We start from the raw sequence: 72,089 nt of genomic DNA, 5'->3' as shown, positions 1-72,089 counted from the left end.
CATTATAATTAATTATGAATATGATTCACAATTGATAAAATATATAAATATTTAAATAAGATTCAAACTAATATAATGTATATTGATATATTATAGTTAATTATAAATATGATTTATAATACTATATAATATATGAATATGATTCATATAAATACTATAGGTTGAAATTAATATGAATGAGATTCATATTAAAATTATAGATTATAAGAGAGAATTACATTTTAATATGATTAAAATGCATATTATGTAGTTAATTAACTAAAGGTTAGTTAAATAATTACATAATATTATGTATTATTAATAATTAATATCAATAACTCCCTTTGGGAGTTATTTAAGGTTGTTTTTCATATAGGAGTTAATTGACTTCCTCCTCTCTCCTTTTGTATGACGGATTTTTTGTATTGAGAACACAGAGTAATGGAGAAGAATAGGAGAAAAGAAAATCCATAAGGAATTCTCTTTCAATCTATTTCAATTATATCTATATTTACCTACTCCCAAGAACACTAAAAGAGCCCACACGTCTTCATCTCTTATCCTGAGAATAACAAAGGCTACGAGTGGTTTTATTGAAGGAAGTTTTTCGTTATGTTATCTTGTTCAAGGGGAGAATTGTTGTACATAAAGTTCGAAGGGAGATCTCGTTCGTGGTTATTAGTGGCTTGGAGAGAAATTACCGTGAAGATGAGTCTTTAAGGGTAAACTCCTCACAATATATTTTCTCATTCTCAGTAACATGCTTAACATATTTGTTCTGTTTAATCTCTTTATATTTCATGTTTTCAGATTTGAACTCCAAATGCACGACGTTCACATGCTTCTGCGAAGGATTTGATTCCTTCATTCATAACTCTATTTAATCAATATGGCATAGAACATCGCATCTCGTGTCCCCATACATCCCAACAAAATGGCATTATTGAACAAAACATAAACATATAATGGATATGGGTCTTACTCTTCTTGCACAAGCTTTTTAACCTTTAAAATTTTGGGATGAATCATTTGCTACTATTGTCTGCCTTATAAGTCGCTTACCAACTCTTGTGTTGAATGGTTTAAGTCTCTTAGAGAAGTTATTTGGTCTAAAATCTAATTATCTTTCTTTAAAAGCTTTTCGGTGTAAATGTTTCCTTGCTTACGTTCTTATAACACTCACAAACTCTCTTTTCGTTCTCTGTCATGTACATTTATTGGTTATAGTATTTCTCACCAGGTTTATAACTGTCTTGCCTCTAATGGTAGTTTTTTTTTAATTAATTAATTTATTTAAATCTCTAGACATATTATTTTTTATGGAATGCCATTTTCATTTGCCACACCATCTAATAAATCTTGTTCTTCCTCCAATAATGTTTTGGTTTCTCCTATTTCCTTAATTTTATCCGTTATACCAACTGAGAACCATAATGTAGATAGTCATTACTCTATTCTAGTTACTGATAATATTGACCATATCAATTCTACTAATATGCATCATTTAGAGACAGATTCAGTTGATCATTATCAAGGTTAGGTGAGCTCTCTAACTACAAGAGAAACAATTTCTCTAACTATTGTTCCTACTGGACCTATTTTTGCTATTGATCAAGCTCCATCAAAATTAATTGCTCCTACAATTCGAGCACCTTTGGCTTCCACTTATCCATCGATAACCAAAGGTAAAAATGGAATTTTTAAGCCTAAAGTCTACTTAGTTGATTATACTCAAACTGAACTATATGATGTTAAAAAAGCTCTAAAACATCCTCATTGGAAACATGCTATGGAAGAACGATATCATGCTCTTATGAAAAATAATTGTTGTGATCTAGTTCCTCATTTCCATGATAAAAATGTCATTGGTCGCAAATTGGTTTTTAAAAATAAAATGTAACTCCGATGGTACCATTGCTAGATATAAACCATGCTTGATGGCTAAAAGGTTCCATCAAAGCCCTGATATTGATTACACAGAAACATTAACCTATCACCATTTGTGTTCTATTAACAATTGCTCTAGTGAAAGGTTGGTCTATTCCATAACTTGATGTGGATAACATTTTTCTTCGTGGACTTCTTACTGAAATTTTGTTTATGGAACAACCTTTCGGTTTTAAAAAGTCTAGTAATGTTCCATTGGTTTGTAAACTAAAAAGGGTTTTATATAGGCTTAAACAGGCTCTGCGGGCGGACGGTTGAGTTCTATTTTGCATTTATTTGGCTTTCATACATCTAAAGTTGATACATCTTTACTAATTAGAGAATTTGCTTCTTCATGTTGTTATGTATTGATTTATGTTGATGATATTATTATCGTGGAGAGTTCTTTTGTTGAGGTTGAATGCTTGATCAATACTTTAAATAAAAATTTCACTTAGAAATCTCTTGGTCCTTTCAACTATTTCTTAGGTATTGAGGTGTCTTATCCTAAGGCAAGAAGTATGTTCCTATCTTAATCAAAACACATTTCGGATTTGCTTCATAGAACAAAGATGAATGATACCAAACCAATATTCACACCCATGATATGCTAGATGATAATGGGTAAAAATGCACGTTATTACAGCACAAATAAGTAAAACAATGAAAGAATGAGACGGTAAAAATATACAGAATCATGTCCAAAAGCGTTAAACTGAGAATATTGCGATTGCATGCGCCCATCCTATAAAAGCAATTAATTTACTTATTTTGTGTAGGAAAAATGCGTTGGCGCAAGTTATATTGCGATCCAAGGAATTAGGCATCCGCACGCATTGAAAGATTGCGATCGTATGCGATTGCAAGAAGTTGCTCAAAAAGGTGGCCGCATAAAGACGGTGCATCAAGGTGAAAGCATAATAAATCATGATGGAACGGAAAGCTGATGTCGGTCGAATCCGAATTTAGTTGACAAGCCATTAACGACACACTGTAGCAAGTACACTCAACTTTCAGCGACTATTAATCGGCGTATCAAAGCAGGAGATTTAATGACCGCCTATCATTGCAATCATTAAAGAGAAAAGCTTATTCACCTCCAGCTCTATATATACCGAAGGCCACCATCGTTAAAAGAGTTCGCCATATAGAATAGAGACCATATACAAGATAGATAGCCGTTAGTATGTTTATAGTCATTCTTATACTTAGAAGAAGGAGACAAGCGAAGAGAAGAAGGCGCTGGGAGATAATTCCTAGATAGCTCGAAAGACTGCTGGGAAGTGCTACAAAAGGGGAGAGGGCCAACACTTACGAAAGCAAGGATATTCATCTGGGCAGAGTTGGAGTGAAAAGACAATGTAAAAGGCCACGGGAAGCAAGACATTGCTACTGGGATTCTTATCTCTACTTTATTGTTATTCTGTATTTTGCATTTAATTTATAAACAATAGAAATTTCATTTCAACTTATGTTCAATCTCTCCATACTTCGCATGAGTAGCTAAATTTCCGAATGGGTTGAGAAGTACTTAGCGAGCATGACCTAAGATTTTCACTTTATGTGATCATCTTGTTTTATGTATGCGTCATTCACCCTTTAGAGATACTTGAGAGAGTAGTCCAAAGAAAGAATCTGGACTTTAGAGAGTCATATTAGAATCTAGGCTTGAGAGAGTCAGATTAGAACTGCATAAGCAAGAGATAAAAACTTAGACATAAGTTATGTTTGCTATTATGCATCGCATGCACCTTAGAAATAGGATATGATAGTATGCAGTCACCTTGTTTATGTGTGCATCATTCATCATCGCATAGACAAGAATAGAGGCTTGGACATAAGTCCTATTGACATTATCGTATACATCGCATACGTCCTAGAAATAGGAACTATGGCATTTGCATTGAGAGATAACATGTTGTTGTGTGTGTGTAGCATGATCGCATAAACTTGAACGCAATCTTAGGAAGTATTAGCTAAATCTCTTCTCAACTTGTTCGTCGCATACTCATTGTAATTCTCAATTTCATCAACTCTTTACTTGAATCTGTTGCATAGGAAATATACTTAAACAAAATACCAACTAATTTGTTTTTGTCACCGCAAAGGAATCAAATTTACTGTCGCATAGTAACTCAATAGTCCCTGTGTGCGACCCTGGACTTACTAGGAAAACTTGCATGTGCAACGCATAACTCATCAACGCAAATATACACCATAATCACATCACATTTACAACGCATCACTAGACAGTGAGAATCATTTCATGATACATTTCTCTATTAAAGTGTTGTTGGTGCATCATAGTATGCTACGATTACTCATCCTGAAATTTCGTATAGTATGAATAAAGCTCGCCAGTTTATGTACTTTCCTACTATGTTATATTGACAATCGGTAAAAAGAATTTTGAGATATCTTAAGGGTATTATTGACCATGGTTTACTCTTCAAACTCCCACACATTTAACTTTGATTGGATATGTTGATGCAGATTAGGCATCTGATCCGGATGAAAGAAAATCCACCTCCGGATTTTGTGTATACTTTGGAGGCAACTTCGTTGCTTAGGGATAAAAAAAAAAAAAAATAATAATAATCTATAATCTCATGCTCCATCACAGAAGTTGAATACAGGTGCTTTGCGTAGTGCAAAATAGTTGGTATACATTCGCTCACTCTTAAATAATTTACATATTTCATCTTTTATTCCTATTCTCTGTTGTGATAATTTAAGTGACGTTCATCTCAGTGTTAATCTGATTTTACATTTTAAAATTAAACATGTTGAACTTGACATCTATTATGTTTGAGATCTTGTACTTAAGAAATGGGTTAGTGTGCGTCATCTTCTAGCTTCAGAACAAATAGTTGATGTCCTTACCAAACTTTTGTTGGTATATACCTTTTTAAAACTCAAGAACAAGTTCGATGTTGTTGCAGCTTCTGCCATCGTTTCGCAGGGAGGTGTTAAGGTAGTCCATTAATTTTATATCAAGGCGGCACAAGTATTTTATTTGTTATGTATTGAGTAGGCCCAAAGCCCATTATTTAAGGGCTATTTTCTGATCATTGATTTTTTGTTGTGTGATTTCCTTCTATAAACTATTCTAAGTTGTTACTAGAATATTGATTTAGTGTGAGTGTGTTTAGTTTTTGCAAGAGTTTTTCTTCCTAGATTTTTTTTAATATAATAATTGTTCTGCTTCCCATTGTTATAACGAGAAATATATGATTTTCTCTTGCAATCTAGATCTCTTCTTCTACTATGTTGTGATGACATTTGAAATAAAATGAAATATACTTGAACAAAGTTCAAAGTACAATGATTAAAAATATAATCTAATCTAAATCTTTATTTGTAATAATATTGAATAGAACATTGACTTATTAAACTTGAGTAGAAAATATCAAAATTTAATTACACAATATCCAACGTCTAGAAATTTAGTAGAAAAATCAAAATGAATTTATCTCAATAACAATTGGCATGATATCTCTTTAGAGGTAGGAAGTTTGATCTCCAATCTTGCAATAGTTATACTCATACTAAAAAAAGAATAAGATATTTAGTAGAAAAATTTAAAGACTTTTTAAAAATTTGAAACTTATTTAACTCATATTTAAAAGTTAGAAGGTTGGAGTTGAAAGAAAAAGAAAAACAACACATTATTTAGAATCTGTTTTATTGTGTATTTTTTTGGATTTTAAGAAGGTAAAATTGTCAGAAATAACACGTTTAAGCTTTTTAACTCACAAAACTGGTATCTTTTTTAAAAACTCGTAAAAGTAGTTTTTTTTTTTTTATCCATCTCGAACGAGATCGAACATGAGATTTTAGTTAAAAAATCAACTTTTTCCAACTTATCAATTATTTGGAGCTTTCTCGGTATATCTTATCAGATTATACACCGAGATTATGTGCATCTCAATGCTAATCTTGGGCCAAATAATACCGAGATTATGTGCATCTCGATGCTAATCCTGGGCAAAATAATACCGAGATTCTATATATTTGAGTTTTATTAGTGAAATCCTGGGCATAGTTAACACTGACATTCATATATTTGAGCTTTCTTGATGGAATATCAAGCAGAATTAACATCGAGATTCTATATATATCCTAAAATTTACCCTATTTTTTGAAAAGTTTTGATATTTTCCAAAATTTAAAAATGTTGAATCAATTTGGAAAGTCTATTTTGATAATTGAAAAACCTATTTGGAGTTTTAGAAATTCATATAATTGTGAAGTAAAAATTTAAAAAATTACATAATAATTTGATATAATATTTAGTAAATATAACCGATAAGAAAATTTGAAAAGAATATAAGAGTTGGTATAAGATTTGGAAAGATTACACAAAATAATTCATAAGTTAGTTGATCTTTTATCTAATTTTCGGGAATCGATCTAGTCCGAGATGGACGGATAAAAACTATTTTTCCAAATTTTCAAAAATATATTAATTTTGTAGGGTAAAAACCTAATCAGGTTATTTTTGGCCATTTCCTTCAAGAATCTCTGGTCCCAGCCTCAAATATTAACGAAAGCGAACCGCCCATGGGGATCGCGGCGTCTAACGAAATAAAAATACCTTATTGTCGTAATTACCTAATTAAAAACGACATGTCGTTGATCCTCGTGCGACTAGACGTTGACCGTTGATCCACTGGATTGGCCTAACGTAGCAAAGGAGCATGCTTTGGTGGTGATTGGTTGGTTTTGTTGGACGGGAGGCGCCTCATAGATTTATAAGGAATGTTTTTCTTTTTTGGTTGAATTATAAGGAGAAATATTTTATTATTTTGTTGTCCCTAGATTCTTGGTTCAATTTTTTTAGATTTCAAAATATTATTATTTAAATCTTTTTAAGTTATTTAGTTTCTAGAATTCAAAAAGTTACAATTTACCTTTAGATTTGAGTTTTATTTCAATTTAGTCAATAGATGTCAATATTGAAACATTTAACTATTTTTACTAAAATATCACTTTTCATTATTAAGTGTTAATTTCTATTGGCTAATTCAAGAATTGTTTGCAAATATAAAAAAATAAACAAAAATATTTACAAATAAAACAAAATTTCACTGTCTATCTACGATAAATCACGATAAACTATTATTTGTGTCTATCTGTAGTAGTCTATTACAGATTGTTCGCACGAGATTTCAAGAGAAATTTATTTCGTGGAACTTGAACTTTATATTTGTATTAATTTTGTGGAAAGTGAGTACAATCTCTAATACACACTTTCAAAATAAACTATAAACTTTAAGCTAGTTGATCTTCTTGAACGATCGACTTTGGACTTGTTGATCTTCTTGGATGATCAGCCTTTGGGTTTATTGATCTTCTTGGATGATCGGCCTACCTTTGGGCTTTATGATCTTCTTGGATGATCGACTTTAGGCATGTTGATCTTTTTGGATGATCAACCTTTAGACTTGTTGATCTTCTTGGAGGATGTGAAACCCGGATCTCCATTTTCCTACTTAAGTAAGTGATTAAAGGGTTAATTAGGAGAAAGTTAAATCCTATGTTATGTAAATAATCTAATAATTTTACAGTTGTCATAATAACTGTAATAATTGTCACCTTTTGTAGATCAACAATTAGTAAGAGTGAATGTAAACTATAATGGTTAGGTATTATAGTTATGATAACCATATTTGATCCTGGAGTATGAGTAGAGAGGACCCTAAAAGGATAAAAAGAAGAGAAAACCTTGAAGACTTAAATCCTGAATAGTGAAGAAAGGATTGGAGAACTGAGGAAAATATAGAAAATTATTTGGCAAAATTCGTGTGGAAGTTGCACGGAGATAAACCATATTCACAGTAGCTAACGAGATTGGAAAGAATGAGAGTGGAGAGAGCGACACCAGCGAGAGTGGAGGCAGTGAGAGAATGGGAGAGAGCGAGATTGGCTGAGCGAGAGACTGGGAGAGAGCGAAGTTGAAGAGAAAGGGTGGAGAGAAAGAAAGAGAGAGCGACGTTGGCGAGATTGGAAAGAGCGATGCTGACGAGATTGGAGAGAGCGAGATCCTTAGCGAGAAACCTGGAGAGAGCGACACTGCTGAGATCCAAGCTAGCGAGAAGGCTTGAGAGAGCGAGAAACATGGAGAGAGCGACACTACCGAGAGCCAAATGAGCGAGAAGGCTGGAGAAAGCGAGAGTTTGAGCGAGAAATTTGGAGAGAGCGAGAGTGGAGAGAGCGAGACTATGAGCAAGAGTGGAAAGAACGAGACTAGCGAGAAAGTGGGAGAGAGCGAGAGCATCCTGAACACCTCATTCGAACGTCACGCCCACGCGATCGAAGGAAACCGGCTGTGCATCGAACGGTCGGGAATTTATGTGTTGAACTTAGCCACGATCTTATAGATTATGCATTGAAAACTCTAATTTGAATACAAACAAAGCTTGAAGACGTAAGGGTAAACGTCAATTAAAATTTAAGTGTTCGATTAAGAGAAATTCTTAAACCCTAAGAAATTGTGTTGGATGCGTTTGGGAAGAACACATTGAACCAAGGTGAAGTCAGCTTACGTTGATAAAGGAAGGATTAAACATTTGGCCATGCAGCCAAGTAGGTGGTGTCAACACCATAGGAGGTTTGGACGCCTATAAATAGAGCCATTGGAATTTCATTTTCAAATCACAAATCATGAAATTCCAGGAGAATAGAGTGCACTGGACAGTAAGGGTGGATGAGAATGCATCAACTTGAGACCAGAAGATCTCCAAATCTACTCGAGCATTTGATGTAATTCCAAATCCATCTGAAAGATAGGAGAGTCTAGTTTTCATGGTGAGGCTGCCGGAGAAGAAGCTCTAAGGAATTGGGCTGAAGAATGAGAAAAAGACAGAGGGGTCGAGCTATCGGGTAAGCTGGGCCAGTCTTGATGTTTGGATGATTACAGCTAAACCATGAAGAGTTATGAGCTAAGATTTTATAGCAAGGTTATAGAATAGTTTTGTAGAAGGAAGTATCTTAAAATAAGGTTTAGAAATATGAGTAATCTAAGCTGTAAATTGGATCTGGATTATAGGGGTAAAAATGGAGCCCCAGGTAGAAAAGGGAACTATTAGAAAGGCTCCTGAGCAATTAAGGTGAGTGTTATAGTTTTGATAGTTAGAATATGTCGTGAGTGTTATAGCTTTGATAATTAACACATTGTGTGGGTGTCATAGCATTATAGTTTCGATATATCGTGAGCATTTTGTTGCTTTGATAAATAAAGTGTGTTTATACAGTATTGATAGTAAATGCATATTATGAGTATTCACTTAGCTTTATACTTTGATATTGAAATATATGCATCTGTGGATACAAGCTATATGCTTTGGTAATATGATGTTGCCATGATATTATTTGTGTGTGACTATGGAAACTGCGATTATGCCCGGGATGTGGTTAGATGCTTAACAAAAGGTGTTTGGCAGGAAAATTGGTCGGTGGGAAATAATAGTCGGTGACGACCGGCGGAAAATATGGTCAAGTACCTAAGCATGACTAGCAGGATAAATAAAATGGTCGATATGCACATTGGCGGGAATTGGGGTCATAGGAAGGTTTCCATAGGTAATTGTATTGATTAATGATATGATATGCATGCCACGTGTAGCATTTTGGAATAAAGGTTAATCATTGCATGAATAAATTCATGATCATACATGGATACACTGTGATTATTATTATGTGATTGATTTCCCAAAAATTATGATTTTCAAAATGATTTTCATCTTAAAAAGAACCACTCACTGGGCTTAGTAGCTCACACTCTTCAAAATGTTTGCTTAATCCCCCCAGGTAGTGGAAGATGAGGAGTTCCAGGGTGCTGCTAAGATCAAGGTCTGCCACGTGCCCCAATTACACTTCTGGAGAGTTTTTACTGTCGTCGTTGTAAACTTTGTTGTTAAGTCCTTAAGTTGTATAAATGTTATATCACTGTCGTAATAAAAGATGGGCCTACTTAATCCGTTATAGTTTATCTCCTTAACTTAATCATTCCGCTGTGTATAAGTTATAGTATGGTATCAGAGTTATTCCGCAAGAATCAGGCAGTAAGTGTCATCTCAAGGGTTGATAACTGCTGCAGTCGCATCCCTCTCCCAGGCTGAGAAGGTGATCTGGGGGCGGGGTGTGACAGAGGATCAGTCTTTGGACTTGTTGATTTTCTTTGATGATCGACCTTTGGGCTTATTGATCCTTTTGGAGGATTAGTGTTTGCACGAGGCTTCCGAAAAAACTTGTTTCGTGGAGTTGAACTTAAGTTAGTGTTGATGTTGAAGTTAATTTGATGCAATGTGGTTCAATCTCTAGTACTTGATCCTCTTCTTCTCTCTCTGTTGAATGCGTACGCTTGATTTGAGGAAGCGAAGCGCGTGATGATCGTGGAGTTGAAGTCTTGGAAGAATACTCGTATCTCCGAAGAACTTTAGTCTTTAAAGGTCTTCTATCTTCTAAGAGTGCAGCTTTAAGAGTCTTAGGAGTCTTTTGCTTGTTGGTGAATTTTGTTTGGACTCTCTAAATGTAGAATTGTTTGTATCTTTAAAATACTTCAGTCATCAGAGTGTTTGTATCTTAAAAGGACTTTAGTCTTCAGAGTGTTTGCATCTTCAAAGGACTTCAGTCTTCAGGATGCTTGTATCTTCAAAGAACTTCAGTCTTCAGGTGTGGTCAGCTTCAAAAGTCAATGAGTCTTCTGATTGTAAAGAATTCTCTATAAGCTCTATGGAGTATAGAATAGCTGACCCCCACAAATGAGGAGAACTCCTAGTTCTCTGCTGGATTTCATGGGCTTGGGCTTGGTCGGTCCATGGGTCTGACTAATTGGATTTGGGCCTTATTTGACATTTTGGTCAAATTAAACCTATTCATGGGCTAAATTGGACTTTTAGCCAAAATAATAATATCAAAATGGACCGAAGTAATTTTATTCAATCTGACGGTTACGAAGGAAACATGTGGCATCATCGAACTTCGCCAATTTATGTCTTCAACTTCAATTTGGGACAAATGTCAATTCTAATTAGTCTCGAATTCAATTATTTGGAATTTCGTCATCAATTTAGTAAATGACGTGATAATTTGCGATCAGTCCAAAATTTCTCATTCAACACAGATAAATTGTGATATTTTGCTATTATTTATAAATATTTTTAGCAGTTTTATCATTTAAGGTATTTTCCCTTAATTTCAAAACAATTATAGTTAATTAACTTTTGAAAAATTATTTTAAAAGACAAAACTGCTGAAAACATTTATAAATAATAGTAAAATATCACAATCTATCTACGATAGACTGTAATAGGCTACTATCTGTATCTATTAGTCTATCACGGTTTATCGTAGATAGACAATGAAATTTTGCTATATCTGTAAATATTTTGATTCATTTTCCTATATTTGAAAACAACCACAAACTTTTATTTTTTTCATTACTATTTATATTGGTATTAAAATTAAAATATCACTTCACAATTATTTTATTGGATCTCATGAACTAACAACCTTTTTTCTACAAACAAAAAATGAGAGAGATTAAGATTAAATAAGAGAGAAAGATAGGAGAAAGATGGAGGCCGAAGAAATACAAGTAGTATAAAGTGAACAAAAAAGAAAAAAAAGTGAATTCTATGTAATAATGAATCGTAAGTCATTTATTCTTATTTTAAGTATAATCAATTTGATCGACGTGGATCTCTCATTTTAACTCACAAATTCAGACTTACTTTTATATAAATTTATATTTTTTAGTAGTTATATAGTTAAGTTTGATTTGACAATTTAAATTAAGTTTTTTTTTTGTTTGGTTAAAAATACTATTTCAAAAGTATGTTAGTTTTTTTAGTATAAGTGAGATGGGAGATTCAAATTACAGACGTTGTAGTTTCTAATCTATTTGAATATCAATTCAAATATGCTAGATTTGATGAGAAAAAGAACCATATCATCGGTACCTTATCTGGAAAACAATTAAAAAAAAAAGAGAAAAAAGGTCATCAATGGAGAAACGCAACGACGGCATAAGTCAAAATACCCCTAATTTTTGCTATATTCTATAATCCTACCATTTTCCTGAAGAAGTCGGGTTCGGTTCGGGTAATCGTAACCCGTATCCGTTTTGAAACTCGCCCCGTCTTCATAACTTGAAACGTCACTGTTATCCAAAACCTCTCCACGTGGCTTTCACCGAACCAATTTCAGCTCTCATCCGCTCCCGCCCGTTGTTCTTCGCTGCTGCTGCAACTCTCCCAGTGAATTCAAAAAGAAAATCGGAGAAATCGGTTCTGGAATTTTCAGTGGTTTTTTGTTACAATCTCAATCTGTTCTTCGTTGCTTGTTAATTGCTCTCAATCTTGTCTTTGAAGGGAAACGATTACGGCTGGTAAATTGCGATTCGTTTATTTCATGTACTCAAGTCGCTAATGAAAACTAGCTTCCTGTAATGGCGCTCTCACCGTATTTGTCAGTGCCGAATCCGTTCAAAACTTCTACGACGTTTCAGAAACGGTATTTAGAGTGTCAACAACTTCCATTTCTTTCCAAACTTTCCAATTTCAGTGTTCGCCGTAGATTTTTCTCAGATGACTGGAGCTTGTCCTCCGACGTTGCGAAGTGCAGAGCGAAGCCGAAGGATCTTGTTCTTGGAAATCCGTCGGTAATTGTTGAGAAAGGGAAGTATAGTTATGACGTTGAAACCCTAATTAATAAGCTCAGTAGCCTCCCGCCACGAGGTAGCATAGCTCGTTGTCTCGATATCTTCAAGAATAGGCTTTCGCTTAATGACTTCAGTTTGGTTTTCAAGGAATTCGCGGCGCGCGGGGACTGGCAACGATCGTTACGCCTGTTCAAATACATGCAGCGACAGATATGGTGCAAGCCGAACGAGCACATCTATACTATCATGATCAGTTTGCTCGGCCGCGAAGGATTGCTCGAGAAATGTAGTGAGATATTCGATGAAATGGCGAGCCAGGGCGTGATACGTAGCGTTTTTTCTTATACCGCTTTGATAAATGCCTACGGGCGCAATGGTCAGTACGAAACCTCACTTGAACTTCTTGAAAGGATGAAAAGAGAGAGAGTTTCACCTAATATATTGACTTACAATACCGTGATAAATGCTTGTGCTAGAGGTGATTTGGATTGGGAGGGATTGTTGGGATTGTTTGCCGAGATGAGGCATGAAGGGGTTCAACCTGATCTGGTTACTTATAATACTTTGCTTAGTGCATGTGCTGCTCGCGGTTTAGGCGATGAGGCAGAGATGGTCTTCAAGACTATGGTAGAGGGAGGGATAGTACCTGAGATAACAACATATAGTTATATTGTCGAAACATTTGGAAAATTGGGTAAGCTTGAGAAAGTTGCTATGCTGCTAAAAGAAATGGAGTCCGAAGGGTATTTGCCTGATATATCATCCTACAATGTGTTAATAGAGGCACATGCAAAATCAGGGTCGATTAAAGAGGCAATGGACGTGTTTAAACAGATGCAAGCAGCAGGATGTGTGCCAAATGCATCCACTTATAGTATTCTGTTGAATTTATATGGGAAACATGGGAGGTATGATGATGTACGAGAGCTTTTTCTTGAAATGAAAGAGAGTAGTGCTGAGCCAGATGCAACTACTTACAACATTCTCATACGAGTATTTGGAGAGGGTGGATACTTTAAGGAGGTTGTAACTCTGTTTCATGATTTGGTGGAGGAGAAGATTGACCCAAATATGGAGACATATGAGGGGTTAGTATATGCTTGTGGAAAGGGAGGGCTGCATGAGGATGCCAAGAAAATTATACGTCACATGAATGAGAAAGGAATGGTTCCAAGTTCTAAAGCATATAGTGGACTGATTGAAGCATACGGACAGGCTGCATTGTATGATGAAGCTCTTGTTGCCTTTAACACAATGAACGAAGTGGGAAGTAAGTCAACTGTTGATACCTACAATTCGCTAATTCACACATTTGCTAGAGGTGGACTATACAAGGAGTTTGAAGCAATCTTATTGAGAATGAGAGAACATGGTATTTCAAGGAATGCAAAGTCATTTAGTGGTATTATTGAAGGTTATAGGCAAAGTGGTCAGTTTGAAGAAGCTATAAAGGCCTTTGTTGAGATGGAAAAAATGAGATTTGAACCTGATGAGCAGACCCTTGAGGCAGTTTTAGGTGTTTATTGCTTTGCAGGTCTTGTGGATGAGAGCAAAGAGCAGTTTCATGAAATTAAAGCTTCAGGAATATTGCCTAATGTATTGTGCTACTGCATGATGCTGGCAGTTTATGCCAAGAATGGCAGGTAACGATTATTATGTGTATGTATATATTTGTCTATGTAAGTTATGCTCACTATTAACTTATGTTTTCTTAATTTTATTTCCAGTTGGTATAAACTGTACAGGATACTTATCTAGCATTCTGCAGGCATTGGAGATTGGTTAGTTAGAATTTATGTGGTTATATGAGATGGTTGGAGTTTCTGAGGGAATTGTTAGTGGCCAACAGTTATAAATAAGAAGAGAGCGCAGGGAGGGGAGGGGAGGTGGGCTCAAGAGAGAGATATTCAAGTTCCTTAAATTAAACACGTATATTTGAATCTTGAAATAGATTAAATTAGGTTTAAATCCTATTTTGGTCCCTAAACTATGAATCTTGTTCTATTTTGGTCCCTAAGCTTTAAAACACGTTCATTTTAGTCCTTGAACTTTTAAAAAGTGTTTATTTTAGTCCTTGCAGTTAAAATTTTGTTAAAACTTAAATGGAAATGTGAAATGGCATGTATTTTTGGGCTCTAGATGTGTTGAGTAAGATGAAGATGAAGTAAAATGCCAACTACCAACGCGCCGAAATAGTGAACAACCAAAATCTTGAATGGAAAATGACTTTCAAGTTGTCCCACACAAAATCACTTTACCACCTTATTCAAGATTGAAATCATAGATTTTTTTAGCATGGTTAACTTATGGTAGCTTAGTCATCCAAAAATACAAGTCATCTTGCCATTTTGTTAAGAAGTTAACAAAATTTTAATAGCAGGGACTGAAGTAAGCATTTTTTAAAATCTAGAGACTAAAATAGACAATTTAAAAAGTTTTAGGACCAAAATAGAACAATGTTCAAAGTTCAAGGATCAAAATAGGATTTAAACCATTAAACCATTAAATTATTATTATTATTATTATTATTATTATCTTCATTAAAAAAACATATATTGTTTTGTTCTCTCTCAACTCTAAGAATTACATTCATAGCCTTTATATGATCTTGAGAACTTGGAGATTGGTCCACACTAACTCAGCTTTGGTGTATGGAATATAAAATTACCATATGAGACTACCAATTATAGGTTTTGATACATACTTTGATACATATGATTTGGTTGTATCTCGCTTTTCAATATATATATATATGTAGGATGTGATACATTATGGAATGGAAGACGAGCTAATTTATTTATAGGGTGTAGTGTCTTGTCAACTTGTAAGATATATGTAAGATCTTTGTTGTCTATTCCTAGGTGTCAGCTTTGATTTTATTGCATAGCATGAGAAGATCTCCGGGAGCTGCTTCAAGTTGCATGGCTAAAATGGCTATGCCGAGCCATATACTTTCTGGGGTTCACTTGCTTAGTAGATTGCTAGTAAGAGGACTTAATGTAGGCATTCTGGAGGGTTCCAGATTGGGAAGAAACTCCCTCCTTATCAATCATCTCCAGGTCATTGATAGACTATCCTCTTGTCTTCCAAGAAATTATATGATCTACGAAAATCAAGTATTTTCTTGAGGGGCCCTAAAATGGCGTTTTTAATCTGACATAGTAATTGGCCTCAAGAGTAAAAATTGTGGTGGGGAACAGAGAAAATACCAAATTCTCATACACTTGGAAAAATATAGAAATTCTCTCTAGTCTACCGTTATACCATCTCTTGCACTTTACGATCACCAATATCAATGGCCTCTACATCAGCATAACGGGGAATTCCTTAAGTTAAATCTGGGATTTAACACGAGAAGAAATCTGATGGATTTGAAGTTGGAGAATGGATACTTCTCCTGGACGCCCTTGGTGGCTGTGTGTAAACCTGTTTTCTCAGTTGCAAATTTCTTGAAGATTTGACTTAAGGGTACTTGAATCCTAACCGAAACCTTTGGAAATAGGTCTGGAAGGATAAATACCCAAGGCAACATTTAAAGGAAAAGTTCAGACCTCTGGATTTCATCACACTGCTCTAAGATGGGGAAAGTCAGCATTGACCCAATAATCTGATTTTTCTTGTCCCATGGCCTTCCAATTATGGGATTACATTTTGGTAACTTTGGCTGGCCTGATGCATTTCCGAGGAGCATTACAAACCTGATTCACATCCTCTTTGGAGGACATTTTGGTTCTGGACGAGATTATGTTTGTGTCTGCTTTGCTATTTGCTGTAAACTTAACAATCTGTAATTATAATTCAACCTCTGTTTGTATAATTGGAAGTTCTTTGTATCTTCCTTAGCTTGGATTGGGGCTTTCCTCTCTCTCATTCCGTGATAGATAATTCACTCGATCAATTAAATAACGTGCTAAAAGGAAAAGCTTAAACTTTCTGCACTGTCACATTCGTATTAGTATTATTGGTCGATAGATATTCTTAATTTTTAATAGGCCAATAAATGCCAAAGTTTAGATAAACTTTGAAAAAGGAAAAGATAAATATCCTTTACCTTTCCCTTTTCTTTTGATGTTGCAATGTCCGCAAAATAGTCTGATTTGCATCTAAAACATTCTTCTTTCTCAAAATCCCTCATTTCATGCAACATGGTCATGACCTTGGCATGTTTACCACCCTCGTGTAAGAAAGAATTTCATTGCGTGGACCATGAAGTCTGGTCATTTATAGATGTACACCAAGTTAGAGTTATAGGGAAGAGTTTGTCAGTTGGCATTAGTTTGTTTACTTTTACCTTGTATGAACATCATATTTTCCTCAGTATTGACATTTTTGTTTGATGATTTCCCCAGCACTAATTAACTATAGTGGAAAAATTGAAGTAATATCTGGTTTAAAATCTTACAGGCCTGAAGTTCTCACTTCATTAAATTTGATTTATGAACATTTGATCTTCTAGTTGATTGAATTTACAAATACTTTATTTTAATGCTCTCTCTTACATCTCAGAGTCCAATCTTTCCAGGTGGGATGATGCCTATGAATTACTTGATGAGATGATTAAAAACAGGGTGTCTAGTATTCATCAAGTCATTGGCCAGATGATCAAGGGAGATTACGATGATGATTCTAATTGGCAGATGGTTGAGTATGTTTTTGACAAACTTAACGCTGAAGGTTGTGGATTGGGAATGAGATTTTACAATACACTGCTAGAAGCACTTTGGTGGCTTGGCCAGAAAGGACGTGCTGCAAGGGTTCTCACTGAAGCAACAAAACGAGGCCTTTTCCCTGAACTTTTCCGCAAAAGAAAACTTGTGTGGTCTGTGGATGTGCACAGGTATGATAAGGATAAGTTTCTCTTCCATGCTGACTATCTGATATCCGTGCTTAAGTTTATATTAATCTGATGTCTGGCCTTTCTACAGAATGTGGGAAGGCAGTGCATATACTGCACTATCACTTTGGGTCAACAAAATGAATGAAATGCTTATGGATGGGGAGGATCTCCCTCAGCTTGCAGCTGTTGTAGTTGGGTAAGCTTCATTTGTCTTCCAATTAATTTAATCAAGGTTTAAGTTTTCTGAAATGAAGTGCCATGAATGGTGGAGGCATATATGGTTATAAAAGGGTTTCCATAGTCCAGCCGAAGAAAATCTTCTCCTTTTGAGCTTCTTGGACTTAGACTAATTTTGTGAAGCTGTAATGTGCACGTAGCTGATATGCTAGTTAAAAAGGGCTCTCTTTAGTTTGGCGTCCTAAATTATATATAGGTTAACACTCGAATGTCCGGAAGTTGTTCATGGAATTAAAGTAGATTAAGCTTTTTAAGTAGTTCTTTACAAGATGCTGTCCGAATGTGCTTGATTATAAGGCAGGAGCGCATGGAAACCCCATGAATTTCTGACTGTTGGTAAACATGAACGGCAATGAGTTGTGAAATAGTATTTTTCAGGGTTAATTATAGAGAGGGGATTGTTAGTGATATATAATTAAATTTGCGTTTACCCACTAACTTAAGTTCTTGGGTCAGTTGGTGATTTAAGATATAATTTGTCTTTACCCTACTAGCTTAAGCTTTTGGGTCAATTGGTGATTTAAGAGAGAAAGAGTTTCAATATAAAGGAGTTGCAAAAAACCGTCTCCAATCTGACAGAATTGTTGCATGACCATAGGAACGAAAAAGACTTGAAGATTTGCACACCAAAACATTACAAGAAGTACAATATTTACATTGTCAAAAAGTCTTTCAAAAGACTGCTCGACTAATCTCTGATTTCGTCCTATCCATATGGCTGGCCTGCGAGAGTGAGAGATAGTAGACAGCTAAAATCAATAGGCAAAGCCACTTTCCAGTAAAAAACCGAAGGTGACCCCAAAATTTTGTGGCAATTGGGCAGGTGGGGAATAAGTATCCTTGTGATTTCTGCACATTGTTTGCAAAGGACGCGCCATTGGGGGGTGATGGACTAATAGGGAACTCGTTTGTGGGGCAAAAGAATGAATGCCCTGTGAAAGAGTTTCCGAAGGGTTAATGGTCACTCAAAACAGCCTTAAGTATAGATGGTGTTGAATATGGTCTTCCTTGTGAAGTCAAGCCTGACAACAAGGATATAAATATATATATATATATAATTCCCTCAATTTCAAGTTTCCAATATCAGATATCTTCTCTCTGGCCAACTTGTTGCATATTGTTATTCTTCCAATTTACAGGATATGAAACTAGTTGCCAAGTCTTGAGAAACCAAGTCTTTTCTCATTACATTATATGGAATTTTACTTGCCTTGTTGTACATGTACGTGGGTTCATTGATCGTTTGTCAACCAAATATTTTCAAATTTTCAGCAGGGGGTGGTTGGAGAAAGACTCAACCGCACAAAACTTGCCTATCGCGAGGGCTGTCTATTCATTCCTGCAGGATAATGTGTCGTCGTCCTTTTCGTTTCCTGGGTGGAACAATGGTCGAATCGTCTGCCAACAATCTCAACTAAAGCAGCTCCTCTCAAACGCAGAAGCATCATCTAGTGAAATTATTACCCTAAATAATTCCCCACTAAATCTTCCAGAAGCAAAGATATCCAGATCTGGTATAAACAATGACAAATACAAAGATGTTGATTCTAAATCAAGTAACAGGACAGGAACTGAGCTTCTGACTACAACTATTTGAATGAAATACAAGGTTGAAAAATCTAGTTTTCAAGTTCTGAAACTCATCACCTTCCATTTTTATTGGAAGGATGTGATCCATGGGGCTCTTCGACTTCGAAAAAACTTACCAAATGACAATCTCACAGCGTTCAGATGGTGACACAGTTTTCTTGCGACCTGCTTGCGATGATTCACATATAAAAGGCCAATTTGATCGATTCAAGGAAGAAGATGCATGCCCAACCCAAATAAGAGGTCAGTGTTTTTGTAGCTTTAGAATTAATATTCTTTACTGGAAAAAGGAAAAGCTGTTTGTTAGTAATTGTTAGACCAGCAGTTTAAATCTCTGTGAACTAATCAGGGAGATGTATTATCTTCTAGATTTGGAATTCCGCAACTATGAATAGAAAATTTGGAGGATTAGCAAAGTGCCTTCACCTTTGTGCAGACTCTTCTACATTTTAGGTCCGTTTGTTTTATAGTTTCAAACCTTTTTAGGGAAAAGAGGAAAATAACCTTTTTGGTCCTTAGTATGGTGTTCTTTTGGTCCCTACGTTTTAAGATGTTACACTTATACCCATGAATTTCGAGTTTAGTTTCTACTTGGTCTATGTTACAAGTACTTGAGTTTAGTTTCCATTTGATATTTAAGCTTCAAGTGTTTACCTTTGAGTTTTTTCACCTTTAGTCTTTACTCTTTAGTGTTAATTTCAAGATGGTATGCATTTACCTTCCATTTGGTATTGAAAAATCAGCATCATAATTATTTTAAATTAATTAATTGGAAGTTAACATTTAGGATCCTTGATAAACGTGTAAAATCTAGAAATTTAGGGGTGTTTTGGGTAAAGAGTTTATAGTTGGGTTATAATAGTTTGTGTTTGAGGTGTAGATTATTTTAGTTCGGGTTATAATATTATGTGTTTGAGGTGTAAACTATTTTAGTTTGAGAAGGAAATAGTAAACATGGTAGCAAAAAATAAAAAAAATGTGAATATAAAATAGTAAAAAATGTAGCAAATAGTAAATACCGTAGCAAATGAGAATTTTGAAGTAGTGTTGATTGCAATTAATTTGAAACTACAAAATAGTATTTACTATAGGAAGAGGTGATTATTATAGTTTTGAGATAATCTTTACCTCAAATGTCTCCTTAAGAATTAAATAGAAACTAAACTCAAAATTCAAGAGTAAAAATATAACACTTTGAAATCTAAGGATCAAATAACCACAAAACTTGAAAGTAAGCATGTAATATTTTGGAACATGATGAAAACTATACTCAACACTTTGGGCCTAAAAGCGGTTTTTTCTTCTAAAATTTATTTATTATCATTGTTTTTAGTTCAAAATGGAGTAGAAGGTTTGAATCTTAAAGATTCCAATCGAGGGTACACACCTTATGTCAATTGAGTTATTCATTTTCGTTTTTAGTTGAATTGAAGAAGTTAATTGAAAACAATGAAAAGAGTCATATTTCATGTTTTCAAATATGTATTAGCTAGCAAATTCAAAGTTTGGATGGTACATAAAAATTGGTTTGAATATAAACTATCATTAATTAATTTATGAATAAATGAATAGGTTTTATGTTAAAATTTTTGTATTACTATTATTTTGTAATATTATTATAATACCATACATATTTCAATTTAACAAAAAAATAAATTGAGTTTATAATGTGAAAGATTATATTTATTAACAATTTTTTAATGTTTTTTTTATATAGTATTAAATTTTAAATAAATACGTTTTCAATTTTTTTATTCAATAACTGGGAGATGGAAATTAAACAAATGTTACTTTATTCACTAGATTGGACGAGTCTAGTCCACAAATCATAAATTAAGTGGGTTGAGAATCTTTCATAAGACAATACCCAAAGAAGCAAGAGATTAATCAATAAAAATAGGTACCAAAAAATTAGAAAAAGGAAAAAGAAAGCACGTGAAACTGCAACAATCTAATCGAGATAAATAGTACATACAATCTATTAAAAAAAAATTCTAATTTACAAAAAAATAAAAGAGCAATAATCACATAATTAAAAGGATAATTGGTTTAAATGACAAAACCGTTCAAATATTTTCAAATATAGCAAAATATCACTATTTATCAGTGACAAATATTAATAGATATCAATCAGTATTAGTGATAGACATTAATAGATAATAACTGAAAAAATTTTCCCCTTAGATATCAATAACTGAGAGATATTTATCAGTGTCTATCACTGATAAACAATAACATTTTGCTCTATTTGAAAACAAATCTAATTATAAAGGAATAATAATTTTTGAGTGTTTGTACAGTCGAAACATTTTTTTTTACAATATGTGAGATGGAAGATCGAATTTCTAACTTTGAGGTCAATACCATATGTTTGATGTCATTTAAACTATGCTTATTTTGGCTCGTACAGTTTAATCATGAACCATTTAAAAATGTTTTCATTGCAACTTATTATATTTTAAGAAAGAAAAAACATAAACATGTATGACACCTAATTCTTAATTAATCTTCTATGATACAAAAACAAAAAGTCATATACATTATTCTTTGCAATTTTTTTTTTTTTTAATTTCTAAATACTACATAACTCTTTGGCACATCAATGGAGAGATTTATTATTTGGAATGTGTGACAAGTGTGGATTATTAAAAAAAAGTGGGTTAGCCTCTACTTTGGACTATTGCTTTTATACTATTTTAAGATATGAAATGGATGAAAGTTATGAAAGATCCTTTGATATTTTTGCATAACAAAAGTACTTTGATGGGATGTTCCTCTCTCACGCTTGTCCATGCACACATAATTTCATTTCCTTAAGATGCTTTCTCATTTTCTCTCTTCCTTCTCTTTTGTTTTTCCTTTTTTGAGATATGATTTTGACTAGAGAGATCACATAGATTTTTCTTTTCTTGATTGGATGTATATTAATCTTTTAAAAGTAAATCATCGTTTTGTACACAATGTGGTTAGATTCTTAAAACATCGAAAATTTATATGATGAGATATTTACTTAATAACTATTGGATACATGTTCAAACTCTATTTGTCTCTTGATAATTGTTTGATGTGGTTTGAAAATGCAGCTTTGAAGTTCTCTCTTCTACATCTAATAGATTAACAACCATATTGTTTTTTTGTCTCTTTAAATAATCCTCTAACAACATAATTAGTCGATTAGAAACAGGTGGACAGAAAGGAGGAAAACAAAAACGTTGAAAAAAACGACTATGAAAAGAAAATATATTTGAAAGGTCCCATGAGCTTATCATATATATTTGTCTTTATTTTAGTTTCAAACTATTTTTTTTTTGTTAGTTCAACAAGATTCAAACTATAGGGCGAGTATAACACAACAATAATTGACATATACTCATTTTCCATCATTTTCTTTGAGGTCACAAGTTCAAATCCTCAAACTTGTACTTGCTTAAATTGACAACTTCATTTTTTTTAATACTTGAGAGGCAAATAATGGAGTTTATTTATTATTTTGAAAAAAAAAAAAAAACAATTACAATAGCGGTTAATCGAACCATCTTATAATGATAATTAATTGGTGCCTTATCCATTGATCTATCCTCACATAGACTAATAATAGAGTTACAAGGGTTATTGTCGAATAATGCTTCCCTAGTGACCAGACAACAAGAAATATCTATAATTCAAGTTGATTGTTGATTACCATTAAATTTTTAAGAAAAGATAAAAAGTCTCTCACTTCTCTTCGTTATTAAAGTAATATTTGGATATTGATAATAATCCTCTCTGTGTGTTTACAGAGGTAGAACATTCATTATTATATAGAAAATTAGGAGAACACGTGTTCAATACAAATTGGTGTAAAGATAACAACCAAAACAAACAAAATGCCGAAGAATGCAAAAAGGCATAATAGTCAAATACAAAAAATGAATGGAACTTAGTTCTACGACTTGAAAAGCAAGCAGTAGGTAGAGCCTTAGTTAGAATGTCATCCAGGTGATCATCAAAAAGTATAAATTGAACTATGAGTTGATCTCGAGCAACATGTTCACGAATAAAGTGGTGATGATCTCAATGTGCTTAGTTCGGTTGTGAAGAATGAGGTTGGAAGCCATATAAGTTGCACTGATGTTGCCACAGAGAAGTATAGGAGGCCGAACAACCAACCTGATTTCAGACAACACTGATTGAACCCAAATGATTTCAGCTGTGGCATTAGACATTCCTCGTTATTCAGATTCGATAATCGACCTAGAGACAACATTTTGTTTAGAAGATTAAAAGCCACTTGTACTTCTTCGGTCATCAAGACAACTTGCCTAGTTAGTATCAGTATTGAAGGACCGTGAGATTCATAGCGAAAGCGGGGATAGGTCTCAATTTTAAATTTTACAATAATTAAAATATAGAGAAACACATTATGCATATCATTAAAATTTTTACAACATGCTTCAAAATAAACAGAAGGGAAGAAGGGTTTAGATTACTTACCCTTGAAGCCACTTGTCTTCACGATTTCTTCTTCCACCGGTCACAAACTCTTCAATTTTTCTCAAACCAAAAATAGCAATCCAAGATGGCCACTGCCAAGAGGTAATCCTCTATATTCTCTTTACAATAGGGTGAGAATAACATGAATGTGTGGGCTTTGTTTATTTTGTGAGAGGGAGAAAGATTTAGAAGAGAGGATAATTCTCTGTATGTTCTTGTTAGGAGATCAAGAAGAACGATCCAGAGTTTAGAGACCTTTGCGTTAAAAAAACTAGGAAGAAGAATATTGTACGAAGTAACCTCCCACTCACACGTTCTTCTCTGAGAGTATTAAGGGGAGGGAAGTTGTAACTCTCTCTCTCTAATTTAAAATTAAGTTAAAATAAATAATAAATAATATGTAATAACTAACTTATTATATATATATATATATAACTATATGTTATATAAAATATAACACATAGCCTATAGTTTACATTATATCAAATATAATATAATCCATAGTTTTAAAACCCTCAATAATTCTTGACATTTAATATAAATCAAATTCATATTAAATTTAATTATATAAATCTCATCCATATAATTAGTATTTTAATCATATTCAAATATTTAATTCCTCTTAAAATAAATTTTATATTATAATGTATCAAATACATTAAATTAATTATATAACATATAATTAATTTAAATTAATTATATCATATATAATCAATTCCCTCAATTAATTTGAACCATTCAAATTAATTCAAAATTAATTCTCAATAATCCCTATTGAGCTACAGAGAGGACTATATGGATGTAGATTGAAGCTCAAATGGTGCTTATAATTAATTAAACTTCTTTAATTAAATTACTCAACATCCATAAACTGTCGGTCACTCCACTAAAGATTGACAACTGCACTCTTTGCACTACAAATATATTTCTGTGTCCATTGGATATAACCAGTCAATAATGCGATAACCCTTTACAAATTGCTCGTAAGTATAACTGGACCAAAATTACTGTTTTGTCTCTATAGTTATATCTAACTTCTTAAGTACCACTGATCCTTCTAATGAACAATAAGTCATAGTTCAACTATGACCAAAACCCCTATTGGGCCAAGAGAGAGTGTGGCCTCATATTGTTCAAGTCCCGGAATCGCCCCTTAAGAAAATAATGTATCTACTTACCCTGACATGGGAGGGAGTGAATTCCGTTTTATGTAGCTGTGTTTCTGGCTTCTCAATCAGACGAATCCCCAAAATGGTAGGCTTATTGAGTCAACGATCTAGCCACTCTCACCCATACAAATCAAAGGTTTGCCTTCATAGACAGGAGTTCACAACTCACTTAGGATTCAAGTCATTTCACCTATAGTCATCCTGGTGAAATGTAAAGCTCTACTATTAACGGCGTTATATAATGAGACTAATCATTTCGTGGTCCGATCTTATAGAAACTCTTTTATATAGAACACCCTCACTCACATGTCCCTACATGAATGATCAAGATCAGATCATTTGTAGTACTTTACAACAATTGTAATATCTACAAAGCGAGTCGTATTCATAATATCACCAGGATAAGGTAGCCAACCTTGTCCATTTACTACGAACATTTAGGTTATTAGTTAAACATAATTCACCTGTATGTCTTTACTGAAGGAATCGAATTCTCCAGCGGAAACGTCTTAATGAGAACACCTTGCATCCCAGATTCGATTTTTACAATAAACAAAATTGTTGTACTAGACGGAATAGATAAACATGTAAACTAGCATGCCATTGGGGAAAGGGTTAGAATGACTCTTACCTTTGTAGATTCCCAAATGCCACGAACAATCCTCTCGTGATTCCAACGAACGGATCTCCATTGATCTTGATCACGAACAACTTCTTGAACAATTTTGAACACTACCACGAGAGTTACATCGTTATTCTCTGGAATTCCAAGAGAGGGATAGGTGGTATCCAACTATTGGGAGACGGAGAGAATAATAAGATTTTGTAGAGTAGAGAGGCTGAGAGAAAATTCTGCACAATAACACTAGGGAGTTGTGTATTGTCGGAGTTTCTCTGTAATGAGAATTATGTATTCAGTGTATTCCCAAAATTCAGTGTATTCCCAAAGAGTCATTGGGAGGTCTTTATATAGAGAAGGTTTAAGCCCTTTCCCAATATATTTTCCTTTTCTATAATTAATTAAATAACATTTATTTAATTAATTAGTTCATTTAATTAAATAACACCTATTTAATTAATTAGCCAAATTAAATAACACTTATTTAATTTTAATTTATACAATAATTAAATAACTATTTATACATTAAACTCAATTTAATGTATACATTTAGTTATCATATACATCCCATGTATATGTACAAAACTTCTCTATTAATTAATTGTTTGTGAATCTAATTCACTTGAATTAATTATTTTGAATCTTATTCAAATATTGCTCTCCAATTTAATTATAGATCATATATGTAATTAATTATATATTAATTATATTATTATATAGTTTCCTCAAATTAATTTGCAATTCAAATTATCCCTCTTAAGTATTTTCTAGTGAGCTAACGAGGGGGCTTATTACACTTGTAGATCAGAAATTCCAACAATATGAGATTAATTGGCTAAACTCATTAATCAAATTAATCAATATTCGTTAACTGTGGGTACACTCTACTAAAGACCCACAGTTGCACTCTTCTCACTATAGATATATTTTTGTGTCCACAGATATAGACCAATACTAGCAAATTAGTCTTTCACGAGTGTTCGTAACTCCAAATGGGTCAAATTACCGTTTTACCCTTAGGTTACCTCCGGCTTCTTAAGTACCAGTGCTTCTCTAATGAATAACCTGTTTATGGTCCAACTAATAAACAGAAACCCCTCTCGAGCTAATGAGAGAGTAGGGTCTTTGTTCAAGTCCTGGAGACACCACTTAAAAGAACACTAATTTACTTATCCTCAAGGAGGGAAGAAGTGAATCCCATCTTGTCTTATTATGTTCCCAACTTCCCACTCGGTCTTGTCCCCAAAATCGTAAGCATATTGGGTCGGCGATCTGGCCACCCTCACCCATACAAATCAAAGGCTAATTCCTCGTGAACAGGAGTTTGCTTAGAATTGACTAAGTCGCCTAAGTCATCCTATTGAAATAGAAACCTAACTAGTCAACGGTATTACATCTAATGACTACTATTTCGCGGCCCAGTCTTATGCAAACTCATTGCATAGGATACTCCCACTCGTGTGTCACCTGTACGAACGTGTTGGATCATTACATTTGTATCAAATACAAAATGGGTTGTATTCATAGTGTTACCAGGATAAGGTACTCAACATTTGTTGGGGTTGATGCCCTAATTCTCGTAAGATCCTGTAGTTTGTAATTGTATTGTACAAACATTTTATTTATTTAATAAATATGAGATGTTTTATAGAATCGGTGGTACTTAAGAAGTTAGATGTAATTATATGGGCAAAATGGTAATTTTGACTTAGCTATACTTACTATCAATTTGTGAAGGGTCATTGCACCGTTGATTGGTTATATCTAACGGACATAGAAATATATCTATAGTGCGAAGTGTGCAGCTATCGGTCTTTAGTGGAGTGCTCGACAGTTAATGGATGTTGAGTAAATTAATTAAAGAGCTTCTGTAGCTTAATTATTCAAGTATCGTTGGAGCTTCTGTAGCTTAACGAGGTATTTATGAGAATCAATTTTTGGATTAATTTGAATTGTTCAAATTAATTATATGTGATATGATTATTTTGATTTAATCAAAGACATTATAGTAATTATATATGATATAATTACTATAATGTCTTTGATACTAATATAAAAATTTTTTTAGAGGAAATAAATATTTGAATATGATTCAAATATTAATTATATGAATTGGATTCATATAAATGGGATTTATATTAAATATCATTTCTAGAGAATTAAACTATAGATTATATTGTATTGGATACAATATTAAACTATAGGTGATATGTTATATTTGATATATATTATATGATAAAATGGTTATCATATAAATATATATTAAAGTTTTATTAAAATTAATTTTATCATATAACTCCCCCACTCTTTTTTTCTCTACTACGTGATAGTGGGATGTGGGGTTGAAAGGATTCTTCATCTTTTTCCTCTGTGTGGTTACAGTGCTGTAAGATTTTGAATTCTCCTCCTCCTCTCTTCTCTCTCAAATTCCCTCATCCAAAATAGACAGAGCTCACAGAACTCCTGGATTCTCACCTAGAGAATGCAGAGGTCTCTATCATGGTGGTGTTCCTATCGGTTCGAGGGATTTCACTTGAAGATCAGTCTTCAAAGGTAAGAGTTTTCTAAACCCATTTTTCTTATTTATTTTTCTCTTAGCTTGCTGTAAATCTAATTAAATGCATATGGTTTATGTTTCTTCTCTGTAAAATTTTTATTCTGTAAATTTGGGATTTGAGTCTGATCCCTGTTTCCGCTCATGAATCTTAACCAGTTCCTTTAGTCTTATCCCTATACTATAGACCCTTTAGGCTGTATCTTGAACATTGATCCCTGTATGTCCCCATATACAGTTCAAGACTCATAAGGCAACCTTGGATGTTAGTTTATTGGATTTATGGTTATTTTGACAAAATAGACAACAATACAAACAATAACATTTATTGATTTAATATCTATTGACGATGGTCAATTAATAACATTTACTATCTATAAGTTTTAGGGAATAAAACCCAACATCTACATACATGTTTAAGCTACAGAAGATAACCTCGGATGTTAGTTTATTGGTTTTGTGTGTTAATGCTATTAAATGTCAAATAAAATTCCTCAAATTTTATTAAATAAATAAATTATTTGTACATTACAATTACAAACTACATGACCCACGAGATTTAAGGCTCAACTCTAATGGTATAACATGTAAGAGAGTAATGAGAGCTCTTTGTGAAGGAGAGACCAAGGGAGGAGGCCTTTTCAAATACCGTAATAGCCGCTTAACACTTTGCATATAAGAAGACGTATGGGTGTGGAGAAACTGACATAGCTTGTTGACAACAAAGTTTATATCAAGCCTAGTAACGGTGCAATATTGGAGAGCACCTACCAGACTATGACACTCAATTAGATCCTCAAGAGGTTACCCATCATGAATCGACATTTGAATGCCAGCCATCATCGGAGAATTCAAAGGCTTACAGTCAGACATTTTGCTCCCTTTAAGAGGTCAATGATGTATTTAGACTCAGAAAAATTCATTGAGCTATGATGATAAGATATTTGAATACCCAAGCAGTAAAAACTGCCTAAATCCTTAAGAGAGAAACCAACATTCAAATGTGAGATGAAAGATTGAATTAAACTACCATTATTGCCAATCACAAGAATATCATCAACATAGACTAAGAAAATCACAATAGATGAGACATCTTTGTAAATAAACATGGATGTATTAGCTCTTGAACCTATGAAACCTAAACCAATTAAGCATGAGCTAAACTTGAAAAACCAAGCGCGAGGGTTTTGTTTAAGACCATATAGAGACTTATGAAGCTAAATGACATGTTGAGGATGAGAGGCAATAACAAAACCTGGTGGTTGCTTTATAAAAACTTCCTCCTACAAATCACCATGAAGGAATGTGTTTTGAACATCTAGTTGTCTAACATTCCAACCAAAAGAAACGGCTAAAGATAACACAATGTAGATGGTTGCAAGCTTGATAGCAGAACTAAATGTCTCAAAATAGTCTATACCAAGCGCTTGGGATTAACCTTGGGCAACTAACTGAGCTTTAAAGTGATCAACCTCCCCTGAGGGCTTAAGGGCTTGAGGGCCTTAGCTTCACACGAAAGACTCACTTACACCCAATGACCTTTCGGTTAGGAGGTAATGGGACTAGGGACCAAGTGTTGTTCCTTAATAATACCTCATATTCATCAACCATGGCCTGTTTACAACGAGGATCAACAAGAGCACTCTTGTAATTAGATGGCTCAGTTGGTATGGATGTTGAAGAAGAGGAGACAACTGATAAGAATGCCTTAAGTTTTAAAATTCTAGCGTTGGATCGGGTGACTCTATGATGTTGATTAACCTGAAATAAGTAGGAGGGGGAGAAGAAGAGGAATAAGGACATGACGCTTGAGGTATCAGGTATATAGATGTAAAGGAAGAAGAATAAGACAAAAGAATGCTAGAGGAGACAAGATTAGGGGATAAAGTGGCAGGTGAATGAGGTAGAGATGAAGAAGGGTGAGGATTTGGAGATGAGGCCAGCGAGGTAGGAGGAGCAGTTTGATGGTAAGAGATGGGAGATAATGAACACTGAGCAGGATTAAAAGACAATGCTTTAACATATTTAGTAGAAACAGAAAAAGGAATGAAGGAAACCGAATTAGACTTAAACTTACTGAGAGATGAAAGAGCTGAAGTTGATACAGAAAAGGGAAACACAACTTCATTAAACATCACATGTTCAGACACATATATACGACCACTAAAGACATCAAGACAAAGATAACCTTTATGGGACACACTATAACTAATGAATACACATTCTCTAGATTGAAATTGAAGTTTATGATCATTATAAGGCCGAAGAAAAGAGAAACACGCACACCAAAAGACTTTAGTAGGAAATAATTTGAAAGTTTGTTGTAGAGTTTAAAATATGGAGAGGAATTGTTGAGAACTTTTATTGGAAGGCGATTAATAATGTGAATTGCAGTTTTAAAAGCAAATGACCAATAATTTTAAGGTATGAAAGCAACTAGAAGAGACAAACTAACTTTAACAGCATGACGATTTTTTTGCTCAACGCTACCATTTTGTTGAGGGGTGTATGGACAAGAAATTTGATTTTGAATACCATGAGTAAGCATAATAGGAATTAAAGGTTTAAATTCAGTACCCTCATCAATTTGTAGAGCAACAATATTAGAATGAACTTGGTTTTCAACTATAGCTTTAAACTGTAAAAAGAAAGATAGAGTTTCACTCTTAGTTCGTATGAGGTAAATCCATGTGAATTTACTGTAGTCATCAACAAAAAGAAGAAATAACGAGCACCATTTATGGAGGTTATAGGAGAATACCCCACTATGTCTGAGTACACGAGCTGAAACGAATAAACAGAGGAAGAATAGGACATTGAAAACAGTAAGCAATGGCTTTTTGCCATTTAACATGCATTACAAAAAGGAAAAGACCTGGAACTCGGTTTGACATGGCAAAGACTCAAGACAGATTTAACAACTAGAACAGACAGATGACCAAGCCTATGATGCCAAATTTCAGGATCATGTAGCGCTGAGAGCAAAGTAGTTGGTGTTGAAGAGGTTGAAGACACACGTGGAACAACATCAGATATCAAAAGCTTATAGAGACCACGATCAAGGTGCCCCTGGAGCAGAACCTTCTTGGAGATTTGGTCATTCACAAGAAAGTAAGTAGGATGAAACTCAACAAAATCCATATTATGAAAATAAAATTTAGCTATGCTTATTAATTTATGGGAAATAGTGAAGACATGAATAACAAACTTAAGATGAAGAGGACTAGAAGACAATTTAGAAGAAACAGATACATAACCAACATTAAACATTAGAATATGCTTACCATTGCCTACAACAACTTGCTCATGTCTATTATAAGGGAGATGATGGTGAAGAGTTGTGAGATTAGGTGTGGAAGATGTTGGATTTTATGTCCTAAAACTCGTAGTTTGTAAACAATAAACTTATTCTGAAATTCAATAAAGTTATTATTGAAGTTTGATTCAATAAAGTTATTGAATTTATGAATTGCTTATTTCGTTTTAGAAATACATCCAATAAACTAACATATCCATGACTATTATATGGGTACTTGAACTTTATATGGAGACATAAAAGTGGATCAAGTTCAAGTAAATAGTCAAAATGATCTATAGTAGACGAATAAGATTGGGTGCCTTATTCTGATAACACTATCAGATGCGACCCACTCTGTAGTTGTTACAAAGAATTGTAAAGTGCCACAAATGAAGCGATCTTGATTCGTTCATGTAGTGATATGAAGAGTGAGGGCGTCCTGTGCAATGAGTTTGCATCGGACCAAGAAATAAGTCACTCTTACTTTATAACATTATTTACTGTTTAAGACTGACTATTTTATAGCGATGACCTAGGTAACTTAACCTTAATCCTGAGCTAATTATGAACTCCTGTTTATTTGAGATAATCCTTTGATCTGCATAGGTGAGAGTAGTCCAATAATACTGCTAAATAAGCCTCCCATTTTGAGGATAAGACCGGGTAGATAGCTGAGAAGATAGGGTGCAAAATGGAATTCATGCCTACTTGATTTAGGGATAGGAGGGAGGTTGTTCTCTTAAGTGTTGAATCCAGGTCTTGAACAAGGGCCTTACCCTCTCATTGGCCCGAGAGGGATCCGATTTAGTGATTGGATCACAAATCAATTGTTCTTTAAAGGATTAGTGGAACTTAAGAAGCAAGACGTAATTTCGGGGGTAAAACAGCATTTGACCCAACCATTATTACGAACAACCTATGAAGGGTCAATTTACTGATTATGGTTAAATCAAGTGGACACAAATATATCTATAGTGAAGAGAGTGCAACTATTGAGCTATAATGGTGTGACTCGATAGTTAACCAATATTGACTAATTCGGTCTAAAGAGTTTTAGTCAATTAATCTCAAATTATTGGAGCTCATGATCTGTAGGTCCATAAGTTCCTTTTACTAGCTCGTATAACATGAACACCTTGAATTAGTAAATTGAGTGAATTTGGAATGATATCAATTTGAAGTGTTCAAATTTAATTTCAATTTGAAATGTTCAAATTGAATTTTCAAATTGAATTTAGGGTTTGAATTTGAATAGTTCAAATTCAAATTAGGGTTTGTATAATTATATTCGATATAATTAGTTAACGTTTAATTTATCAAAATTCAACGAAATTGGAGAGTTTCTAATATTTAAATGTTGATTTAAATATTAATTACATGAATAGGATTCATGTTTAAAATTAGGTATGTGATTAATTTAATATTTGATATTAAATTATTATTTAATTAATTAAATATCTTTAATTAATTAAAATCAAATTAATTTTCAATTTAATATTTTGAGTTTAATTAATTTAGAATTAATTAAATTAAATTTTAGTTAATTTTATAATTAAATAAAATTAGAAATTAAATTGTTAGTGGAAACATCCAAATTTCTCTTAGTAAGAGGTGGATTCTTCCAATTCACACATATTCTCCATTAATTCCATGCAATTGAAGTGACATCTTCAAAGGTATGTGTTGAAACCCTCCTAATCCCTATGAACATGCTTATTTTGATGTCAAAATTAAGTAATTAGAATGCTCACATACATCTAAGAGAATATCCCAAGAGGTCACCCAACATAAGATTGCTCTAAGCTAAGCACGCTTAACTTTGAAGTTTTTATGATTGAGCCACCGAAAAGGAAGATACACCTTGTTGATATAGGTAGTAACTTTCAATTCTTTTAAGTATTTCTTAACCATACTTTCATGTTTTCAGGATCCCTCTCATTCAAATGTGATACTGTACCCTTCCTGAACTTGGGTTATTAGAGTGGCGATGGCTAAAACGAGTTAAAGAGAGCTTGGGGTTGAGATTTGGAGGGAGGTTGGTATGCAGGGTTATTCTTGTTATAACACATATAAGCTGTGGGGCCTAATTTGCCACGAATTTGGCATTGAAGATGAGTTGAGTGTGGAGGTCAATATGAAGGAGGAAATTGCTCACAAGCAGGACTAGAGTAAACAAAAGATTGGTGTGGAAAGGGGGGCATATGATTGGCAAAATGGGGAGAGGAACCAGGAGAAGCAAAGTTACCTAAAGGAGGCTTACCTGGGGAAGGAGGACGTTGATTGAAGGGTCTTTTAGCTGGAGAGAGGGAAAAACTTGCGAGGTTAGCTTAAACCATATTGAGCTGATCTACAAACGTTTGTTTTTCCATCCGAGCATCATAAGCCAATAAGAGACTCCTAACATCAGCTAAGGGTGGGCAACGACAAGTCCTATTATGAATGCTTGTGATGAAAGCATTATACTCAAAATCTAAGCCTTCCAATATATATCCAAGATGATCACAATAAGAAAGAGACTCCCCAATTGCAACGGATCAGCAATACAAACAGAGAGTCCATCCTTCTTCATCCATTGAAGCTGAGAATGGAGACTCATGATCTGGGATGTAGAAGTTGATTCATAAACCCTTTTAAGAGTATCCCAGATTTCGAAAGCAGTCAAGCAACCAACAATTTCAGCAAGCTTATCTACACTCAAGGAGGAGTACAACCAACTCATGATCGTGCGATTGAACCGTTGCCAAACCATAAAGTCAGGATTCACCTGAGTGCAGAGCTTATCAAGATACTGAAGTGGTGTTGGAATGGAGCCATCAATAAACCCTTGAACATCATAAGCGATGATAAAATTAAAAAGTTGACTTTTCCAAATGAGGTCATTCAAATAAGTGAGTTTGATAGACAGTGGTTGAGAAAGAGAGGGGAACGAACTGGTATATTGCAGTGGTAGAGGCAAGAGATTTAATGGCTAAGTAGCCGGATAAGGGAATAAGCCGTTGGTAGGTTAAAAGGCATGAAGACCTGGATTGATAGGAAAGTTAGGGTTTATTGGGGGGGGGGGGGGGGGATGAAGTTAGGGAGGACGAGCTTGGGCAATGGGTGGAGTGAGGGGCAGGGTTTGATTTTGACTGGTAGTAGGTTGTACGATTGGTGAATTTTGTGGCAGGGATGATGTAGACTGTTGCAATATAATTGGTAAAATGGTGGAGGATATTGTTGACAAAATCGTTGGAAAGGATGTTGAAGGTAACGTGAAAGATGATGCCATTGGACAGAAAAAAAAAAAAAAAAAAAAAAAAAAAAAAAAAGAAGAAGAAGAGAATCTTAGCTTTGATACCACAAAGTAATATTTGGATATTGATAATAATTCTCTCTGTATGTTTATAAAGGTAGAGTACTCATTGTTATATAGAAAATTAGGAGAACACATGTTCAATATAGATTGATGTAAAGATAACAAACAAAATGTAGAAGAATACAAAAGGGCAGAACAGTAAAATACAAGAAATGAATGGAAAATCTTCTATTAGTTATGGTGATAATAATTTTGAGCCAGCTCGAACTTACTATTCATTAGAAAAAGTATTTTTAAGTACTTAAACAAAATTAATCCAACCAAACTCTTTTAAATATGGGTAGTAAAATTTTTTTGCTATCCAACCACTAGAGACGTATTCTCCGCAATTTTATGTTGTCCTTCCTTATTTGCTATATGTCACGTGTCCTAATAAAATTGAGGTCAAACCGAAGTTGTGTAAGAGTGATGAGTTGAGTGAATGATGAATTGAAAACCAAATGGTTGGTGGGTGCCCCCACAAGACCTTATCTTGATTTATCCTCCAAGAAGCAACCCACCCATTATAAAAGCTTATATTACTAAAAGTAGCACCAACAAATATTAAAGAAGATAATGTGAAAAAAAAGAAAATAATAATAATCCTAAAGAAAGCCTTCTTCTCTTCTGTTCACTCTAGTTGCTTTTGAATGGACAAAAAACGAATATGCTTAGCCAACGGTTCATAATAAAATTGTACAAACAAAAAAAGGTTTAGTTTTATTGGCATTTTGCTAAGCAAAGACAGCCTAAAGAACGGTGCTTTTGTTTTTCTTGCGGTCCGCCATGGAGGATGGACTTAGTGGATATATATTATATATACACTTTCCATAACTCACTTATTATTAAATTCACATTTACGTTTTTAAATGGTTAAAAAAATATAATTCTTTTTTTAAGTCTCCTAGTTTTAAAGAATAAATATGTGTGGTTCTTGAATTTTTAAATTGTACATTTTTAATCTTTCAATTTTTTAAAATAGGTATATTTAGTTTGTGAATTTCCAAAAAAAGTAATTTTTTAGTTCTCGAGGCTTAAGATGAGTTTAAAAGGCCCGTAAAGTTTTTTTTTTTTTTATTACAATGTAAATTTTAAAAATTAATTTAAAGAGAATAGACAATTTTTTAAAAATCAATTTTCTAGTTTAAATAATAAAAAAATATTACAGAGATATTCTAAACCCATTTTTAAAAATTTAGAGACTACAAATGAACATTTTGAAAATTTATAGATCAAATATATGTATTTTAAGAACTCGAGAAATAAATGTACATTTTGAAACTAAGGAATCAAACACACATATTTTTCAAAACTCAAAGACTAAATAGATGACTTTTCTAAAGAAAACAAAGGAAGAAGAGGAATGAAAAATGATCTAATATATGTGAAAATTAATGTAGTAATGATTTTAACAAAATGTCTAAATTGACTCACTTTCATAGACTAATATTATCATTGATACAATGTGACGGGAGAATGATCATTGGCATGATTAGATTGGGTTATTTGAGATTATTTGAGAAATCTTATTATTGAAGCAAGATACCGAACTATGAAAGGATTTTACAATGTTTTAATCCCGGAGATGAACATCAATTCTAAAAGGATTATGAATGGCTTGTTCATATCAATCATCCTTATATAATTGTCGAGTTGAGTAGGGACAGATTGAGTATGGGTCCAGATGGGCTCGATCCCCCTCAACGTTATTCTCTTCAATCTTATATATATATATATATATATATATATATATATATAATATGAAAACGACTAGTTAGACTAGCGGTAAATTTACTTTTTAGCCCCTTTTAGACTCAAGTCCAAGTCTTATTCTTTACATTTATTTTTATTAAATTATATAAAGTTCCTCATCAACGAAATTTCTGGATACGCCAGTGGAGTTGAGTGTGGACATAATATGGTTGTTTCATAGAGAGAACAAGAACCTCAAATTTGAGGTTACGAAATAACACATTAACGTTTATCAAACAAAATCTCATTGGTGATGTAATTTGACACATTTATAATTACCTGACTTATAATAATTTAGAATTTTGTTTAATATAATAACTAATCTAGAATTTAAATTGATACCATTTCTAAATTTTAGAAGGATAAATTAATAATCAAATAGATACTAAAATTAAAAAATACACTAAATTTAATTACTCACAACAAAACTACAAGTACATTATTTAAAATAAAATTGAAGCTTTAAAAAGTGGAAAGCAAGAGATTCTCCTACTTTATGAATATATATATATGGTAAAACCCAAACAATCTCAAAAGTGGTGGTCACCAAATATCTATTTATTTTTGGGCATAGGTTCAATGAAGCTGGTTGGGTTCTTGAATTGAAGCATTGTTGGGAATTGACAAGTTGGGTGTTGACTAATTGGTAAAAGGTAAAAACTAAAAAGTAAAAAGGGGCAAATTTGCAAAGTAAAATATTGTAAAACAAATGTCTTTCTTTCTTTCTTCTACATGTGATGTGATATTGTTATTTAATGCTTTGTCCCACTCATCTCACCTTGGGCTATGTGTAAACATTTTGAACCATATATTGTTGATTTGATACCCCTAATTCCCCCATTCTTTCTTTTTCCCTATCCTTTTACTTTCCTAGGTTTTTTTTTTTTTTTTTTTTTTTTCTTAATTAATATTTTTACTTTAAAAAATCTCATCCAAATAATTTCAATCCAATTAGCTTGTGCACCAGTCGATTGATATCGATTTAAAGAGAAAATCGACACCAAAAATTGACTAAGAAAAGGTTGGTCAATCGGTTTTGTTTCTATCTCTTTTTCAAGCAAAACCAAAATGAATGAAAATAAATGATGAATTTTATTGTTAGGTTAATATAATTTGTAACACTTTTTTTTTAATTTAAAACCATCATTTTTTATGAAAAAAATTCAAATCAATCATGTAATGGGCTTGAAATTTAGACCGCATAAAAAAAAATCAATATTAAGGCAATAGGTTTGGACTTGGGTTGATACTAGTAGGCTATTTTATACTTAGTTTTTAGGAAAAAAATTTTAAAAAATAATATTCATATATATATATATATATATATATATATATATATTGATCGATCGATTTTCCATTTTTTTTTAATATGAAAATAAGAAATCGATCGACCGAGTCCTAGCCTCGATTGACCTCAATTTGGTTGGTTTCGATCGATCGGATCGATTTTCGGTGCCTTTATGTTCACCACTAATTTAATGTAGCTTAATAACTAATCAATACGATTGGAATTATAAGATTGGAAGTATTTCTCATTTATCATCTTCTTCTACTAATGTTTTTATCGTTTTTAAGAGAAGTTGTAATGAAATGTGATTAAGAAAAAAAAACTCTTGAAGCATGAGAATAGTTTACTCTTGTGAATTTTGAGCAACTCAAAATTTTTGCCGTAAATAGAAATTTAATATTGTGAAGTTGTATTAAACCACTTAAATATTTATTTCTATAATCATTGAAATATACTATGACATCAACTTGGTGGAGAAAAAGTACTAAAAAAAGAATAGAAAAAAAACACAAGGACATATTATTTAATTCGAAAGCTAGATTGGATTTAATAATATGAAAGCTCGTGGTAATACCATATCAAATATAAACTTGCACTTTTATATTTACGTGTATTAATAATAATCTTACACTTCCACTTGGAGAAATTTCAAGTTATTTTATAAGTAATCTATTTTTAGATTTCATTTGATAATTAATTGATTTTTTATTTTTAAAAAAATTAAACTTATAAATACTACTTTCACATACGAGTTCTTAGTTTTGTTGTATACTTTTTAATAACTTTTTCAAAATTCAAATCAAGTTTTAAAAATCAAAAGAAAAAAATATTTTGTCGGTATGTCTTGAATTTGTTAACTGGCAACGCCTCAAAACCTATTTAGAAATCGTATTTAACATATTTGCTTTTTTGTGGTTATTTATGATATCTCCCTAGGGTCTAAAGTAGTGCGCTATATAAACTCTAACTCTAGAGAAGTCATTTGTATATTCAGAAGACACTCTCTAATAATATTGTTCTCTATGCTCTGTGGACGTTGCTAACACACTGTTAGTGAATCATGTATATCTATGAGTTGATTATTTTTATGTTTTTTAATTTTTTAATTGTCAATTTCGTAACACATTTAAAAAAAAATTCTAAATTTGATTAGGAATTCAAATATTTTCTTTAGTATTATAAATTTATTTTTAAAAATTAACTTTCATCAATCAAGTGAGTCTTGAATTAGTGGCAGGGACGGAGGTTCAATTCCCCATCCCTTAGTTATTGTACTAAAAAAAAATAACTTTCATCTAAATCTTTTTATTTTTAATTTAAAACAATAGATAAGGAACAATATAAGAAATAATGACCAATTTTGAAAGGTTTATTTTACAAGGAAATGGTAACAAAAAAGCATCAAATACAAGTACATTTCTTTTTAATATATATGTTATATATATATAAAAGAAACAATAAACAAGAAAAGAAAGTAATCTTTATTTGCAAAAATCCTGTTATCTTCTCTTGTTCATATTTTAATAAAGAAATGGTGATAATAATAATAAGTTAATAACTGATAAATTGGACAACAAGAAAATACACACAAAAATTAAAAAAAAAAACATGAACAGCCAACCAGAAAATGCCACGTATCGCATTTAAAACACCGACTTCCACAGCCATTCCATGATTGTCATCGCCGCATTATATATATAGACGGAACCAAAATCCTCACCACACCACTTGTCTTTTGATATTGTTGTTTAATTTCGGTGCGTCTCGTTTCTTTTCCCCTTTTTTCTTCTCCTCCGATGCCGATGCCGGCCGACGGAGCCGCCGTGATGGATGCCGCCGGCGTCACCAAGGAATTCATGTTGTTTGGAGTCAGAGTCGTGGTGGACCCGATGAGGAAGAGCGTTAGTATGAACAATCTCTCTCAGTATGAGCATCCTCTCGAAGCTTCCATTGATGACAATAGCCGTAACAGTAAGATCACTGTCTCTGCCGCTGATAGGAAGGAAGATTCCGCTGCTGGTTACGCTTCTGCGGATGATGCCGTTCCCAATTCCGGTGGGAATCGCGAGCGTGAACGCAAGCGAGGTTTGATGTTTCTCTGTTTTTTCTTGTCCTTTCTTTGAATTGGTGTTTATCAAGTGATTTTTAGATACGATTTGTAGAGAGAAGGATGTGTTTGAGTAGTTGTGTAAATGACTGAAGTCGGCGAGTTTTTCACTTGATAGGTTATTGGGGATTTTTATTAGGTTTTATTTTGGAAGCTTGTAGATTAGTTCAGTTTATTCGGAATTTTGAGTTGTTAATGTTTGGGGATGATTTCCAGGTGTACCGTGGACGGAGGAAGAACACAAGCTTTTCTTGCTGGGATTGCAGAAAGTGGGGAAAGGAGATTGGAGAGGAATTTCGAGGAATTTTGTTAAGACTCGAACCCCAACTCAGGTTGCTAGCCACGCCCAAAAATACTTTCTACGCCGAAGCAACCTCAATCGTCGCCGCCGTAGATCCAGCCTCTTTGATATCACCACTGATACGGTAACTGTCATCTTTACTAAATTCATAACTGATATCACCACTGATATGGATGGATTGGTTTTTTCAAGTATTCTGCATTCTGTTGTTTCATTCTGTAAGGTTGCAAATCTTGATTTCAAGTCGTAATAGTGAATTCATTTGGGTGGGGGCTAACTAGGATTTTGACCTACTGGTTCATGAGCTTATTTATCCCGTGGTAGGTAGTGAAGTTTCATGACCTATCCCCTTTCTGAGTTTCCTTCCCTGTTCTAGCTTTTCTTGACCAACCTTCAAAAAGATGAGAAAACCACCAATTATTGCAGTAAAGGGATAGGCAAAACCAAACAAGACGATATGATGAATGGTTCCGGCGATGTTGGACATGTTTGGAAGTGATTTTGAAATGTTTCAAAATCACTCACAAATATATCTTTAATCATTCAAAACCAATTTAATCATTCAAAATCAATTTAACGTTTGATTGTACATTTTTAAATGTGATTTTCTATTGAAAGATTTTCTATTGAAATAGGTTTTGGAGTGATTTTAGTCATTTCACAATTAGTCCCACATATGCCCGCAATAATAGAATACTTCAATAAGTGTAAGTTGGATACGATCCTAACCTGTAATTCCTTTTCTGGGTTCATTAGGTAAAAGTGGCTGCTGAGGAAGAGCAAATTCAAGTTCAACATAATTCCTCCCAATTGCAATCCTTGTTGCCACCTCCACCACCTGACACTTGTACCATAAATGGATATCATCCTGTGATGCCAACCTTTCCTTTGTCTGTTTGCCCTGCAATTTTACCTGTACCAATTCCAATGGAAAACCCCACACTGAGGCATGAAAACCTGGAGACTGATACATCATCAAAGCAACTCCATCCTCTTGCTGCTGAAGTTTTACCACTCAGTGCAACCACACCTGAGTTTAACTTGAATTTGAAATCGACATTAAACTCGGGAGCTCTTTCTCTTAACCTTGCTTTGCCTTCAGACTCGTCCAATTCGTCAATGAAACACCCTGCTTTTCAAGGAATTTCAAGTATCAACAGTGGGGATAACATTATCAGTGTTGCTTAAAATCACTTTGTTGGCTTGAATGGTATATTTTAGTGATCTGGAACTGGAAGGCAAAGCGATTAGGTAATTAACTTCGGTTGTTTGTCGTATGTACATCCCTCCCCACCCCCAAGTAAAAAAAAGAAAAAAAGGAAAAAAAAATTTTAGAGAACTGCCATGGCTTCTTGTTTTCTTTGTTTATGACGCCTTTACCTTTGGATTCTTCTTCATTTCATTTGGTGTTTGCTTGTACAACTGAACCTAACAAGCAGTCTCTGCTCACTTCTGCTTAATGATAAGACAACTTGGTTTCTTCGATATCTTTTTGTGGCCTTCCTGTGTTTTGCTTTTGAGTATGAAAAATATCAAGTTTTGATGAGGGATATGGTGATGTAGCTACCTCATATTTCTCCATCTTTGAATAGAAGATTAGGTTCTTGCATCTTGTGATTGAGGATAGCATTTCATCCTCTATTGTGGGTCAAGGTGGTTGTACTGTTATTTTGATATTGATCATACTCTTGATTTCAATATTATCTGGTGGACTTTATTTGCAACTGGCTCAGAATTCCATTTATAGCTTTGGTAACTACTTACATCGTCTTTGATTAACTACTTTAGGAAATACTCAATATTTTTTTTTATGTCAAATGATCCAAATTTAAGAAATAAAAATGTCAAATGACCTTTCATTGAAACATTCGCGCATGCGAAATGACCTCTCGCTCTCTTGGTCTCTCACTCGCTTGTTCGCTCTCTCACATCACTCTCCTCCCTTATAGATTTGTTGTCTCGTTCAATCTCGTTCTTGCTCTCATTGTCTCGTTCACTCTCGCTCTTGTCCGTCCTCTGTGGTCTTGCTCTACTTGAAGGTGGTCGCATTGGAGTTATCCATGTGGTGTAGCACTGGGAAGGTGTGGCTGTCTTCGATCTAGAAGGAGGAGGAGGAGATGCGATATGGAGAAGAAAGAAAAAAATAAAGAGAAGAAAAAAAGAGAGGAGATGCGATCGGGAGCGAAAAGAAAAGAAAAGGAAAAAAAAAGAGCAATAACATAAATTTACTTATATGTGACATGAGTAGAAGATCGTTTGACATTTTTTTTTAGAAAATTTGATTCATTTGATATTTTAGACCTTAATTCAAGTTTCAAACAAGGAAGTATGTAATGCTTTTAAACAAAATTATCTCATCTAAACAAAATTCAACCCAATCGTGTAATATTCAAAAAATTCAACCCAATCGTGTAATATTCAAGCATGTGAAGGTCATTTGAATTTTGTTAATTAGTTTAGATGAGATAATTTTGTTTAAAACCATCCCATGCTTTGTTGTTTGGAATTTGAACTAGGGTTGTTCAAGTCCAAACCTAAAATTAGTATCTTTAATTGTAATTTTTCCCATTCAAGACCCTTTTTTAGTAAGCGTGTCATTTTATCTTTTACTTTGACTATAAATATTCTTAAATGACAAAACATACATGTGTCAAATAATATTTGACTTCATTTTTCTCACTATTTGATGTAGGTAGATTTGAATTACACATCTTTTAGTTGTTAATACATCTAATCAAGCTGAATTTACTTTAGCCAATATTTGATTTCTCATGATCACATATTTTTCTTTTTCTGTTTTATTTATTTTTCAAAATCAACAAAAGGTAGGGTAGAAATTTAAATTTTTGATCTTCTAGTGAAGAATATATCAAGACAATCGATTGAGTCGTCAACTATTCGTCTATATTTTCTAGAATGATCTAATTTTAAAATTTTTAATAGATTGAAAATTGAAAGTAGAAATCAAATTGAAAATTTTAAAAGATTTTTTTTTTTTTTTTTTTTTTTTTTTTTTTTTTTTAAAGATGGGACAGAGAAGGTAAAGTGTTTGGGAATGAAGTGTTTTTGTGTGGGACAGAGAAATCAGTTCCATGAGGATTTGGTGGGGTCCATTTCAGGATCCGGATTACATTATTTCCATCCATTATTGCTCTCTCCTGGCCCCACTTTTTTCTTTTTTCAAACGAATAAATCTATTCCTTTTCACCCGTTTAATTTTTTTTATTGTTATTAAAAAAATATATTATTTATTTTGTTTACTTCCATGTACATTCTATTTTAATTTCTTTACTTTTAAATGTCCAATTATATAGTTTCTATTCAGTAATAATTTAGGTTTTGGTTGAGTTTTGATATTAAGTCAATATTTTTTCAATTTCTTAATATGGTTTTCATCATTCTTATGTAAAAATTGAATTTTTAGAAAAATACTAAAAAAATAAAATTTTGAAATCTTTGTAGTTTTCAAAATTTAGCTTGATTTTTTAAAATATTGATAAAAAACAGATAACAAACCAAGAAATCTAGATGTGAAATAAATAATTATAGACTTAATTTTCGAAAAATAAAAATAAAAAAATCAAATAGTTATCAAACAAAATCATAGTTAATTTATGGTTTTTTTTTTTCTTTTTAAATTAGTCATCAAACACTCTTGTTTACAAATTTGTGAAAATATATTTACATATATTATATTTTTTTTCTGGTATAAATTTAAGATTTATGAGGTATTATAACTTTTTTTTTCCTTATTTAATTCAAAAATTCTACTACATGTCTACATCTTCTCGGATAGGGAATCCACTCGACTAACTTACTAGAAGAAAAGAGCTTAAAATATTTTCTGTTTAAATTGAGTGGAAAATAAATTATATCTTTTAGTTCAAAATGAGGGGTGACAAAAGTTATTATTCAACATTAAACTATTCTTTCAGGTACGGTGGACGAAAATATTAAATCATATGTCGGTTGAATTAAATTCATTTTGTTTTTTCATCAAAATCATTAAATATTTTATTTAATTATTTTCATGTATCTTTAATACTTACTCTCTTATTCTAATAGTTGAATAAGTCATTTTAGAAAATGTACAACAATATTTTATTGGATTGTTGTCAAATATAGCAAAAAGAACAAAAATATTTACAAATATAGTAAAATGTCATTGTTTATCCATGATCAGTCTTAATAGACATTGATATATGTCTATCCGTATCTATCATTGATACTATAACATTTTGCTATATTTATAATTATTTCCATTTAAAACTATTACCTTATTTGATTTCTTTTTAATATGAATATTACAAATTTACAATAAAATATAATTCTTTCATAATATTAAATTTTAAGTACTTTATCAACCAATATATTGAGGATAGTTAAAACTTGTACTAAAATAAGTGTAAGGAGTATTTTTTTCAAAAAAAAAAAAAAAAAAAAAATACCATTTTACATAATATAAATATTTATTGAAGGCACATGCAAATATATATATGTGAATAATTAAAGTGGAATCTAATTCCCATGCACATTAATTTGAAAACTTTATATAGCTTGATAAATTAAGACCCATAGTGTTCTTTTCTTGAATGCTTAGCTCTATCTGTTTAGGTACTAATGATTCTCAACAAAAGGGGATGTCATTGCTACATGGTTGCTCAAAACTTGGACAACACTCAAAAGTTAAGTATCTCTTTTGGGACTTTCCATTTAAACAATCTAATTTAGAATTAAACACATCAAGAAAGGGAAAAAGAAAATGAAAACTAAAATTCAACATTTATGAATCATATGGTTTTTTTTTTAGTTCCATAAATTTGAAGGTATTGTTATTATCCAAAATTTAAAGTATACTATATTCAAGCTCATATATATTATAATTATAAGTATTAATTACCATTGTCATACATTATCATACTATAATGAATAAATGCTAAATTATACAAAATAATTTTGAACTTTAGTTTTTGTTTAAAAAATGCTTTTATTTTTTTTTGCAAGTTTCAATAATGCCCTTCGTCATTCAAAATGTTTAAAAAATATCTCGGAATAAAAATCTCAAAGAGGGAAAGTGGATGTGGTTTTTTTTAAAAAAAAATATATATATGGATTGGAAATCGAACTCTGACCTCGAAGTTAATAGTATATACTTGATGTCAGTTGAACTACGCTCATTTTGACACAAAAAAAAAAAAAAGAAAGAAAGATTCAACTGACTCGTTGTAGACTACCAATAATAATACATGAATAGGAGGGGTTTTTTTTTTTTTCTAAGTCTCATGCTCCACATTCCCCTACACTCCAAAAAAATAAATTTTCGATAAATTTTTCAAAAAAATTAATTATCACATACTTATTTTTTAGTTGGTACAACTGGAGCAACCGAGGGTACTGTACCTAATTTTTTTCCTCTGTACAATCCAACCATAATTCATTTTAGTAAATGAAGTATTTACACTTTATCTTTTGGTACAGAGTATATGCCTCAATTAGTTGAACTAATTTATAATTAATTAAAATGACAACTTTTTTTATTGACACAAAAACCACACAAGAGATTAAGTACAAGTTGTACGGGCTACAACATCAAGACCTTCTTGAACCAAGAGACTACTAAGTCGAGACGGAAAAGGGAGAGAATCATTTAACTACAAATAATAGCACATAACCATTTATTTCAAAATAAAAGATGATATCCTTCATGGACCAATAACTAACTCGCCATCATTCATGTGCTCAAACAAGAAAACAAAAACTCACCATCATTCTTTTTCTTTACAATAAATGTCGGAGGTGAGAATTTGAACCTTTGACCTAAAAAAACTCGCCATTATTAATTACCGTTGACGAATATTCATGTTGGCTAGCTTATCATTATCGTTCATATAAGCATGATTAGTTAATTTAATTGTCAATTCATGAATAATCTAATAGATATCATAAAGCACTTATTACCTCATTTAAAACTTCAAAATCAACATATAATGAACCAGCACATGTAGAAATTAAAAATAAGTGATTAAATTCAAAGAAGATAGGGTTTATTTGGCCCAAACGGAAGCTATAGCTAATTTAGAACAGAGGAATTTGCTCTACGAAGGCGACTCTTGACCATTGAATACGGCTTCTTCATCGTCGATTGCTCAAAATCCTTCCTGTTCTTATGAACTTTCTCTATATACTCAGACGCCCAACCATCCACATTCGCCTCATCAAAATCGATCTCTTCGTGAATCACATTCGAAGAAGAAAGAGAAGAAGAAGAAGAAGACGATGAATACCTCGGCGATCCATGCCCGATTTGGAAACCGCCTCCGCCCGGCTTCGTCACGTAGATCGGCTTCGCTCGACTCTGCGGCTCCTGTAGCCGTCTACTTCCCGGAATCAGAGGCTTCGCCGCCAGATTTCCTCCCTCACGGCGTCTCGTGGTCGTAGATCCAGCGGTTGCTTGATTCGTCGTCTTAGCGAAAGAAATTGAACTCGAAAGCTTGATTAAATTCGCTACCAATAACATGGATTTCTCACAGAGCGATTCAGTGGATCTTGTTTCTTTACCGATCATGACTCTGGTAATTGTTGAATTTTTTGTTTGTTTGTTTTTTTTTATGTGTGTTTGTGATTTAGGGGAAAAGAGAGAATGATGATGGGGAATGAAGAAACAGAGACGGAAATTGGGTTGGGATTTATAATGTAATAAGCAGTAGTTGTTGAGGTTCTTTGCTTTAAAGGAGAGAGAGATTAGTGAATATTTAGGGTTTAATTAATTTTGATTAGAACTAATTAGAGGGAGATTCCATGTTCAAAATTTCAAAGAATAATTTGGGACTTTAGTTTCTTTTGCTAGTGGATAGATCCCTTTCTCACTTGGTGAGAACTACGGGAGGGAGGAGGATGAAGAAGAATCCATGGGAAACTCAGATATTTAGTTAACTTAATAATAATTAATAGCATATTTTTAAAAATAGAAAACTAGTGGAAACTATTTAAACAGTAAATTTTAATTTTTTGATAGAAGTTTTATTTTCGCTGTTTTTTTTCTATTTATTTTTTTATTACTGTGTAAATAATTTGACGTTTTTTTCTAAATTTAAATAAGATAAGGATCCATATATTGATGTCTAATAGAATAATTATTTTTTACTCCAAATTATATGAATACAAAATACTACTTTTCTTTCAAAATTATTGGAAATGATATTGAACAAAACTTAGAATAAGATCTATTATGGGTGTTCAAAAAATCCGGTGACCCGACCAACCTAGACTACCCAACCCAAACCGCAAGGGGTGGGTTGAGTTAGATTTTATTTTGGATTAGGTTGGGTTAACAATGTTAAAAAATATTAAATTCGGATTGGGTTAAGGGTTACCCCATTTCAGGGTCGACCCGACCCGACATATATATATATATATATATATAAGCAACAGAAAAAACAGTCAAATTATATATATATAAAATAATTAAAAAAAAAAAAAAAAAAAAACTGAATCGGCGGCCCAACCTAACCCAATCCGAAAATTTTGGGTTGGGTTGACCCTCCAAAAAAGAACATAGTTCATTATTTGTCCATCCGAATTTTTGGATTGGTCCATAAAAAATTTTCAACTCGACCCAATTCGGATTATGTACCCCCTTAATATCTATAATGAAAATTTAAACCTAAGCACCATCACATTACTCCCAGTCATGTCACATCCATTTTAGTTTAATTTTCATAAAGGAATTCAACTTGAAGAGAGCTTTGAAATATTTTTGAAAAATTATGGGATTTCTTAAACAGAAGATAAAGTTAGAAACTTTTATTTTTTTTTTTTTAAAAAAAAAAGGTTTGTGCCATGGCATGTATATATTACCTTCTCTATCCATCCTACCAAATTTTTATGATGAACAATTCCAATTTGGGAATTTGATGTAGAAACGTTTTTGGATATTTTGATTCGGTATACATATTTATTAGGGGTGGAAACGGTTCGATTCGGTTCGGTTTGGTGGTCAAACCGAACTGAACCGAATTTTTTAAAATGTGAAACCGAATTGAACCGATTTATTGGTTCAAACCGAACCGTATATATGCGGTTCGGTTCGGTTTCAAATTCGATTTTGGCATTTTTAAAAATCCGTGTTATATTCTTTTTTAATTAAAAACGGTTCGGTTCGGTTCGGTATTAAATTTGATTTTGTTCTTTAAATTAAAAGCGGTTCGGTTTTACTCCTTTTTTAAATATATATATATATATATATATATATATATATATATTAGTCAAAAACGGTTTGGGTCGGTTTCAAATTTGGTTTTCGAAAGCAAAACCGAACCGAATTAATTCGGTTTAAAAATTTCTTCAAATCTGATCGAACCGTATTTTTCGGCTTCACTAAGTTTTCGGTTCGATTTTTAGAAACTGTTCGGTTTTGCGATTTGAATGACCACCCCTAATATTTATGTATTTCTTTGGATATGTTTTTTCGGATGGTAAATTTTTGGTTATGTATTCAGTTTATTGAATAAGTTGTCAATGTTCAATGCGATTATCACTCAATTGATATACATATTTTTTCTTTTTGATATAATATATTAGTGTTTATTTGATGTGTAAAATTGAATTGAGTTCGGTTGATAATAATTATCTGGATTTATAGTGTACAACGAAGTTGATAATGATTGTCTTTGTTTAGGGATGCATTTGCATAGTTGATATGAGTTGATTAAGATTAATTATCTTCAATTATTAGATTTTATTTCCCTCTAATTTTAAATTTTGAAGTCAAAATATAATTAATTTGGAAAAGATAATTGAATTATGATTACTAGAGATTTTGAAAGGTTCTGAATTTGAAAAAAAAAATCAAAATTTATATATACATATACATATAACTAGGTCAAGTGGGATTTATTATAAAAGTTAAAAAAAAAAAAAAAAAAAAAAAAAAAAAAAAAAAAATCAACATTTTCACCCTAGGCCTAGACCCAGGCAAGACCCACTCTCAAACCCCCCTCTCTCTATAAATAATGATTGGGTGCAGCTTCCGCAACACCTAATCCATATGCTTTTTAAAAACTAAAAATGCCACATGGTAGTATTTTATTAGACTAAATTTTTCTCACTACAAGAATTTTGGGTTTGATCGTCGTTCATCTCGTGCAGATTCGTCAGATCTCCGATGTCGGTCAGCTCGTCGTTTGCTGTTCATTTTCCATCGTGCAAAGGTTTGCTCCAACTGTGCAGATTTCTACGACGAGCATTGGGATATTTGCCTAATATTCGTCAGATCTTCGGTTGTACAGGTTCCTCGCCGGTGTCGAATCTATAGATCTGCCCGTGGGCTTTTTCGACCCGGTTGTCTATTTGCCTAATCTACTCGTGGGTCTTCCAGTTCGATCATCGACGTGGTGATTTAGCTTTATTTGCCAGGTTCAGCGCTCGCCGGGGTTGTGCATTCACCAGATCAGTCAAGCTCTCCCGCAATCTGTCCTATTTGGATCTCTAAATTATGATGGAAGTTGCCTGGTTCTGGAGAACCGTCTCGTTCTTTTCAATGTACTGCTTTAATAGGCTCTCCAAAGTCTCAGCTCAGATCTATTCCAATCTTTGAGTTTCGACTCAGATCTGTTCAAGCTTGTGGGTTGAGTGAAACTCTTCACAATTATTTTATAGTCCATGCTTAAAATTAAATCTATTTTGAATGTTTTTTATTAGTGTATATATAACTTCAGTTCCTCTTAGGAAAGATTTTTTAAGTTGGAAAATGTATATATTTATATATACTGAAAGAGAGATATTCAACGAATCATAATAGTGATATTGAGAAACACTCCCAATATATCCTAGAGTACGTTATCGTGTCAGGTAATAAACTTTTGATGAATTTTCTTTTATACACTTTAATGTTTACTAATTTCTTTAATTATTTTACAGTACACGGGAGAAAAGATTTGAGAATGTTAAAAGATACAATTCTTCAAGGTTAAATTCTTCAAGCATTTATCAACCAACTCTTCAAGATATTGGTCAGTAAGAATGGGGTAATCTTATCGCAAATTTACAATTTTAGTTATTATTATTTTACCACTAAGAATTGATTTAAACGATTGTGATTTTTTTATTGTGTTCAGGTGAGAGGTTGAAGGAGAAAGAAGAAACATATTGTAAGGCAGTGTACGAGGGATATTTAATAATCCCCAATAGCATATCATTAATTGATGGCTCTGGTCAAATCCATCAAATGAATTGGAGTCCGTTTGTAACTGAAAAAATAGGTAACTCAAACAATCAAATAAATTAAAACTATTTTGGTAATTCATACTGAGACTCAATGCAAGATTGAGCAATCTATTGAAGGATATCTACTGCACTACAGGATATGAAGGTTTGGAGTCTTCTTTCTCTCTCTCTCTTTTTTTTAAAAACTTATTTATTTGTTTGTTTTTCATGTTAATTACTTTTTCTCGAATCATTTACTTTTTTTTTTGCTTGTATGTCTCTTTGTTAAGAGTGTGTGATTGTGATATGACATATTTCTGGATGTTTTATGCAGTTGATTCAACTGTAGGAAAAGGATACTTATTTGTTAGACTCTAGAGGACGTTACACTGACACAGTTGGCTAGAGAACAGTTCTTAAAGGTGTTCTATACTTCTATTTTAGTTACTTTCTAAACATTACTTCAAGTTTCTATTTTTAATTATTATTTTTATATTTATTTTTTATGAACTTTTAGTTAGGTTTTACATTGGCTAGGCTAATGATTAAATTGGGTTCTAAGTTTCCGTTATTGAATAAGTTAATTGTGAAAATCAATCAAGTATATATAAAATGCTCTAAATTTTTTTGTTCTTGTTGTAAAGGACTATTGGATTCTCCTAGCAGCAATTTAAGTAAAATTGTAGTTCTTGGGTCTTGTGGATTAGTTATGTGAGACTATGATCTTGAGATGACTTTCTATTTTTAAATTCAAGCTAAGATCTCTCTAGAATTATTATGATGATCTTGAGTGTTTCTTAATTTTTAAAGAAAAAAAAGAATGTTTTTTTATTTTTAATTTTATTGTTCTCTTCTACATATGATTTTCATTGTTCTCTTTTAGCATATGATTTTGATTTTTTATTTAGTTTGTACATTCCCTTCTAGCTACGATCGGTAGTTGCTTCTCCAGCACATTATCTTTTCCAAATTGTTCTCGAAAGATTCACTTTCTTGGCCTACACCCAAGTCCAAATGCGGCCTTTAATGGGCATTAAGTAAATGTTAATTATTGACCATCAGCTGCTGAAGTTAAAGTATTTTAGTATTTGGACAAAACTGGAAGTTGAATTAGTTGGTAAAGATTGAGTGACTCTTGTGTGATTCTTTCTTTTGACGTGATCATTGACACTTGCAATATTCTTTCTTTTGTTATCTGAGCATGGAGAGTTGTAGTTTTGAAGGAAACAAATTAGGGTCCATTCATATAGGCTTCTTGCTTGTCATTTCATTTCTACCATAGCAACTACTTGTCCTCATTTCTAAGATTTCAACCAAGTAATAGAATTTTGTACTACTCAACACATTTTAAGGTGTTTTTGGAGTACTTTAATTGGTAATTTTCTTAGAAATGTTTATAGGAAAGATTTCACATAAAAACAATACTTGAAAGTCATTTTAAACTCATTCATAATTACTATAAGGCTCACTTATATTTTATATCTTTAAATTACATGAGATTTCAATATTTTTTTTACATTATCATCATATTTTATGTTTGGCAAGCTTGCATTTATTTCTTATCTCACTAGTTTTTTCTGTTACTCTTCACTTAGGATAATATTATGTTATGTTTTTACTTATTTGTTCAAATTGTTGTTTTATCTACTTTGTAGGTGGGAGAATAGTCTTTAAGTTCCAAAAATTGGCATTAGAGAGACTTGAGAAGACATCATTGAACACTATTCATTTATCTTCAACTTATTTTTAGTCATTTTAACAATTTTGTAATTCATTTATTTTAAATTCTATTCTTATGTACAACTTAGCATGTATACTCTACTTGTTCAATGTAGAATATATATTTATATATACTTCATGGTTGATACATAAGGATTTGCTATCGAATCTATAGGGAGTTGATTTGGATGAAAAATATATTTTATCTTGGTTTTTTTTTTCTTTTTTGACTTATTGGGGATTTGCAAAAGAAATTAAGATTTTATTTTGTGCATGTATAGGTAAAAGAGAAATATTATTGATTTGCACATGCGTAAGCAACATACATATGTATTAATATATATATATATATATTACTTTTTCAATGACAAAACGATGACATACATTTAATATCAAACAATTACTGACATTGAAAATAATTGACATTGAAATCTTGTTCTTCTATAATGTTAGTTTAAAACCGACATTAAAGACCTTTTATAATACAATATTTGATGTGGTTTCCAACCGACATTTTACCTCTGTAATGTCAGTTTTAAACCGACATTAAAACCCAATTTTGTAGTAGTGTTTCCTCTCTCTATCCTTTGTTCACTCTGCCTACAGTTGTCAGAACTACGGTCGTCCACCACTGTTCACAACAACCCACTAAGGGTGTACATGGATTGGGTTGGGAATTTTTTGGACCAACCCGAAAATTTGGGTTGGTCGAGTTAGCTACTCGAATATCCAAATAAGGTCTGCAACCTAACCCAACCGAACCCAAATTTTAAGGGTTGAGTTGGTTAGATTGTCGGGTTATATATTTTTTCTTTTCTTTTTTATCACATTTTTTATTAACTTAAAATATTTAAATTTGTGTACAACGCATACTAATAATTAAAATTTCTTAAAACTCAAATGTTAAATATCAAAATCTAAGATATCTATTACGAACTTCATACAAACATCATAAAAAAGTATATATTAGTTATAACATTTATAAGTTATAAATAAAACTAACCCAACTCAACCTAATTCAACCCAAAATTAAAACTAACCCAACTCAACCCTTACAATTTGGGTTGAGTAGTCTGGGTTGTTCAAATTGTCGGATCATTTGAACACCTCTACAGTCCACCATTTGTATTATTCGATAAACAAAACCCACATAAAAACACAACATTTATATAAAAGAAATTGAGTCTAGCGACTCCACGTTTTCTCCTTAAGATAAATTTACTCACTTTAATAGCTGAGTTTAGAGAATAATTATTTTTCAGGATAGAACAGATTACCTTTTCTCATAGTAGTATATACACAAGATCAATGAACTGAACTTTGTTTATTTTGCCAAGTGGATAGACCTCTTTCTCACTTGGTGAAAACTACGTAATCTGTGAGTGGAGAGAGGAGGAAGAAGATAACCCATATGTTCACGTCCAATAGAGGAAATTTATCCTTAAATAATACTCATATTTTTTCAAAATTTGTAATGTTAAACGTTTCAAAACTATTAGAAAGGAAACTACATGAAAGATGGGATCTAAGAGAGGGCTTATAATGAAAAATTTAAACGTAAAAATCGTTACACTATGTCAGGTTAATGTCACACATAGTTTTAGATTTCAATTTTCATAGAGAAATTGAATTTCTTATTCAAGAGTAGTTTAAAGTTACGGTAGAGTTCTAAATAGAAGACAAAAGTTAGGGTGTTTTCTCAACATTTTTTAAAAAAAATAGTTTTTGTGCCACGTGGCATGTAGATATTCCTTCTATCCGGCCTACCAAACTTTTTATGATAAACTATTCAATTTGGGAATTTGATGTAAAAACGTTTATGGATATCCTTGATTAGATATGTACATATTTATGGATTTCTTGATATGTATTATTATTATTATTATTGATAAATCTTGAGATATTTATTGAGTTGATTGAATAAATAGTTAACGTGATTATAGTTCCATTGATATACGTTATTGGATCACTATCTTCTATCGTACTAACAAAAAAATGAAATTTGATTGAATTAGTTATAATTTCATGAAAATTAACTCATGAATTTAACCGTGTGTTTTTTAAATTGACTATATGCTTTATATTATATGATCTATGTTATATACTAGTTACATGTTACTCGATCTTCGATCTTCGATTCTCGATCATCGATACTCAATACTTATACATTACACTCTATGTTATATACTTTATGCTATATACTAGCTACATGCTACTCGATCCTCTAGGTCCTATGTTGTATGTTCTATACTCAATTTAGAAGTTCACTTGATGCTCGATGCTCTAATGTTATAAACTCTATGTTTGATGCTCGATTCAAAGAAACACAAAAAAAAAAACGAAGAAAGGGGAAAAAAGAAGAAATGCACAAAAAAAGAAAAAAAGAAGAAGAAATGCAAAATGAAAAACACACACAAAAAAAAAAAAAAAAGAATCGCAGAAAAAAAAAAGAAAAAAAGAAAAAAAAAAAGAAAAAAAGAAAAAAAAATGCTACAAAATGAAGAAAATAGAAGAATAATGCATTTAAGGTTAAAGTGGTAATTTTACACAGTGATGACATAAACAGAAAATAGGACCATGTATGCCATTTTTTCGATAGGAGATGTAAGTGTCTTATAAATGGATTAACAAATAAATGTAAAAATTGAATTTCTATAATTATATCAATTTGCACTATCATTCAAATTTTGTTAAAAAAATATTGTTCAAAACTTATAATATATTGTATCAATTTTAATCCTAACTCTTTCAAAAAAAAAAAAAAATTATAATCCTAACTTATTATAAGTTATTCAATTTGTACCATTTCTTAAGATTACCTTTGAAAATCAACCATACATCAATTCTTATACGGACGTAAATTTCTATAAATTTTGGATTAAAAAATTGAGAATTAAAATTGATGCATGAACGATTTTTAAAAGAAATCCTGTAAGTTTAAATATTACCATTGAACTTTCACAAATGTTTCAACACATACCGTTGAAAGTTATCTGGATATTTAACCATCATGGTTGGCGTTGAACTGAACTTTCACAAATGTTTCAACACGTATCATTGAAAGTTATATTGGATATTTAACCATCATGGTTGACGTTGAACTAGTTAGTGGTTAATAAAGGCAAGGAGCATAATTAAGGACTTAATACGTTCAATTTATGATCGTTATCTACCTATGATTTAATATAATATAAGTTTTCTTGACACCAAAAAAATAAAAATTTAAGAATGAGTTAGTCACTTTTAATGTTTAATTGATACATATATGAAAATTAAAAAATTTATTAAACATACTTAAAAAGAGAAATTGTAAACACCACCCTATACCATGGGGTTAGTTACAGTCACACCATAAACTCTCAATTTGATCAATTATCTCCATGTAGTTTTTTAATAGTTGCAATCAACCCCTTTTATTAAATTAATTTTTATTTGTGAAAATTTGTTGTTTATCCTTTTTCTTGTTGGTTCTCTCTCCTCCCTCTTCATCCTCAAATAGAAATTAATTTAATAATGTAACGACTCGTATTATTAAGATGGGTATAGGACTGTTATTACATACATACATAGATCTCAAAATGACTTTTTCTTTTAGACAAAATCCAACTAAATCCAAATAAATTTCTAATATAAAATCTCAAAGAACATAAGTTCACTGTTTGGGGTACACCTAACACAATATTGAAATAAACTTTTAAACAAGTAAATAAACGAATAAATAAATAAATAACCAAAGAAAAATAAATGTTTGACCCCTAAACCAAAACATGTAAATTTAAGAAAATAAGTGTAGAAGCGATGTCAAGTCCCGAGGACTGGTTACAAATTCCTCTTGTCATTCGTTGTTCTGTCCTTTCTTTTACCTGAGAAAAAAATATAGATAAAATGGTGAGTATAAAAATACCCAATAAGTGATCCACTACTGGGCCCACTAGGTATACAACTTAGTATCTCTATCATGACAAAGGTATGCATCCCGACATAGGCATAAGGGGGGAACTCGAAGATACTTTTCATAAGAAGTGACTCAGAAGAGACACAATAACATAATCTAAGTGGTGATCCCATAAGGACGTCGAAACATACTCAGGGGATGAACTTAGTCTGATAGGGGTGCTAACAGCCACAATTAATCTACATGCAACATATATCGTCTAAGTTCATATCAAACTGCCACAAAATGTAATAAGCATAGTAACATATCTTATGAGTTTCCTGAATGGCCTCGAAAGTTTATCCATCAATCAAACATAACAAAACCTTGACATAATATCATATTTTCCTTAACATAAGCACGGGTTTTTTGAACACCCTTAACAGTCCAACCATAGCAAGTTACAATAATTCAACCCATCAAAATAGAATCATGCTTTCAGTGCAACCACAATCTTAATACCAACTTGGGTTTGAGGAAAACTGGTAGTAAATCACTTACCTCTCAATCTAAGCTCCAAATTATTAGCAATTCAACCTTCTTCTTGAATGAAAGTATTCTTGGACCAACCTCCTAAAACAAAATCATATTCAAACTTAAGTCAAATCCTCGGACCCTCACCCCAACAGGCAAGTTAACCTATAAAATTTCAAATTACCTACCAAAGCGTGGTTGAACCAAAACCATTTCAACACTTCAAAATGAGCACGTGAATGACCCAAAACCTAAACGCAAAATTTTGGGCGTCAAACTGATTCACAACATCAATAATCAATATAATTGTAACAACCCCACCTCTTAGGACTACTAAAAAGGGGATCGTTACTGCATCATGCATAAATATTCGCATTGAGGAAAATAAAGTAAAAATAAAATAACATAACATGATTTTGAATTGCTTTAAGTATATAAGAAACGGTTCTGCCATTATCTCAAGATCTTAAATCGTTCGACCGGGTACCCTTTAAAATGAAATAAATTATAAAAAAAATATATAATAAAATCATAAATGCAATAAAATCAAAAAATATGAGAAAACATAAAGGTTCAAATGCGGAAGCGATTCTAGTTCCTTTGGCACTGTCACAGATTCCTCTTGTCAGTCGCCCGAGTATCCTTGCCCTTACCTGAAAAAAAATAAAGATAAAGGTTGAGTATAAAATACTCAGTAAGTGATCCCATTATCGGGATCAGGCTATGCATCCACGAGTAAAGAATGATGGCCTGTGGCTCATACAGCTACATCAGATTTTTTATAAAAGAGGACGTATTGTCTTTCCTTGACACATATGTCTAGTGGCCTGTAGGCACACTGTCAAACATGAAAAAAATAACATGAACGTGAACTTGTCGACTCACGCATGTCTAGCGGTTCGTAGGCACACCGTCAAACATAAAAAATAACATGAACGTGAACCTGTCGACTCATGCATGTCAGCGGCCCGTAGGCACACCGTCAAACATGAAAAATAACATGAATGTAAACCTGTCGACTTACGCATGTCTAGCGGCCCGTAGGCACACCGTAAAATATGAAAATAACATGAACGTGAACCCATCGACTCACGCATGTCTAATGGCCCATAGGCACACCGTCAAAACATGAAACTAGATCCATCGGTCCTCTGAAATAAAACATGCGTCAAGGCGAGACGGTAAACTGCTCTATTGGTCTATTCATGCATCACATACATAATTTTAGTACTTATTAGAAATTCGAACATGCTTAAATACTTATAAATGTCATGTACAAAGTACATCACAAAGATAAAATCATGCTTCCAAAGTCCATTTAATTAATTTTGTAAATCTAATCTAGGCTGCCTGGCACGAAGACATCAGTAATATAGTATCACTTATCAACTTTGAAAAAAATGCAAAACAAAATCTCTTTAGAACTTCTTTAGCACACTTAAATCAATCTAAAGTTGTGACTTGGTCCAAGAAAAATTCCAAAACTTGATTTAATTAGCCAATTTGATCATGAATTAAATCCAAAATCAATAACTTAATTTTCCCACTACTACTCTTAATCCAAAAGAATAACCATCCAACAACTTACCAAAACTTACCCAACTTAATATTTTGCAAGAATAGGCAGTGGCGGTCGGCGAATTCAACGGTGACTGATCAGAACAATGAAGGAACCCAATCCAATGCCGGTGAAACGAGTGTCTGCACCGATCGAAAGCTAGGACGGTCGTGCGTGTTGACTTATGGCTGGGCGCGGCAGCATAAACGGGTCTGCGCGGGTTGAACGGCTTGGGCGGCGCTGTCCTGCGAACGCCAAACGGAGGAGATGGCTGCGATAGAAACCCGCGTCGGCTTCAAATCTGCATACGGGGGCGCACAAAAGTGGGCGACCTGAACCGGCTGGGGAATCCTCGGCGGTGTGGCTAGAAACGCGACCGGTTGGGGCGCTGAACGAACCGGGAAAAAAAACGGTGGCTCTTCGCGGCGACGACGGCTGGCTTGAGGAGAAAAGAAGGTCGGCAGCAGTGGTAGGCGGCGGCTAGGGTTTGGGTAAAAACGTGAATAAGAAGTGGGGGGGGGGGGGGGGGGGGGTCAGCGGCGTGAGGAGAGAGAAAAAATAATTTTTTTTCTACCTTTCCCATATGTATATATAAATAACTTAAACCTTTTCTCTTTTCTTTTTAAAAACCAAATTCCCTATTCCTCTTTCAAAATATATATACACTTATATATTTTTCTTTAAAAAAAAACTCCAACAAACAAATTTAATTATCTCCCTAGATAATCAAATCTCCAAATGCAAGCCAAAATAAAAACTTAATTAATTCCAAATAATTAGATTATATTTTAGCTCAGCCAAAAACATAAATCTCATATTCCAATTTATCCAAATAGTCAAACATAAAAAAAAATAAATAAATAAAACTTAGTTACAAAATAAATCGAGGTGTTACATTCTACCCCCTTAAGAAACTTTCGTCCTCGAAAGTTCTAATCCTGAAAAAACTCGGAATAATGCGCCCTCACGTCGTCCTCGCACTCCAATGTTGCTTCTTCGAACTGATGATTCTGCCAAAGGACCTTCACCAAAGCTATCTCCTTGTTGCGCCAAACTTTCACTTCCCTGACTAAGATTTGAATGGGCTCCTCTTCGTAGCTCAGGTTCTCATTCAAATGCAAAGTCTCATAATCCACAACATGAGATGAGTCTGCTACGTACTTCCTCAACATGGAAACATGAAAAACATTGTGAACTGCAGAAAGGGTTGGGGGCAAGGCCAGCCGGTAGGCTACAAGCCCAATCCGCTCTAGGATCTCAAATGGCTCGATGAACCGAGGGTTTAACTTACCCCTCCTGCCAAATCTCAACACCCCTTTCATAGGTGCCACTTTCAGAAACACCTTTTCACCCACCTCAAACTCCATATCCTTACAACTAACATTAGCGTAACTCTTCTGCCTACTTTGAGCCGTCAACATTCGAGCCCTTATCTTCTGTATTGCCTCGTTCGTGGTTTGTACTAACTCAGGTCCTAGTAATTTCCGTTCACCAACCTCATCCCAGCATACGAGTGACCTACAACTCTTTCCATAAAGGGCCTCAAACGGTGACATGCCAATGGTTACCTGATAACTATTATTATAAGCAAACTCTATCAAATGTAGGTGAGAGTTCCAACTCCCTGCAAACTCTAACGCACAAGCACATAACATATCCTTTAGTGTCTGATTTAAACGCTCAGTTTAACCGTCAGTTTGTGGGAAAAGCCATACTGAAATCCAAACGAGTACCTAATGCTGCCTGAAGGCTCTTCCAAAAGCTGGAGGTAAATCGAGGGTCCCTATCAGACATGATGGACACTGATACCCCATGCAATCTTACCACCTCTTTCATATACAACTGAGCTCACCTATTCACTGAATATGTAAGCTTCCCTGGAATGAAATGTGCCAGCTTGGTGAGTATGTCCACTATAACTCAAATTACTGTAAAACCCTTCGCGGTTCGCGGGAAACCCACAATGAAATCCATCAAGACATTCTTCCACTTCCATTCTGGTACGCTCAAAGGTTGCAACAAGCCTGTTGGCTTTTGTCTTGGGGCCTTTACCTACTGACACATTAAGCACTTACTGACAAACTCTGTTATCTCCACTTTCATGTTATTCCACTAGTAACAACGTTTTAGGTCCTGGTACATGTTGGTACTGCCAGGATGTATTGAAAATGGGGAGTTATGAGTCTCTCCTAATAGATCGTTCTTGAGGTCACCGTCTGCTGGTACATATAAGCGTCTCTAAAAAGTAAGACCATTATCTACGGACAAGGAGAACTCACCACCCTACCCTATCTTCACCTATTGTGCTACCTCAACCAAGTAAGGATCATTGCGTTAAGCAACAATGATTCTCTGCCTTAAACTCGATTGTATCGATAATTATGCTAACTGCATAGAGACCTCCCCTACCACACTACTATCTCGGCCCGCTCAAGGTCCTTACATAACCGAGTCTATCTGGTGATAAGGGCTGCTGAATGGGCTACCTTTCTACTTAGAGCATCCGCCGCTACATTTGCCTTCCCTGGGTGGTACAGAATTTCACAATCATAGTCCTTCACTAGCTCCAACCACCTATTCTGTCTCATGTTTAACTTCTTTTGAGTGAAGAAGTATTTTAAACTCTTGTGATTGGTGAAAGTCTGTATCTTCTCGCCATATAAGTAGTGCCTCCAGATTTTTAAAGCAAAAACCATGGCTGCCAATTCCAAATCATGTGTGGGATAGTTCAGTTCATGGTTCTTTAACTGGCGAGAGGCATAAGCAACTACCTTGTTGCATCAATACACACCCCGACCCTCTCTTAGAGGCGTCACTGTAAATAACAAAACCACCCGTTCCATCCGGTATGGTGAGAACTGGGCAGTAACCAACCTGTGCTTGAGATTTTGGAAACTATCCTTACAAGCCTTATTCCAAATAAAGGAAGCTTATTTTCTGGTCAACTGGGTCAGAGGGGTGGCTATACGGGAAAATTTCTTCACAAAACAACGATAATAGCCCGCTAACCCCAAGAAACTGCGTACCTCTCCGACTGTGGTACGACGAGACCAACTTGTGACTGCCTCGATATTTACGGGGTCAACAGATACACCTTTCTTGGATACCACATGCCCTAAAAAGGACACCTGCTTTAACCAAATCTCGCACTTGGAAAACTTAGCATTTAACTTTTGCGCCCTCAAGGTCTCTAGAACCTTTCGTAAATGCTCCTCGTGTTCCGCCTCTATCTTGGAATAAACCAAAATGTCATCTATGAAGACTATCACAAAGGTGTTAAGAAATTCCTTAAACACCCTATTCATCAGGTCCATGAATACTGTAGAAGCATTCGTCAACCCAAATGACATCACGATGAACTCATAATGTCCATACCTTGAACGAAAAGTTGTCTTGAGAATATCATTATCCTTTATCCTCAACTGATGATATCCCGACCGAAGATCAATCTTAGAAAACACTGTAACTCCTTGCAACTGGTCAAACAAGTCGTCAATCCTGGGAAGCGGATACTTGTTTTTTATAGTCACCTTGTTTAGTTCCCTGTAGTCAATGCAAAGCCTTAATGACCCATCTTTCTTTTTCACAAAAAGTACCGGCACACCCCAAGGCGTATGAAACTCTTATCCGACAACTCTTGCAACTGAACCTTAAGTTCCTTCAGTTCTGCTGGGGCCATTCTGTATGGAGCTTTCGAGATAGAAGTTATGCCTGGCTCCAACTTGATAGCAAAGTCTATCTCCCGATGCAGAGGCAGACCTGGGAGTTCCTCTGGAAAGACATCAAGGTAGTCACGTATCATTGGCTCCGAAGTTAAGGAGACCTCAGGCTCTCTACTGTCAACGACACTAGCCAAGATACTCCAGGTACCTTGGCTAAACAACCTCTGGGCTTTCATGGTAGAAATCACTCTGGGCAGGACCACAGTCCCCGCCCCTTTAAATTTAAAGTTGGCTCTTGTGGGAAGGTTAACAATCATCTCCTTGCGAGAGCGGTCTATATTGGCATGATTAGCAGCTACCCAATCCATGCTCAAAATCACATCAAAATCCTGCATGTCCAAGACTATTAAAGTCACATTCAGGGTATGACTCGCTACTTCAATCTGACATGCTTTTATCTTTTCCTTTGCTAACATAATTTCTCCAAACGGAGTGGATACCGACAACACATAATGCAAAGGCTCTAATTCTAACATGGCATGCTTAACAAATAACGACGATATAAACGAATGAGATGAACCAGAATCAAACAATACCAGCATAAAATGTCCCAAGATTGGGAGTGTACCTGTCACAATAGTGCCTGCTTTCTCGGCCTCTTGCCAGGTGGTAGAGTAAACACGACCTTGTTGATGCTAAGGCCTACCCGAACTCCTCTATTCATGGCCTACAAATTGGTTCCTATAACCGAACATGATTCTAATAGGGCATATATCTATCGAGTGCTCCTTCTGCTTGCAATGAAAATAAACCCCGATGCTTGCCAAACATCGTCCCCAGTGGCATCTTCCACACGAGTTACACACTAGCAGATTCCTTTCCACCATACCCACCTCGGCAGCCTGCTGCTTAAAATGTCAAAGCGGTCTGTTTGAGCTTTGAACCTTCTGATGGGGGCGAGGCTCGAAAGTCTTTTGATCTGCTTTCCTCTTTTGACTTGAGGAAGGTCCTGCCCCAAACACCCGTGAATACTCGTCTTCCGACTATGGGTCCACTGATGCGTTATTTTATGAGATGAAATTGTGGATGAAATACAATGATAAAAAATTCGTTGAGCAATCAAGCTTTCTCAGTGGAATCTAAGTGTAAACCCCACTGAGTTTCCTGGTAAGTCCAGGATCGAACCCAGGGACTTGGGAAAACAATATGCGGTGGTAATTTCTGAGAAAGACTTTGTGGTAACCAAATAAATCAATAGTTGGTGTGATTATTGATTGCAGTAATGAAATAAATAAATGTGGTGGATTTGAGAAAAGTTTGAAGGTATTTAACTAGCATTACCTGGGTATGCGGAGGAATGGGTTGAAAAGGTCTTTAACTAGCATTACCTGGGAATGCGTCAGACTATGTGATCATGCTACACTCATGCACAACAAGTCATTTTCTAATGCAAATGTGGTTCTCCTAAGTCTAGGACGCATGTGTTGAATGCAAAAATGTCCATAGAGCTTATTCCTAAGTCTCTACTCTTTTCCTATGCGATGATGCAAGATGCACACAAAGACAAGGTGATAACACACAATCATATCCTATCTCTAGGATGCATGCGATGCGTTAATAGCAAACAGTGCTTATTCCTAAGCTCCTATCTCTTGATTATGCGTTCTAATCTGACTCTCCCGAGCCTAGATTCTAACCTGACTTTTTCAAGCCTAGATCTTGTCCTTAGACTACCCTCCCGAGTATCTCTAATGGACGAATGAAGCATACATAATACAAGATAAACGCATAGAATGAATATCCACAGTTATGCTAGCTAAGTGCCTCTCAACCCATTCAATAGATTTAGGTACTCATACGTAAATAACAGAGAGTGAACAAATATAAAGAAGTAAATTCCATTTCTATAAATGAGTTTGAGTACAAAATAACAATGGAAGATAAAGGTAGAGAGTATGGTAGCAATCCCTTGCTGCCCAAGGCCTTTACACTGGCAACTCTATTCGGTTCAAACGATATTCCTGCTTCCGCAGGAGCTGGCCCTCTCTCTAATCTTGATGCTTCCGGTACTCTCCCGAGCTCACCTGAACAATCTATCGGCATAATCTCTTTCTCTCGCTTCCGCCTTAAAATAAAAAGAAATCTAAGAACAAAGCTACTCTAACTATGGCAAAATTCTCTAACTCTCCGAACTCGTGAACCCCTTTTCTGAAGGATGCCTTTGGTATTTATAGCGTTTCGAGGTAAAGGACAGATTCTCTCTTATGATTGTACAGATGGGATGGCTTTAATTCTCTGACTGATGTGTCGAATATTTGTCATCGAAAAGCTGAATGTACTTGTTATCGTTAGCGGCTTGTCAACTTAATTCGGATTCGACCGTCATCAACTTTCTGTCCCATCATGATTAATTATGCCTTTCACCTAGATGCGCCCACCAAGTTGTGCCGGCTCTATGCGGCAATCCTTATTGAGCAGATGTTTGCGAACACAAATCACCGCAAAGCCTTGCGGTAATGCTGCGCTCGACCGTTGATTTCTTGTAATCGTGTTTTTCGCCTTGCGTCAATGAATATTCTGCATAAAAATACAAAAATTAACTGTTTCTATGCGATGAACGCATGCGACCGAAATGTTATGAACTTAATGTTTTTTGGACGCAATCTAACATATTTTATCAACACAAGCCAGCATTGTTTAAGAACTTAGCACTGTAATAACGTGCATTTCTGTCCATTATCATCCACCTTAGCTGCCAAGCGAAGTGCCTCAGCATGGGTGGTTGGTTTGAATGCTCGCATAATACCTCGTATACTGTCCTTTAGGCCTTGAATGAACCTTTCTGCCCTCATAGCTTCCGTGGCAACCAACTCCGGGGCGAAACGGGACAGGGTGCAAACTCCTGGTCATACTCCTGCACTGACCCGTGTCTCTGCCTCAGCTCCAAGAACTCTTTCTGCTTATTGTACCTCAGGTTGGCAGAGAAGTACTTCGCGTAAAAGCGCTCATTGAACTATTCCCATGTCACCGGTTCCCCTCCTACACCCAACATTCTTTCTGTCGACTGCCACCAAATTTGTGCTTTATCAGTAAACATGAAAATGACACATTGCACTTTCTGATCTTCTAGGCATTTCATATAACGAAAGATCGTTATAATCATGGATATCCATAACTATGCATTGGTAGGGTACTTGAGTAACCCATTGAAGGTGCTGGGGTTGTGCTTCCTGAAATCTCGCAAATGTTTTGCCTCCACTGAAAGGCCTAACATGCTTTGGTTTTGGATCATGTTCTGAGTCTAGACTTGCGGCATCTGATCCTGTGGTGGTGGTGTCTGTTGGAACTGGGCAAACTGGGCCAGTCGTTCATCCAGCATGTCCTTCACCTTACTCAACACAGCTGATGTAACTGCTTCCCCAATAGTGGTTGCCCAATCAGTAACCTCTGATGGAACGATTGAGGTGGCCTACGTTTGTGGTGGCGTGGCCGTGTGTTGGGCTCTACTTCGTGTCTGGGTTCGCTGACCCTGACCCTGAGGGGTCCCTAGGCGACAAGGAATCCTCTGGTACCGGAGGGTCCTGAACTTGTGGATCCTCATCATGAAGATCTTGATCCTGAACTGTCAGATTCTGCTATTTGGGAATGCGCCCCGTTCCGGTAACCCTATGACTGCCTCTTCCACTAACACGAACCATTTTCCTGACAGTTGTCCGCAACCCCCTCTTAGCTACTTTCCTTACTAGCAAAAAAAAAAAAAAAAACAACAACAAATGCAATCATAAATGCTACTAACTCGGGTGCACATTATCCTAGATACTTTTCATAAGGGAGATAACTAGCGACAACGAAGAATCCGTTATAGGCCAAAAGGAACAACCTAGACTTACATAGTAAGTCAGTCTACAGAACCCAAAACACGGGCTCTGATACCAACTGTAACAACCCCACCTCCTAGGACTACTAAAAAGGGGATCGTTACTGCATGCATGCATAAATATTTGCATTGAGGAAAATAAAGTAAAAATAAAATAGAATAACATGATTTTGAACTGTTTTAAGTATATAAGAAACTGTTATGCCATTATCTCAATATCATAAATCGTTCGATCCGGGTACCCTTTAACATGAAATAAATTAAAAAAAAATTAATAAAATCATAAATGCAATAAAATCAAAACATGAGAAAATATAAAGGTTCAAATGCGGAAGCGATTCTAGTTCCTTTGGCACTATCACAGATTCCTCTTGTCAATCGCCCGAGTATCCTTGCCCTTACTTAAAAAAAAAATAAAATAAAGATAAAGGTTCAGCATAAAATACTCAGTAAGTGATCCCATTACCGGGATCAGGCTATGTATCCACGAGTAGAGAATGATGGCCCGTCGCTCATACAGCTACATCGATTTTTTATGGTGAAAAGAAACCAAAGGACGTACTGTCTTGCCTTGACATGCATGTTTAACGACCCATAGGCACACCGTCAAACATGAAAAATAATATGAACGTTAACCTGTCGATTCACGCATGTCTAGCAGCCCGTAGGCACACCGTCAAACATGGAAAATAACATGAACGTGAACCTGTCGACTCACGCATGTCTAGCGGCCCGTAGGCATACCGTCAAACATAAAAAATAACATGAACGTGAACCTGTCGACACACGCATGTCTAGCGACCCGTAGGCACACCGTCAAACATGAAAAATAACATGAACGTGAACCTGTCTACTCACGCATGTCTAGCGGCCCGTAGGCACACTGTCAAACATGAAACTAGACCCATCGGTCCTCTGAACTATTGGTCTATTCGTGCATCACATACATAATTTTAGTACTTATTAGAAATTCGAACATACTCATAATACTTATGACTGTCATGCAACAAGTATATAACAAAGAAAAAATCATGCTTCCAAAGTCCATTAATTAACTTTGTAAATCTAATTTAGGCCGCCTGGCATAAAGACACCGATAATAGTACCACTTACCTCAACTTGGTAAAAACACAAAACAAAATCTCCTTAGAACTTCTTTAGCATACTTGAGATCATGAATTAAATCCAAAATTAACTCTCAATCCAAAAGAATAACCATCCAACAACGTACCCAACTCTAAGATTTTGTAAGAATAGGCAGTGACGGTCAGCGAATTCAACGGTGACTGACCAGAACGACGACGGAATCCAGTCCAATGCTGGTTGAAACGAGTGGCTGCACCGATCGGAAGCTAGGACGATCGTGCGTGTCGACTTGTGGTTGGGCGCGGCGGTAGAAACGGGTTTGCGCGGGCTGAACGGCTTGGGCGGCGCTGTCATACGAATACCAAACGGAGGAGACGGCTACGACAGAAACCCACGTCGACTTCAGATCTGTGAATGGCAGCGCGTAAAAGTGGGCGACCCGAACCGGCTGGGTGGATCCTCGGCGGTTTGAGGAGAGAGAGAGAAAAGAAAATCTATTTTTTTTCTACCTTTCCCACATGTATATATAAATAACTTAAACCTTTTGTCTTTTCCTTTTAAAAACCAAATTCCTTATTCCTCTTTCAATATATATATACTTATATATTTTCTTTAAAAAAAAACTCCAACAAACAAATTTAATTATCTCCCTGGATAATCGAATCACCAAACGCAAGCCAAAATAAAAACTTAATTAATTCCAAATAATTAAATTATATTTTAGCTCAGCCAAAAACATAAATCTCATATTCCAATTTATCCAAATAGTCTAACATTAAAAAAAAAAATCATAGTTACAAAATAAATCGGGGTGTTACAATAATCATCCTTGAAAATATTTATAATCTTAAATATTTACCAAAATGTCCAAAATTGATCCTTAATGCTACTGAATAGTGGCTTCAAAGGCTTCAAACCTTCAATAAAAAACCCAAATCACAGGATTTAAGCCATAACTTATTGGGCATTAAAGAATCAAACCAAAACAATCCAAACGGCTAAAATCTTACCCCCAAATGGCAAAATCCGACGAACTCCGGCGACCAAAGGAGGCTGTCAACGAAGCCGAAGTCACGCGCAGGCCGATGGCAGCTAAACGGCGCGAAACAGCAACGGTTGGCGACTGGGTGGTGAAGGAACCGACGAAGGTTCTCAGCAGAAGGGGATCGTCCCAATTTTTTCAATTTTTACAAAATGCAATTTACAGAAATAAAATTATACAAAAAACCAGAATTTACAACATGCAACAAACATAAAAGAAGGAAGGGAATAAAGATTTAAGAAACCTTACTCTTGATGATCCGATCTTCTTCGTTGTTTTTCTCCTTTAAAATAGTCAGGATCAAAACAAACAATCCAAATGGGCTCTTGAAATTTTGGTGAGGGAAGAACAAATCAAGAGATTAGAGGAAAGAAGAAATTTTGTGATGCAGAGAATTTTACAAAGTGATCACTATGATTGACATTCACCAAGAGAACACTTTTTTTCATCCTTTCTCGGTTAAAAACGAAGAAGGAGAAGAAAACCAATCTCAACCACCTACTCACAGTACGTGAGTTGAGAGATAATAGGAGATTAAAGTTATTTCTCTCCCTTAATTTCAAAATATTAAAATTAATAAATAAATAAATAATTAATTTCAATATAAAATATATATGTACATATATAAAAACTAACTAACTATATATATTACTATATGTTATATCATATATAATATATAACCTATGGTTTGATATTGTATCATATCCAATATAATCTATAGGTTTAAATCTCTCATCAATGACATTTACTATAAATCCCATTTATATTAAATTTAATTATATGAATCTAATTCATATAATTAATATTTGAATCATATTAAAATATTATAGTAATTATATCATATACAATTAAATTAAATTAATTGTATCACATATAATTAATTCCCTCAATTAATTTGAACAATTCAAATTAATCCAAAAATGATTCTCATTTAATCATGTTGAACTACAGAGGGGACCTCATGAATCTGTAGATTGAAGCTCCAATAGTTCTTGAATAATTAATTAAACTTTTTAATTAAATTATTCTACATCCGTTAACTGTCGAGCACTCCATTAAAGACCGACAATTACACTCTTCGCACTCCACTAAACATGAGCCACTTGTATGTCTCTACATACTTGTTTAAATTACATGAAATAACCTCGGATCTTAGTTTATTGGATTGAGTATATGCTTATAAAATAACACTTATTTTATTAACAACAATATGTTTATACGAAGTTTACAAACTACGAGATTACAAGGAGATTTATGATATCATTCCCAACAATCTCGCACTTGTCCTAAAGCTTAGGGAGTCTAATGTACAATACAAGTAAAGTACAAAAATACAATAAACTAGGACATACACTATATCCCAGTAATAAGTCTAATCCAGAATATGATCACTAAACCACCGTTACAAATATCCTCAAGTGTCTACGAAGAACGAGAGACTACATGCTCATGTATGGTTCGAGGGATCTGATCCTTACAATATACACGGACTCTAATTTCCAGACTGATAAGGATTCTAGGAAATCCACATAAGGATCAGTGTTCAATCTTAACGGAAGGGCAGTAGTCTGGAGGAGCACAAAGCAGAGGTGCATTGCTGACTCTACCATGGAGACTGAGTACGTAGTGGCTTGTGATGTTGCTACAGAAGTTGTATGGCTCAGGAAATTACTGACTGATCTAGAAGTGGTTCCATACATGTCAAAACCATCACCCTTTATTGTGATAATAGTGGTGCTGTGGTTAATTCCAGAGAACCTAGGAGTCACAAGCGCGGGAAGCATATAAAGCGGAAGTATCATCTCATTCGAGAGATTGTGCATCGAGGGGACGTAATCATGATGCATATAGATTCAGAGCGCAATGTTGTTGATCTATTTACAAAGGCCCTCACGGCTAAGGTGTTTGAGGGTCACTTACAGAGTATGAGTCTATGGGAAAGGCCACATTTAGATTAGGGTAAGTGGAAGATTTGCACTGGATGTGTTATGCCCTAGTTTATTGTTTTGTGTACTTTATATATTAGTTTGACTTTTATATGATACACTCCACTAGCTTTAGGTCAAGTGGGAGATTGTTGGGATTGATGTCTTAAATATCATAGGGTCCTATAGTTTGTAATTGTATTATACAAACATCTTATTTATTTAATAAAATATGTGATGTTTTATTCAACATTTAGTTGCATTAATCCACAAATCAATAAACTAACATCTAAGGTTATCTTGTAGCTTAAACATGTATGTAAAGACATAGAGTGGATCATGTTTAACTGATAACCTAAATGGTCTCTAGTAGATGGATAAGACTTGATACCTTATTATGGTGACACTACGAGTACGACCTGCTTTGTAGATGTTACAATTGTTGTAAAGTGCTATAAATGATCTGATCTGATCATTCATGTAGAGATATGGGAGCAAGGGTATTCTATACATCTATACAAAAGAGTTTGCATAAGATCGAACCACGAAATGTCTAGTCTTATTACATAGCGCTGTTTATAATAAAGACTTACATTTCACCTGGATGACCATAGATAACATGACCTGAATCCTGAGTGAGTTGTAAACTTCTGCCTATGAAGGCGGTCCTTTGATTTGTATGGGTGAGAGTGGTCAGATCGCTGACTCAACAAGCCTACCATTTTAGGAATTTGTCTAATTGGGGAGTTGGGAACACAACTACACAAAAAGGAATTCACTCATCCCCCAACGTCGGGATAAGTAGATAAATTGCTCCTTTAAGGGCTGATTCCCGTGCTTAAACAATGTGGCATCACACTTGTAAATATCTACAAAGCAAGCCGTATCCATAGTGTCACCAGGATAAGGTATCCCTCATTTATTCTTATACTACAGACCATTTAGGTTATTACTTAAGGCATGATCCACTTGTATGTCTCACATACATGCTTAAGTTACTTGAAATAACCCCGGATCTTAGTTTATTCGATTTGAATAAATGCAAATAAAATAACACTTATTTTATTAATAACAATGTGTGTACATAATATTTACAAATTACGAGACTGTCGGGAATAAAGACACCAATCCCAACATTATCTCCCAACACTTTTCGAATTTTAAAAATCGAATGTAATTTTTTTTTTCAATTATCATATTTGATCCTATCTTCAATTTCAAATTTTGTTTTATCTAATTTTTCAATTTTCATCTTTTTCTTATTGATTTTATTTTTTGTTCTCAATCAACGACAAGTCTACTTTGGAGGCTTGATTTAACTGATCAAATCCACTAGTGCAGAATGAAAGGCTCGACTTAATCGACCACGACCAATAGTTCAAGTCGCAGAGTCTCTTCTTTCCAAAGTGATTCCTATCGAGTCATTGTGAAAAGATAGGTCAAGCATATAGATGGTGTTGGTATTAACTTGTTTGCCTTGGGGGTCTTATACCCACCTTGATTGATTCGATCAAGGAAGGATGTACCATTGTCGAAAACTTGTTTGTTCTTCTATTCATGAGATCTCCACGATTGATTTCAACGTCACACCATGATTGGTTAGTAATTTCAATTGATGATTTTTAATTGGAATTTTCATATTCCAATCTAAACCGGTTTATTTCTTCACGAATGCAATTATCTAGATAAAGTTTTTACCAATTCAGCCTTCACTTTCTAAACTAATATTTTGGTTTAGAACCAAGAAAAAGTATTGTTACAAAATTTTGGGTAAGTTAAAAGCAATGTAGATGATTTGGTTAAGTGATTTTCAATTGCAGTGTATTTGTTTTTAAGTTTATTGTATTTGTTGGGCATAGTTTGGAATAATTACACTATATTTATAGGTCACATAAATATTTCATCAGAAGTATTGCCAAAAACTTTCAAAAGATCCTTGATGACTACAAAACCTCATCAGAATTACAATGTAATTAATTTTTCTTTAACCCTAAAATACCCCATCTGGATTTTCAATTACGCTATAACTAATTTTGTTATCTGCAGATTTTTAGCATAAATCCTGATTTTCTCCTAAATTATCTCTATGCACTTTCGAATTTTAAAGATTGAATATAATCCTTTTCTAAAATTGAATATAATTTTTATTTTCCAAATATCATGTTTGATCTTATCTTCAATTTCATATATATATATTTTATTTTATCCAATTTTTCAGTTTTCATTTATTTCTTACTGATTATATTTTTTATTCAATTGAAGACAAGTCTAATTTAGAGGTTTGACTTAACCAATCAAATCCATTGGTGCATTGATGAAAAGCTCGACTTAATCGACCATCGACCAAGAGTTCAAGCCCCAAAATCTCTTCTTTCGAAAGTGATTCCTATTGAGCCATTGTGAAAATGTAATCTGAGCATATGGAAGGTGTTGGCATTAACTAGCCTTGGGGATTCTATTCATGAGCGCACCATTGTTG

At 33.9% G+C, this 72,089-nt stretch overlaps 2 protein-coding genes and 2 long non-coding RNA genes across 18 annotated transcripts; 3 read left to right on the top strand and 1 right to left on the bottom strand.

The window, feature by feature from the left end:
- Positions 1-12,084: 12,084 nt before the first annotated feature.
- Positions 12,085-19,651, top strand: PTAC2 (plastid transcriptionally active 2). 2 transcript variants are annotated; one of them, XM_039038275.2, is made up of 4 exons: positions 12,085-14,214; positions 17,094-17,408; positions 17,497-17,604; positions 18,918-19,651. In XM_039038275.2, the coding sequence occupies exons 1-4, from the start codon at positions 12,359-12,361 to the stop codon at positions 19,240-19,242; spliced, it is 2,604 nt and encodes an 867-aa protein (XP_038894203.1). In that variant the 5' UTR covers positions 12,085-12,358; the 3' UTR covers positions 19,243-19,651. The 2 variants fall into 2 exon arrangements, with proteins under 2 accessions (XP_038894203.1, XP_038894204.1); XM_039038276.2 differs by having other exon boundaries at positions 12,091-14,214; positions 18,921-19,651.
- Positions 19,652-39,338: 19,687 nt separating this feature from the next.
- On the top strand, positions 39,339-41,615 carry LOC120083219 (transcription factor MYB1R1-like). Its single transcript, XM_039038878.2, has 3 exons — positions 39,339-39,807; positions 40,046-40,254; positions 40,887-41,615. Exons 1-3 carry the CDS (start codon positions 39,519-39,521, stop codon positions 41,316-41,318), a joined length of 930 nt encoding a protein of 309 aa, XP_038894806.1. The 5' UTR covers positions 39,339-39,518; the 3' UTR covers positions 41,319-41,615.
- A 4,509-nt stretch (positions 41,616-46,124) lies between these two features.
- Positions 46,125-52,184, top strand: LOC150034608 (uncharacterized). Of its 14 annotated transcripts, none has more exons than XR_016531246.1 (7): positions 46,147-46,702; positions 49,278-49,339; positions 49,418-49,751; positions 50,049-50,140; positions 50,246-50,389; positions 50,668-50,755; positions 51,989-52,184. It is a non-coding gene; the product is annotated as an uncharacterized LOC150034608 (long non-coding RNA). The 14 variants fall into 14 exon arrangements; XR_016531241.1 differs by having other exon boundaries at positions 46,164-46,702; positions 50,246-50,499; XR_016531243.1 differs by having other exon boundaries at positions 46,179-46,702; positions 49,418-49,755; positions 50,246-50,499.
- A 3,475-nt stretch (positions 52,185-55,659) lies between these two features.
- LOC120082608 (uncharacterized) lies at positions 55,660-58,649 on the bottom strand. Its single transcript, XR_005483227.2, has 4 exons — positions 58,059-58,649; positions 56,649-57,113; positions 56,488-56,559; positions 55,660-55,915 (listed from the first exon to the last, which is right to left on the bottom strand). It is a non-coding gene; the product is annotated as an uncharacterized LOC120082608 (long non-coding RNA).
- Between the last annotated feature and the right edge of the window lie 13,440 nt (positions 58,650-72,089).

This window comes from Benincasa hispida, chromosome 8 (genome assembly GCF_027475165.1).
Source record: "Benincasa hispida cultivar pf3 chromosome 8, pf3_genome.v1.1, whole genome shotgun sequence".
NCBI lineage: Eukaryota > Viridiplantae > Streptophyta > Magnoliopsida > Cucurbitales > Cucurbitaceae > Benincasa > Benincasa hispida.
Note: the sequence above shows the minus strand (reverse complement) of the source record. Positions and strands in the feature narration are given on the sequence as shown.

What these genes read in the sequence shown, in the direction of transcription:
- PTAC2 (XM_039038275.2), top strand. Translation starts at nt 12,359, where the DNA reads ATGGCGCTCTCACCGTATTTGTCAGTGCCGAATCCGTTCAAAACTTCT. An exon ending in GTTTATGCCAAGAATGGCAG is followed by an intron (nt 14,215 to 17,093) that starts GTAACGATTATT and finishes CAATCTTTCCAG; the next exon opens with GTGGGATGATGCCTATGAAT. An exon ending in TGGTCTGTGGATGTGCACAG is followed by an intron (nt 17,409 to 17,496) that starts GTATGATAAGGA and finishes GCCTTTCTACAG; the next exon opens with AATGTGGGAAGGCAGTGCAT.
- LOC120083219 (XM_039038878.2), top strand. Translation starts at nt 39,519, where the DNA reads ATGCCGATGCCGGCCGACGGAGCCGCCGTGATGGATGCCGCCGGCGTC. An exon ending in CGAGCGTGAACGCAAGCGAG is followed by an intron (nt 39,808 to 40,045) that starts GTTTGATGTTTC and finishes GATGATTTCCAG; the next exon opens with GTGTACCGTGGACGGAGGAA. An exon ending in TTGATATCACCACTGATACG is followed by an intron (nt 40,255 to 40,886) that starts GTAACTGTCATC and finishes TGGGTTCATTAG; the next exon opens with GTAAAAGTGGCTGCTGAGGA.